Raw genomic sequence first — 68,952 nt, 5'->3', positions numbered from 1 at the left:
TGAAATTTCAAGCAAGTAGCTCAACAATTGAAGTCGGTCATATAAACTAGCTTTGTCCAACCATGGAGCTATGGAGCTACTTGCTTAAATGGACCACAAGTGTAATTTAACCAATAAGAAAATAGTAATCCTATTAATAAAGGTTTAATTTTATTTTGGAAATTGAATAAATAAATAGAGGAGTATATTAAGTGGGCTCAATTAAGCTATTAATAAGTTGGCTAAACCATTGGAGTAATTCTAGCTTAAAATGGTTATAGTTTAAAAAAATGATGTGGCAAAGATAAATTAGTGACAACTAGCTTATCATTGTAGATGCTCTTAATTAACTTTGGTTGAACTTTATTTCCTTCTACACATAGTAAATAGGAAAATGAGATGGTCACACGGAGTGTTACTCAAATTGAGCGACACCCGGGTATTATTGTAATTTAATTATGTATTTTGCTTCCCTCCATCAAAATTCAAATTTCAAACTAATTATTGGTAAAGGGTAATTTTGGAATTGAATATTAATTAATTGATTTAACAATAATGAAAATAATAAATTTAAAAAAGATTGAGATTCTTGCGATTGTGTTCTAACTGCAAGCTATATTGTTGGAGCTATACCTGTAATTTTTTTATTAATGATTCTAAACCTATATAATACTTCACATAATTGTCGTATCGTTTTCGATAAGCGATATGACATGACATTTCGATACTTAATAGTAGACCAAAAAAATGAAAAATTTGCAGGAAATAGCCGTATTCAATACATTAATATCGTGTCGTGTTCGATACATACAGTACCCGTCTACCCTAATCAAAATAACATAACTCTTACCTTACGCTTAATTTGTGGGTAATTTTGAATTAAAATCGTTATGACTAAATAGTGCACCTGATATATAAGTTAATCATTATAGGATGACTTTAAATTGAATAATTTAGTGTCATTTCAAATGTGATACGCTTTCGCCTTTCAGGTTCAAGTATCTCGTATGTTTCGAATATGCCGTTACATCGTTGTACTACAATGTCAAATACCTACTGCCGTTTAATACTCTTGTGGTGAAGCAAGCATGGTGACAGCTACAGTATTAAACTACACAAATTGTGTACACTAACCTTCTTAATTGTTACGGTGTGATGGAAGAATTCCTTTTTTTTTTTTTCTGTTAATCGATAAATGTATGATTTGATGGTGAAGATAAAGATATGTTTGTTATAATACGTATTGATGTATAATATTGGATACTTATTTTATTTTGTTAATATAATAGATTGTAAATTCCTGTTTTATCCCTATCATATTGGCGCAAAAACGAAAACTAGTTTTTAGTTTTTATTTTTTGTATTTTTTTTATTAGGGTGTTACTGAAACCCAGTAACACCCGGTGTCGTCCTAGCACTTCCCTAGTAAATATGGTCCATTAGAGCATCCACAGCAACAAAAAGTTTTTGTTGTTTTTTTTGTGGGCCCTTAAACTATCCACCTCAATTTATCATAAGATGATATTTTTGTCAAAAACATTACACAACAACAATAAGTTTTATGAATCTTCAATCCTCCACCTCATCCTTCCTTCTCTCCTACATCACATAAAAAAGTCACAGAAAAATCTCATTAATAAGTCAAACAAATAAATTGTTCATGCCATGCAAGTGATAAACTACGGGTAAACTACAACAACCAAATTGTTAGTGTCATACACCAAACTACAAATTAAATGTAATCCCCTATAAAATCTAGTGCAAAATAGTGGCGGAAACACTGTTGAATGAGATTAAATACACAAAGATAAAAGTTCTAACTATTATAAATTGAGTTTGTATTAATTAGCATATACTCTCTTATATTATAAATAATATCAATAACTTATTAGTTATGATTTCATATGTGTAATTGCAGGTGAGAAGTTTGAAGGCCTAATAAAGCATACTCAAATCGAAGCTTTTCAGAAAAGGTCTAAACAAGCATCCCTCAACACAAAAGGAGGAAAGAAAGATGTCGTGGTCAAGCCTACTCACTATGGGGGATCCCGATCGTTCTGGGATCGTGTATTGGGTGTAAGTTTGTCTATTATTTCACACTTTTTTGGTTTTCAACATGTTTTATGTTAGATTTTTTGTTGATTTTCTAACATGTATGTTTTTTTTTCATTCAGAAAGGAAAGAAGAAGTCAAAACCGGTTACGACGTTACCGAAACTGTTTCTTGACACGCATTCCAGGGTTGACCACAAAGGGATAAGGAGTTGGACTAAGCCAAAAGACAAGGAATTATATGTAAGTTTTCCGTAACACTTAATTTTTGTTAATTTACTCTTTTTTAAGGTCTTATTTTGGTTACCATATTAACTTATAATGATAATGACATATGGTTTGAGTTGGTGAAAGGCTTCAAGAAAGGGAACGTGTATGGTACCGGAAGTTCAACACCGGCTTTCTATGACAACACGCGTAGGAGATCGACTTCAACAATTCCCAGCAACACATATCAACCGGGAATTATTAGTCAACTTCAAACTCAACTAAGAGAGCGTGATGAACGTGAAAGAAAACGTGATGAAGAATTCCGCCAAATGAAGGAAAAAATGGCAATGTTTGAGAATTGGTGGCAAAGTTGTAACCCCGGACCTAGACCCGACTACGATCCTTTTGATCCGCATGGTCCACAAGGGGGGAGTGGAGCCGGTGTTGTCTTCCAAGTAGTTAAGTAAGTTTAATTTAGCATGTAAGACTTGAACTTTAGAATATGTTAGCTTGTAAACCTTTCATTTTCAATATATGAAATGAAGTTTGGGAAAATGTATGTTTGAAATGTGTGGTGTTGGGTTGAAATTTGAAATGTATGGTTTTGTGTGTGTTGAATTTTGGGATGTATGGCGTTGTGGAACTTCGGTTTGTATGCAGGTTGTAAATATTTGGCTAACAATGAAAACGAAAAAAACCACCAAAACAATCAGTAGCTTTAGCGACTGATTTGCATTTTAGCGACCACAAATCAGTCGCCAAAGAGCCTCACTGATTTTGGCTACGTCACCCAAATTTGGCGACCGAAAATCAGTCGCTAATTTGGCGACTACCATGTGTCGGTCGCCAAATTGGCGACTACTATTTCGGGCGCTATTTTCCTCATTTAGCGACTGAAATTTCAGTCGCCAAATTTAGCGACTGACTTTAGTCGCTAAAATCAGAAAAAGCGACCAAGGTCTGCGACTGGTGTTTGACGACTGAAGTCAGTCGCTAAATTGATTTTAGCGACTGATTTCAGTCGCCAAAATCAGTCGCCTGTTTTATTTCTTTTTGTAGTGTGATGGTGTAAGATAAGTGTGAATGTGTGATTGGTAAAGTGTGGTGTGGCTGGAGATGGTGAGATGAGAAAGGATGAAGATGAACATATTATAATGACCTCATGGAGGAAATTGGTTCTATATTATTAGGCATTGGAATACATACTGTTCAGTAGTTGTTGTTGTAAATATTGACTATTTTGCCCTTTATTTTCTACAGAATAAGTGTGTTATGCAAGGCTATGGACCATTTTGTCCAATTAATAAGAAGTCAGGAAACTTGTTTTCCTAAACCCTCATGCTGCCACGTTAGTAGTTTTAGAGTGTTCTTTAATATATATAACTAGTTCTATTACCCGTGAAATTCACGGGTCAAGATATGTTATGACGTTTGTGGTGTTATGCAAGCCCGAATATGCGATCACAATATTCCTTGAGGACAAAAGGGTATCGTAAAAAAATTATTAATCAATAAGTATATTGACATAATATATCGTCAAAGTATAATTATGTTATGTATATGACCAATTTATTTTACTTTTGCCATATATTGTTAGTATTTTCCACGAATATTGCTACGTTTATTAGTATTTTGCTACAATTATTATTATTACCATGGTTTGAAAATGCATTTGACTACAATTCACGGTTGTGTTTGAGGCTAACTGTTTAAACTCACCAAATTTTTATACCTAAACAAAAGCTTTATCTTCATTTCTATGCAAGAAAACCTAAACAAAAGCTTCATTTTCATTCCTATGCGAGTCTTCTCTTTATTAAAGTTGACCAAAAGCTTTATTTTCATCTCTATGCAAGTCTTCTCTTTGTGAAAGGTGACCAAAAGCTTTATCTTCATTCCTAGGTAAAAAAACCTAAATAAAAGTTTCATCTTCATCCCTATGTGAAAGGTGACCTGATATTACCATGGTTTGAAAATGCATTTGACTAAAAAAATGAAGAAGAATGGGGCTTCAATGATCAAGTGGAGTCGGTTGGATCATATTGGTGTTTGTTATGCAAGGACAGGAATAAATTGGTTGTGCCTAAAGATTTATAATCATGCTCATGATACACATGGTGGTTTAGACTACGTGATTTATCCGAAATTGTCTGTACTCCATTCTTCTGGCCAGGGACCAGCATCTTCACCAGTGTCAACCTCATCATGTTGCTGAAGAAGAGAATGAGCATGCTTAAATTATGTTCTTTGGTGTATTGAGTTGTCTTCTGGATCAACGACAACTGTTATCTTCTTAGGGGTGTTATCTAACTGCCTCACTTGACTTTTTTCAAAGTTTTATGTTGAACCTCTGCTTTTATTATAGTTTGTTGAAGATTTATGTTGAACTTCTATGTTTTTATCGTTTGGAGTACTTGTGCTGTGGTGAATCGCAACACGGAGTATTTGTTATTAGTACAATGATCGGTCTGATTTCTAAAAAAAAAAAAACATCTACAATAGGTGAGTAGCATTACAATCAAATTGAAAGCTTGAATATCAATACTATATATTAATTCCAGAAATCAAGGGACTTCAATGTAATTAAATAAATCTATACAATTAATTATACTATATAGTTTTTAATCATAACACTGTGTGATGGACCTGGACAAGGGACTACAATGTAAATATTATATAGTTTTGGTTGAAATATAAATTTAGAGAATACCAGAATATATTAAGTTTCCTTAAAATAAACAGGCCCCACTTATATGGTATTAATTAGTATAAATATGTTAGTTATTTAACATACACAAATATAATATAAATATGATATATTTTGGAAACAGTTAAAAGGTAAATAAATCAATCTAGATTTCCAAAAAATATAATACTTCATAACTCATTAAATTTGTAATTTAATTAATAAAAAAATAATGATTGCTCTTTAATAATATTCTAATTTAATATTTCAAATTTATTTAAATATATAAATTTAAAATATGATATTTGTTGAATCGAATGGTAAGCTAATTGTCGCATTGTGAGTAGTAAAATCAACAATAATAGCAGCGGGAGTAGTGAAAGTCATACTAGCAACAAGGGGAGTAGTGAAATTAACAATAATAAATGCAGGAGTAGTGAAAAAAAATAATGACGGCGGGAGAAGTGAAAGTAATAGTAGTCACAACACATGTAATGAAAGTAACAAAGAAACAACGGAGAGAGTATGAAAAATTAACTAACAATTCGATTTTAAGAAAATGTTAATTTTATTTAATTATATGAGTTTGACAAAACTAACGGGTTAACCGTAAAAATAGCAGGAGTAGTTAAACAAACAAAAGTAACCGAAGAAATAATATCAACAAGGGATGTAGTGAAAGTAATAATATTAACGGCGGGAGTGGTGAACGTGTCTCATAATTTGTTGATGATTAAATTGTAAATGTATATGTTAAACAAATTTAGCGTATCATATTTCATAGAAAGTAAAATTTAAATGGTAAATAAAGATAGCTCGGGCGTAGCCGGACACCAAACCTAGTTATTGATAAACGAGGGATGCTTACATAACAATTACAAAGGACAATAACTTGAAACACGATCTAACTATAATATATCTTAAAGATATATTTGACATAATATGGAAAACTATGACTAATAGAATGTCTAAAGATTATAATCAGAACCATAATTTATTTTCACACTATCACAATATTTCCATATTGTGACTAATATTATAATAATTCTATATTCCTTATATTTCAGAATGACACAATCAATAGAGTTTTAAGCATATATGATGATTCAAACATACCTTCGTAAGATTTAAGCATAATTGTTCCTCTTTATTCATCCAACATTAACAATACTATTATACTTTGTAAGAATTATTTGCTTTCTTAATTCATGAGAAAATAAAATATACACAATTCATTAAAAAAAACTTTTATCGAAGAAATATTGTGATACTTGATGGAAAACAAAAAAAAATGATTTAAAGGTTTGAAAGTATTCAAACCTGGAACAACGAATTGGTGAATGAGCATCGGGTTCCAGCCAATAACCATGCTAAATATTTACTCCGCATATGACATTATTAAATGGTCAAATTGACATCTTTGCAACATACTTCAACACTTCGAGTGAGACATTTAATTTATAACATGTTTGATAAAATACAAATAGAAAAGTATCCATTCCAAAACAAAAATTGTAAAGAATATCCATAAACATTATTTTTCAATTTCATGCAATCTTATTGATGATGTGAGTATGACGTTCTCCTACAATTTCAACACAAACACAAAATAATAACTAAATAAGATTGTAACAATTAATTCAAAACATAATAAATATAAAAAGTGAAATAATTCATTTAGTTCTCTATGTATATTTTACCTACCAACTTTTTTAATAAAAAAAAATTAGGATTATTATAATAATTATATAAAAAAAATTTGTAATTAATTTCCGCATTAATTTCAACAATTTATTCGAAGGAAGAAGAAAGATTTTGTGAATGAAGCGGAAGATAAAAAATTATATGGTAACATAAATACAAAGTATAATAATGTTGAAGGAAAACAAAAAGGTCATCCTATTAAATAAAAGAAACAGCGGTTAAATAAATAGAGCATATTGTAAACAAAGTTATGAGAGAAAAATAAAAAGTTTGTATTGATTTAATTTTTTTATGTTTGCAACTAATATTTTTTTAATTTCTGTACTTATTTGTATAACTTTTAAATAAATGAATGTGTAATTTTTAAGTAATACGAATTTTAAAAAATTAAGTTTAACAATTACCACAGAAAAAATATATAACGTATTATCAACCAACATTTTATCATATGAAATAAATTTAGGAAAAATAGTATGAAAAACTTTTATCATTAACACGCTCAATTACAAAAACTTTAATCAAAATGTCAATTTTAATTATAAAATATGAAATTTAGATGTGATTTATAGAGTTTACATCACTCTTGCAATTTTTTAACTCGTGAAAGATTTAATGTCCACAATTAATTTAATTTAGATATAATGATATTTTTGTAAGGAACTTTAATTAATTTATGTATAACTAATTTAGATCTCGCGCAATGAATGCGCGATATTTATAGAGTTACTAATATAGACCACGTGCAATATATGCACGGTATTTATAAAATTTTACTTTGTAGTGTATTATTTATAAAATTTAAATTGACAATTCAATTATTTTTCATGTTTCTCCTTAATGTATTTTGATTGGAAAAATAAATAAAAATTTAGATCGTAAGAAGTAATAAAATGTTTTTTTTTTTTTACCGAGAAATTAATTATGTTAATTTATAAATATATATACTAATAATATATTTTTTGGCTGCAAATTTTATCATAAAAAGTCAATGAATTTTTAACAAATATTTACTAATACCATATTTTTTAGCCGCAACTTATCATAAAAAGTCAATAAATTTTTATCATTATGTTCTTTAAAAAAAGAATTTCTTTATCGTAAAAAGATCGGAGATAAATTTGTGCAGAATTTGAAATATTTAATGATATAAATATTCAAATACAAAAGATTATGTACATTTATACCTTATCATGTCCACACTTATAGTATACATTAAAAATACCATATACTATTCTAGGAAATATATTTTAGGCGGGAAAAGTGGGAGTTTCGCCTATTCATTTAGTAAATAGGGGATGTGAAATGGTTAGTTTAGTAATTTTACATGGTGATGAGGTGACATCATAATAAGCTAGAAAATGTTAAATTCTTGTCAATTAAGCCATCAACATGCCTTTTAATATTATTTATAGATGATGATTGCTTGACAATATTTTTTTCCCTAATCTTCTCTGAAGATCAATTCTACTGCTTTCACCCAATATATCCTTTTTGTCTAGTACGGAGTACTTTTCTTTTATTCTTCCTCTACTCTAAAAAGTTCTAGTCCATAATACTTGCTTTCATAAAGTTTCATTTCGATATTAATTTAACTAATCAAGCCTACTTTCTAGCACTAAAACACAGTGGCGGATTTTTTTTGGTGTAAGGGCACGTGCCTTCACGTAACGAGAGAAAAAAAACTGAAAATTTACGTTTAGACAATAAGAGACCCCTTCTTTAGCATGCAGGGGCGGCTATGACCAAGTGCGGGCTGAGCGCGCGAACTGGGCCTCCAAATTTTTGGGCTTCGTGTTCGTATAAAGTATGAAAACATTAGTCATATATACATAATAATCTCCATGTATATTAACAAAAGTGTGATAGCACATTGGTGAATACGTGTTTCAATTGTTCAAGCTACCCGAGTTTGAGCCTTGCCATAACCATTTTAATTTATTTTATTTATTTTCTTAAATTTTGAGGGCCTCCGTTTTTATTTTGCACGGGCCTCCGAATTATTCGAGACGCCCCTGTTAGCATGATAGTTTTCTTGGTCTGGTGGTAAGAGGCTTACAAAGTTACTTGATGGTCACGTGTTCGAATTTTGTTGTAGTTAGGCTTGGCTTATTTTTTTTTGGAGAAATTCTCATTTGTACCCTTGTGCTATGGGCTAATCCCACCTGTACCCTTATTTTTCAGGAAAACCCGCTTATACCCTTCAATTTACGAGTTATTCTCACTTATACCCCTCAAGTATAAGCTAATCTCACATATACCTCTACTTTTAAGTAAACCCCACACTCCAACATCCTAGTTACATAGAAATCATGACCATAATACTAAGCACCAATAATTAAGAAGGTAAGTAAATTCTTGCTTGTCATTATGAAGTGTGGAAGAAGTGTTAAGTACCATCGAGTAAGATGTTGAAGGCTACGTAAACGATATGAAGAAGAGTACCCTAATTGTAATATTTGTTTTTTTCTCCAACAAACATCTTCATCTCCAACATTCATCTTTTACCCTTCTTCCTCAGGAGGGTACAAGTGAGATTTCCTGAAAAGAAGAGGTATAAGTGGGAATTTCCCTTTTTTTTTTGTTCAAAGTTAGATTTAATTAATTGAATTTCAACAAAATGATGCTACAAGGGCTCGAACCTGGGGCGTTAGGCTAGTATATTGAATGATTGTCCAACACATCAATTGCATATTAATATTTTTATATCTATACAATTATACACTTTTAGAAGTAATTCCATGTAAAAATTTCCATTGTCTTATATATAAAGATTATGGTACTCTTTGATTAATTTTTTACTACCTTCATGACGATAATATATGGAATTGAAGGGGTCCCCCAAAACCCAGCAGAAACAAAAAAACATTATTAGATAGTCTCTCTCTAAAAAAAGTCTCTAAAAACCTCTAAAAACCCTAACCTTCAAGTTCATCAATTAGGGGCTACCGTCTACCAATTTGGTGGAGGTAAGCCCCATTTTTTTCCGTTTTTCTTACTAAATACTCATATCTATTAATTATTAATTATATGCAAATAACTCTTGCCTCTCCTTTATTGGAGATTTGTTCTCGCCTTTGTGTGAATTTCATCCCCCTCTATTTGAGAGGTTCAAGAATTATGTGGAAGATCAATTGTCTTATCTGTAATCATATGGTGCTGCAATGGATATTGGATTATTGCTTACGTTTTGTGAGATCGGACAAGATTCATCTTTTTCAAAACTTTATTATCAGATCTATGAATCCCCTCGCAGTTGGCTGTATGGAGAAACAACGGTATTTTAAAGGGTGGTGTGCAGAAGCGTTTTTATCTAATAACAATCTTAGTTTTAGAAAGAGTTTGTCTTGCTTGTGTTTTATAAATTTGTATTCTATTAATTTTAATTGTTGTTGCAATTCGACATATTATTATTAATGAAATTGATCTTTTACTCAAAAAACATTCAACCCAGCAAAATAACTTTATGAGAAGGAAAAAAAGTTGGGAATGAATTAATTCATAACTGCGTCAATTTTCTGGAAATACAAGTGAACTTGAGGGTTGGATATTTAAAGATAAACCTCAATTGAGATGGACACAATCCATGCGATTACGAGAATTCATGACTTTTTATGTACAATGCATAGATGAGCTAGTTTTGCTTAAGACGACACTATCTGTCTTAAGTTTAAGACACGCAAAATATCACCAGTATATACATGGGTGTATTTGACCCGTTTAAGACGGATAGTGAGAATACTATACTACAATTGTCAAAGTCAGGCCAATTAAAAATGCAATATTAAGTGGAGGAATTGCATTGATAAACATACATAATTTATATACATTCGAGTTATAAGTATAGGAAATTGCATAAGAATAAGCCATGCTAATTGTTATATCATCTTCGCTCTCAGGGGAGGCCCACACCCTGTTCAATTAGGTTCACCGAACCGGGGCCCAATGGGGTTGGGGGCCTCATCAAAAAAGAGTTATTGTTTAAGTATGTATTAACGTTCTATAATGTTGACAAGCCTTACTATGCCATAGTGGTAGTGAGCCTAATAGAAAACAACAAAGTCCTAGGCTCGATTCCTGAAACCTCTAACTAACTCCCTTGATAATTTTGTCGCTTTTAAAAAAATGTTGAATTACTTATGATCGTCTTAACCTGAAACCTCAAACTCCCTTGTTTTACTTCTACTTCTAAATTAATCGGGTGTAAAAACAGTTTATAAATTAAGAGGGTCTTAAATAAAAATGGTGTTAGAAAAGTGATCTTATTTGACGGAACAAACATACATGTTATTATCGATGATGCACTTACCGTACTAAATTTTTATTGTAGCCTTATTTTTCAAAATACTTTACTCCTAGAAGTAAAAGTTTAAATACGCTAATTGGAAGAAATAGAGAGAATATTTGTTTACAAGAAACAAAATAATATAACTAAAGTTTAGTAAAAGTGTAAATACGCTAATTGGAAGAAATAGAGAGAATATTTGTTTACAAGAAACAAAATTATAACTAAAGTTTTATGATTAAAATCGAATCATTAACGCGATTAATTTTATATTTATAGTATTTGAAATTTGAATATTACGCCTCTTCATATATTAAAGGTTTCATATTTTCTTATAAGTTATAACTATAAAAAATATGAGACGATAATCGTAAGGACTTCCACCTAATATTTGGAACAGGGCCTCTAAATCCAATGGGCCGCCCCTGTTCGCTCTGTATGCATTTAAATACAACAAAGAAATGAATGGCAATGACATGTATACTTATCTTCGACTGGCAAACGGGCAGTACTTTTGCTAGTTCTTTATTCATTCTAGATATCGGAGATTCGGAGAACTACTATGTAAGAGTAAAGATGACAAACGGTTGTCTACTTGTCTCGAGTTATTTACTAATCACCTTAAATCGATGAGTACTATATTAGATTATGTTTTGTTGAGTCAAGATCATTCTTTGGGTCAAGTCATTTCATGTAGGTCGTTGTTAGGTGAGTGGTCGATTCGGGTCGGTTTTGATTCAAGTAGCCTTTTAGATGCAATTATTTTATTTTTAAGTAGGAAATTAAGTTAAATAAGTTCGGTCGTTATAATGATTTATGTCATCCATCTGGTATTGGTACCGGTCATCTTCAGCTTCAATGAAGCAGATTGCTCTCAATTGTTTTGTCAATTATCATATTTCAGAAATTTTCAAGGTATGCCGCCTAAAATTTCAAACGAATAAAAAAAAATGGATCCACATCGGGTATAACTTTTGTCAATTCTTCCTAATTAGCTAAGCTAGAACCCTACTAGCACAAACTCATACGAAGTATTTTACAACACAAATTCTCATGTGTGACGGACATATTCCGTCGCAAACTTGGGACCGGTCAAGTATTATCCATATGAGATAGATAAGACAAAAGCAGAATACATAGGGAATAACAATCTGTTTTGTCTTATCTACCCATACTTGACTCGTCGCAAGCTTGTGACAGATATGTCTTGTCACAAGGGAGAGTTGCTGATTTTACAAAGCTGAAATAGACTCGTTTTCGAAATGATTGAAACTGTAACCCCGTCCTACTTAGAGTTGGCATAAAGGGCCGTGGGCCGATGGGCGGCACGGCCAGGCACGGTACGGCCCGACCCAGCAAGAAAATCGAGGAAGCACGGGCACCGCACGACCGGGCTTGAGACGGACTCCGACGCGATTTTCTTCAGAAATCTGTTCCCAGGCAAGGCACAACCCAGGCACGGTGGAGCCCGGCACGACGGGCTTGGCACGGCCCGGCCCGACCCGAAGAATAACCCGTTGATCATTATTTATTAAACAAAAAACACATTAATATTTAATAAAATATATATTTAAACCATTAATCATCATTTATTAAACAAAAAGTACTAAAAATATATCAATTCTATAACCTTTTTTTTTTAAATTAAAAAAATATTAAAGTACATGGGCCGGTCCACGGACAAGGCACGAAAAGCCATAGGCCAGGCACGGCCCAAGCACGACAAAGGTCGTGCCTTGAGTGGGCTGCGGCGTAGATTTGGATCAGTGGGCCTGGCAGTCTGGCACGACACGGGCTGAGAAGCCCAATATTCTTGCATGGGTTGGGCCAATTTTGAAAGAAGGCACGGCGGGCCGACACACGGGCCAGCCCAGCACGGCCCATTGCCTACTCTCCTACCCGTTTGACATGTCTTCTTTCTACCTAATAGAACGAAATAAGTCATCAATAGTTGACTAGTAACTTAGAGTCGGTAAAACTACGTTGGAAAATTCAACCAAGTAGTTTATCAAACCTACCTTGTCCAATTATTCCTAACCGTATATTAAAAGCTACTTCGAATGCACAACAATGTTTCTGTTCTTGTTAAGTTACATAAAATCATGGTAACACAAACACACTAACTCTTCATAAATTTTATTTGTGACGCATTATAAGTGTTGGATTAATCTTCCCAAAACTCCTAAAATTAAATGGTGAAATAAGTGTTGATGTTTCAAATGGAAATACGTAAATTATTTACGTTTTGGAAGAAGAAACATGCAATGCACAAAGAGTTATAGAATTGTTTTTAATTAAACAATTAATGGTTTGTTAGAAGTTTTAAGAACTTTTAGTATAAATAGATATTGTTGCTAATAGTTTTTACACACAAAATATAGAGAGACAAATTAAATTATATTGGTGAGAATACTTCTTGTTCTAAAGAGAGAAAAGAGAGTGTTCAACATCCATTACAAATAATAAGAGCGAGGCAAAGTTTGAGAGAAAGTGACAATACTAGTGTGAGTGATTGTACTTACGAACTTTGTAATATCTTATTAAGTGAATTAATTTGTCGAGAGAGTCGTGGTTTTTCCCTTAATTGAGAAGGGTTTCCACGTGATAAATTGTGGTGTCATTTTTATTTGTTTTTACTTACGTTCGTTGTGTGTTCCTTCGTAGTATTGTTGTTGGGTGAGATTCTTCTCGCACCGGGTTTACAGGACGCTTCCCCAACAATAAGTTTATGTTTCCTTTCGATTAAAATAATGTTAAAAAACAAAGTGTGACGATTGTGAGATGTCACAAGTTACTTTTCGTCTGAATCATGATAACACTAACACTTACACTTTTCGAGTCATAGGTGTGTTTCAAGGAGAAATGAGGATGACTGATACGTCTGATAGGAGTTGGTGTACTTTGATAGGCATTAGCTGAATATGTAATTTCTAATTCTTTAAGTTAATCTTGTATGATGTTACAAAATACAAACAGAGCTATATGTCACGAGATGACTACTTTACCCCCTTGAATCAAACTCGTGTGCTACTCGACTTGCGATCCCGTTGCAAGCCAAGTCAAGCAAGACCCTCAAGATGTGCTAGGCTATGCCTTAGACACTTAACAAGTGAAGTTGGAACTTAGAACAAGAAGGCTAATAATACTTGGTGTTGGAAATAGATTGCTTTTATTAAGAAAGCTTGAAGATTACAAGAATGTTTACAAAGTGAGTTTGTGTGAATGTTCTTGGATGGATGGCAAATGAAGCCATGCCCTCCTATTTATAGAGCTCCTAAGGAGTCATATAGAACCTTAAAGTGTCCTAGAAGTCTCGGGACTACTCTAGACTCTTCTAGAATATGCACAAGTTTCCTATATTTACATGTTGATTCTAGATTAATCTAGTATGCACATGATTTATCTAGGATGTCCTAGAAAATTCTTGAAGGACCTAGATTCTTCTAGAACATTCCGGATTCTTCTAGGAGCTTCTAGCATGTTCCGGAGAAATCTAGTCCACTGAACTCAATTTTCAGCATGGTTTCGGGAAAAAATCCTCATATTAAGGCGGATCGTTACATTCTCCCCCACCAAAGCCGTTGACGACCTCGTCACGGTTGCTCGTCGAAACGTCTTATCATATCTTTGAATTGCCAAAGATCTTCTTCTCTCTCCCATGACGCCTCGCTTTCAGGTAGCCCCTTCCATCGGATTAAGAACTCTCTAGTCCTTGGGACTCCTCGTTTTCTAATGACTCGGTCGGCCAGAACTTGTTCAACTTCCCTTTCAAAGGAAGCCACTACCGCGGTGGGAGCTCTTCGTGACTCCCCACGACTTGGATCCTCCGCGTCCCCATGGTATGGCTTCAACATGCTAACATGGAACACAGGGTGAATCCTCAGCTTAGGTGGCAATTCGACCTTATATGAGACCTTTCCTATTTTCTTGATGACGGGAAATGGTCCCTCATACTTCCGCACTAATCCCTTGTGTACTTGCCTAAACACTTTAAATTGTTGCGGGAGTAGCTTTACCATGACTAAGTCACCTACTTGGAACTCCAAGTCTCGACGACGCTTGTCTGCCCATTTCTTCATTTTCTTCGAGGCTTTATCCAAGTATGCTTTGGCAATATCGAGTTGCTCATGCCATCCCCTTGCCACGCGGAATGCTGCTGGACTTTGGCCCGAATATCCAGACGCTATGGCTTGGGGTGTCAAAGGTTGGTGTCCTGTGACAATCTCGAACGGACTTTGACCAGTAGACTCTGACCTTTGAAGATTATAAGAGAATTGAGCAACATCCATCAACTTAGCCCAATTCTTTTGATTGGCACTTACAAAGTGCCTAAGATAAAGTTCGAGTAAGGCATTGACTCTCTCTGTCTGCCCATCGGTTTGAGGATGGAAGCTTGTAGAGAAATGTAGACTCGACCCCATTAGTTTGAACAACTCCGTCCAAAAACGTGCTGTGAAGCGGGGATCTCGGTCACTTACGATGCTCTTCGGTAGTCCCCAATACTTGACAACGTTCTTAAAGAACAACCTTGCCGCTTCCTCGCCCGTACAATCCTTTGTCGCTGGTATGAACGTCCCATACTTGGAGAATCTATCAACCACCACCAAGATCGAGCCACACCCATCAGACTTGGGTAAAGCCGAAATAAAGTCCATGGAAATGCTCTCCCATGGCTTGTCCGGAATCGGTAAGGGTTGTAAGAGACCCGCTGGAACTTGTTGTTCAATCTTGTCTTGTTGGCACACAAGGCATGTCTTTACATAGGCTTCAACATCATCCCGCATTTGAGGCCAATAGAATGATTGCTCTATGAGGGCGATAGTCCTTTGGATTCCTGGATGACCCGCCCACATCGAGTCATGACACTCCTTCATGACTTCCCTTCGCAAGCTTCCCCATTTTGGTACATAGACTCGATGTCCCACGGTGTAGAGAACATCATCTTCTACCCAAAACCTCCTAGTCTTTCCCTCCTTAGCCAATGTCATCAAGTTCGTGGCTAAGGGATCTTTATCAAGGCCCTCCTTGACTCGATCGATCAGATTGCTAGCAACTCTACTAATGTTCGCTAGCGCAGCCTTACGGCTTAATGCATCAGCAACTGTGTTGGTCTTGCCTGGCTTGTACTCCATGACGTAGTCAAATTCGGCCAGAAAGTCTTGCCACCTTGCCTGCTTGGGAGTGAGCTTCTTTTGATTTTGGAAGTAGCTTGTGGCAACATTGTCGGTCTTTATCACAAATCGACTCCCGAGCAAGTAATGCCTCCATATCCGCAAGCAATGAATGATAGCGGTCATCTCCTTGTCATGCACTGGGTATCGTCGCTCGGTATCATTGAGCTTGCGAGACTCGAATGCCACGGGATGTCCATCTTGAACGAGCACTCCGCCAATGGCATAGTCGGATGCATCAGAATGGACTTCAAAAGTCTTCTCATAGTTCGGCAAGGCTAACACTGGTTCCTTCGTTATTGCCTTTTTAAGCTCCTCAAAGGCATGGTTGCATTTCTCGTCCCATCTCCATGAGACCTTTTTCTTTAACAGGTCGGTCAAGGGCGCCGCCTTGGCCGAATAGCCTTGGATGAATCGCCGGTAATAGTTTGCTAGGCCAAGGAAGGATCATAGTTCAGACACATTTTTGGGCACCTCCCATTCATTGATCGCCTTGACCTTGTCATGCTCCATCATAATGGACCCATCCCGAACCCGGTGTCCTAAGAAAGACACCTCATCTTGAGCAAATGAGCACTTCTCTAGCTTTACATATAGTTCATTCTCTCGCAAGACTTGGAATACTTGTTGAAGATGCTCCACATGGTCCTGCAAGGTATCGCTATACACCACAATGTCGTCTAGATATACCACCACGAACTTGTCGAGGAACGGGTGGAATATCTTGTTCATTAAAGTACAAAATGTGGCTGGGGCATTGGTAAGGCCGAAGGGCATTACTAAGAACTCATATGACCCATAACGAGTCACACAAGTAGTCTTTGGTTCGTCCCCATCGGCAATCCTCACTTGCCAATACCCCGAACGAAGATCGAGTTTAGAGAAGTACCTTGCCTTTCCCAGACGATCAAAAAGATCGGCTACTAATGGGATTGGGTATTTATTCTTAACGGTCACCTTGTTAAGAGCTCGATAATCGATACACATCCGTAGTGACCCATCATGCTTCTTTTGGAACAAAACCGGAGCACCAAAAGGGGCCTTTGACGGCCTAATGAACCCGGCATCCAAGAGTTCTTTGAGTTGCCTTCTTAACTCTTCTAATTCTGGTGGTGCCATGCGATAAGGACCCATGGCTGGCGGCTTGGATCCTGGCTCCAACTCGATCTCATGATCCACCTCCCTTCTAGGTGGAAGTCTCTTAGGTAATTCAGGCGGCATAACGTCTTGATACTCCTTCAGGACTTTTTGCACCTCCCTTGGTACCTTGGTTGGCATTGATGCGTCATTCCCGACTAATGCCACTAGATATGTCGCCTCATGATGCTTAAGACCCTTCTTAAGTTGGAGTGCGGACAACGCCTTTGCTTCAACCTCCTCCCGTGTGACGGGTACCACTCGGGCATTACCTTGGCTTTTTATCGTTAATGACCCATCTTCCTCGAACACTATGGGCCTTACAGAGTCGATAAATTCAAGACCAAGTACCATTGCAAAGTCATCCATAGTCACCACCGTGAAGTCGGCTTTCCCCTCCCATTCACCTAAACGAAGAGAAACGCCTCGGGCCACTCCATGAATAGGCATCGATGAAGAGTTTACCGCCTTCATCGACCCTATCTCCTTATGATATTTTAACCCCAACCTCGTGGCTTCAGCCTTGGTCACGAAGTTGTGGGTGGCACCACAATCGAACAATGACTTGGTGCACTTCCCATTAACGATCGCCTCTACAAACAACAGGCCATTGGAACGAGGATAAACTTCGAGTTTTGTGGGCTTACCTATGGCCTCAGACTCCTTAGCGATCTTGTTGAGCAGGCGAAGAGACCCCATCTTAGCTTCATCATCGGACCCGGACTTTTCATCGAATGCCGACACCATGGCATTCAACTTTTGTCGTTGTGGGCATTCCCGAACAAAGTGTGGCCCTCCACACAAGAAGCAATCACGACTCTTCGTCTTGCTCTCCGAGAAAGACTTGGTTTTACCCTTGTCTTTGTCCCTGTTAAGCTTCCCCGTGTTCGAGCTGCTACTTTGGGGCGTTGCTCCCCCACCTTTTTCCTTGTTTCCGCCTTTGTTTATGTGTCTCTCCTTCCTCGGCTCGCTCCTTATTTCATACAAGGACTCCGCCACGGCTATTGCTTCGGCCAACGTCTTTACATTGCGTCTCTTAAGTTCCTGTTCAGCCCATCTTTGTAACCCATCCATAAAGTAGAGGAAGGACAAATTCTCGGGCATGTCCTCGATTTCCAACAAGAGTGATGAGTATTGCTTGATGTACTCACGAATTGACCCGGTATGCTTCAAAGCCCGAAGTTTCTTCAAAGCTATCTCCTCGGCATTATCAGGGTAGAATTGCTTCTTGAAATCGGCCTTGAATTCCTCCCATGTACTAATATGGAAGGTTCCCTTCTTCTCGTCCGCCTCTCGTCTCCTCCACCAAAGGATGGCATCGTCTGATAAATACATGGTGGCGGTGGTGATCTTTGCTGCATCGTCTTGGATTTGTAGGGCACTGAAATAGCGCTCCACACTCCACAGGAAGTTGTCTAGCTCCTTGGCATCCCTCTTTCCATTGAACTTTGGTGGCTCAGGTACTTTAATCTTGGGTGCCTCACGCACTATGGCACCTCCTGCAACAGCGGCTCGGCATACGACAAGTTCCGCCTTGAACTCATCCATCTTATCATTTAATGCCTGGACCTGCTTGGCCACCTCCTCACGAACCAAGCGTAGTAAGTCCTCGCGCAACGAGCCTGCGAGCTCGTTTACCGCTCCTTGGACCTCCCCCTTGAGGTCTTCCTCACCTTGCTCCAACACCTTAACTTGTTCTTGGAGGGTACCCACGTTGACCTCCAAGGTGGACAGTGAGTCTTGGTAATCCCCGATGGCTAGCTCCAACCGAGCCAGACGGGTTGCAGTGGAGTCCTTTTTCCCTTCTTGAGTGTTGGTCGGCTTCCCACTAGCCGGCACGTTCGCAGCAACACTTGAATCACCTGACGACATCTTTGTCTCTATGGTCCTAGCAGGCGAACCTGCTCTGATACCACGTGTCACGAGATGACTACTTTACCCCCTTGAATCAAACTCGTGTGCTACTCGACTTGCGATCCCGTTGCAAGCCAAGTCAAGCAAGACCCTCAAGATGTGCTAGGCTATGCCTTAGACACTTAACAAGTGAAGTTGGAACTTAGAACAAGAAGGCTAATAATACTTGGTGTTGGAAATAGATTGCTTTTATTAAGAAAGCTTGAAGATTACAAGAATGTTTACAAAGTGAGTTTGTGTGAATGTTCTTGGATGGATGGCAAATGAAGCCATGCCCTCCTATTTATAGAGCTCCTAAGGAGTCATATAGAACCTTAAAGTGTCCTAGAAGTCTCGGGACTACTCTAGACTCTTCTAGAATATGCACAAGTTTCCTATATTTACATGTTGATTCTAGATTAATCTAGTATGCACATGATTTATCTAGGATGTCCTAGAAAATTCTTGAAGGACCTAGATTCTTCTAGAACATTCCGGATTCTTCTAGGAGCTTCTAGCATGTTCCGGAGAAATCTAGTCCACTGAACTCAATTTTCAGCATGGTTTCGGGAAAAAATCCTCATATTAAGGCGGATCGTTACATATAGCTGGTGTAATGGTGTCCATTTGGACTGTGCTATTAATATTACTAACATTTCACCAATTTTTTTTTTTCAGTAGTTTAATTAGGGCATTAGGCATAGAAATCGTGATTTCCTAACGAAAAAAGGAACGTAACTTGAATTAAGGAAAATAATTTAACCCACCCTTTGACCTTACCGCTTCACGATAAATGCGAGAGCAATATTTTATAAATGCGAGAGCAATATTTTAATAGAACCCCTCTTTTTAGACAGTAAATTTTATGGCGGTAATCATTAATTTAATTAGATAGAAAATAAAAATCATAATTTCCTAAAATAAAAATTGGAAATCATATCCTAAATCAAGGAAAATTGGAAATCATATCCTAAAATTAAAGCCTTATAAATACTTATCTCACCTAACCAAAGCACACAAGAACTGTTTCAAAAACAAACAAACATAAAAGCCGTTGCGTTAACAAAACAGTCACAATGATAATAATCTAACTAGGGAAATATCTAAACCTCAAATACACAGCATTAATTTAATTAGATTTAATCATTAATTTAATTAGATTACTGAATTTACATCTCTAGTTTAGGTGTTTAGATTTTCTTATCTAAACCTCAAATACACAGCAGAGTTTCTTCAATAACATCTTCAGGTATGCTTTTTTTTTTTTAATTATTATTACGGTTTTTCTAACATGTACCCCTTAGGGCACATGATAATAATCTAACTAGGGAAATATTTTTGAGAATATTTCATGATATATTAGAGTTGAAACTCATATTTACCATAATTAGTGAAATAATCTTGAAAACTTTTCTATACTTAGCTTATTATCATGTGTCCTAAGGCCACATATTAGAAAAAATCCTTATTATATTGTTGGTGTTATTGATGAATTACTCTTCCTTATTTTTTTTTTACTACTCTTCCTAATTTTTAAGAGTAATATATTAGTATTATAATTATAATAATAATTATTATTTTAGTTTTGAATATGGAGTATTAACTTGTGAGATTAGATCCGAATGCTAGGCTAATAAAGCTATAAAATTATAATAATTATTCGTATTGTTTTTATAATAATTATTCTTGGTATTTTTTTTTTTTTTTTTTTTTGTAAATTATTATCATCATCAACCTGTGAGATTATATCTGTTTGCAAGCTTTTTGCTACTCCCTCTATTTTTTTATATATGACTTTCTCACATTTCGAGACACTCTCTTCTCTCTTCAATATCTCTTAAAATATAAGACTAAATATTATGATATGTATACTCATATGAAAGAGTTTTTCGTAAGGAATTTAATGGTACCATTTTTATATTTTTTGAACAAATATGTTTTTGTAAATATTAAAGTCAAAGGCTTACCTCGTAAATGTAAAACGTCATATATAAAAAAGTGGAGGGAGTATTAAATTATGTAGGGGATTTAGAACTCTCCAACTTGTTTCGAGATTAAACGCAACAAATAGCCTGAAAATCTAAAAATTAGTGGGTCGCTGGATACGTTATTCTCAATGTTTGCCTTTCTCAATTTTATTATTATTACGAAAATTAGTGGGTTGCTGGATACGTTATTCTCTAAGAGAGGCCTCTGATTAATTGTATTCCAACCTCCAGACATGAGAAAATGAGAAATAACTAAATTACACTATGGTAACACTTACCTAAAAGGTATTAACCACACTAATAGTAACATACCATATTTGACATGAGAAATAACTAAATTACTCTTACATTCAAATTGGAGCAGTTAACATACCATATTTGACATGAGAAATAGTAACATACCATATCAAATATTCAAATTGGAGCAGTTGCCAACGGAATTAAAATAATCAACATGAATAAAATAGCGACAATAGCATATTAGCATTTAGCACAATAATAAATTATTATATAATAATATAATAAATAAACAAATAACTATAACTAACAATATATTAAGGTGGTAATTTATTATGGAGGACTAAAGAGTGCTAAGTTCTATTTATACTAAATAAATGTTCATGAAATTGCTAACAGTTAGTGTATATGAATTCTATTGTTCATAGAGTTGTATATGGATCAACTATTCAACTTTAGTGTAGCTAAAAATCTATCTAGAATACTTCAAAGCTAATTAATTTCCATCAAAATTCCTACACTTATACTCTTGTTGTTATTAAAACATTGTTATTAAAAATTTAAGTAGTTGGTAAAAGTTGGATTCCCTATAATCGCTCAAAAAAAACTTTCTTTAGTAATATAGATAGATAGATAGATAAATTTACCATCAAAATTTTGCTCTCCGTCCTGGCCATAGAACAAATGATTTGGACGTAGAAGCACATTATTAACAGAATTTTGATGGACTCTACTCTTATAACTTATCTTATGACTTTAGTTGTATCTGCCGTTTTGGATGGTTAGTATTTAGTACTCCCTCTCCCTTTGTCCCATTATAATTTGCTTACTCTCCTTTTTAAATAATACGGAGTACTCTGCATTTCCTAGAATTATGCGGGATACCTCGTAAACTTATGTCTACTTTTCAATGATATACTCACTCCGCATATTAGCAGATGGCTGGAGATTGGTCTACGATGCCTCTTGACCTTCTTGGGACCATATCAATGAAATTGGAAACTTGTGAAGATTTTATTTATTTTTCTTTGGTATGTCGGTGGTGGAATCGTGTTGCGTCCTCAATCAAGAACAGTTGGAGGGCTACTCCAACGCCATGGCTTTTACTAGCCGAAAACAATAAAAATAATCCAAATTGTTTTCGCAAGATCTTCAATCTTAAGAATAAGAAGTGTTACGAGTTGACTCTCCCGGAGACATTTGAAACAAGGTGCTTCGGTTCAGCTTATGGTTGGGTTGTAATGATTGACCGTCGTCTAAATGTTAAATTGTTTAATCCAATCTCCAAGGCTCATATTCCTTTCCCATCTTTGGAAAACAATATCCCAAACCTAGGTGGCTATGATCCCGAGTTCCACAAAAGAGAGGATTACATTACTTGGTGTATGAGATGTTTGGTAGAAAAGATTGTTGTGCTCAAAGCGTCTCAAAGTTGTAGTCATGAGTTCGTTATCGTGGCATTTTGTGCGGCTAGATGCATAGCCGTAGCTCGGCCTAGAGATCAATCATGGACATTGATACTCGCCGATGAAGGAGATTATGAAATGGTTGATGTTGTGGTGATGGATGATCGTGTATTTGTTTTGTACCAAGATGGAAGACTCGTGTATTGGAATGCTGAAGAATTTTTCAATCTAGAATTTGTGAAACAAATCGATTATTCACCAAGACAACCTCATATTTTCGGAGAGGACTTGGGCTACACATTCAACAAAGAATATCTTGTTCAATCCGGTAGTGAACTCATCATGGTGATACGATATAAGGAGGAGGTGGTTGATGATACGGGGATCGATTTTGATTATGATATCGTTTATGAAACCTATCGTTTTGAGGTATTCAAACTCAACCCTACCAACAAGCTTTGGGAAAAAATACAAGAATTACCTGGTTTGACATTGTTAGTAGGTTGCAATTCTTCTATGTTAGTTTCATCGGGTAAATTTTTGCAAGAAAATTCTATATATTTTACCGATGATGAAAGTGGCTTTTGGTGTATACCAAAAGAGTTTGGTGGACATGACATGGGTGTTTTTGACATCAAGAACAGTGAAATAAGCAGATTTTACGAAGGTGATGACACGCGCTCCATATTTTGCCCACCGACTTTGTTCAGTCCTCAACTTTAAAATAAGAAAGTGTGTTTTTCAAGTAGTAAATGTTTTGGAAGTGTTTGAGTTGTAACAATATTTTTTTTTTTTTTTTTTGAAATTTTGTATAAAGGATTTTTGGTGCGTATAAAACAACAGATTTTATATTGCAATAAAATTGAAATACAAAATAAAGAACTCATTATATTAGACATTTAGGGAATTTTTACATCAACTAATTGTCGTACTTGACTGACAGTACTTTAGATTTTCATGTTTGCTCTCTCTTCTTCTCCCTCTCCTCTCTCTCTTACTCCCTGTCATACTTTTTTATTTTACTAGTTGTTGCGCCGCGTCCTCCCGGGCGCGGAGCCCCAATTTGAAGAACCGTATTGTGATTTCTGATATTAATACTGTGTTTCCGTTCCTATGTTTATAGAATAGTTTGTCAACTACGTTGCCAATCTTTTTTTTTTTTTTTTTTTTTTTTTTTTTTTTTTTTGGTGACGAGGAGGTTGGATCCTCCCAGGATCGAGACCCCCCACCGCAGGCGCCCTTGTACCATGTGAGTTCTTTCCCATGGGATTATTCCCTCTCCGGGCGTCAGGTCCCCAAGAAAGTGTTCATCTAGGGAATCGAACCCAGGACCTCGCAATTCCTCCTTAGGAGGCTTTAAGGTTACTCTGGAATTCCACTAGACTCACACATCTTGGGTTACGTTGCCAATCTTGTCGGAACCAATTATCTTCCATATTGGTATGTACGAGCACCTGAAAGTTTGAAACTGTAACCCCTTCCTACCCGTTTGACATGTCTTCTTTCTACCTAATACGAAGTAGAACTAAAACGAAATAAGTCCTCAATAGTTGACTACTTAAAGGACAAATGGTCCAACAGGATTCCCAAATTGACTGAAGATATAAATTAGAGTCGGTAAAACTATGTTGGGATTCATTCAGAAAAAAAAAATTATCGATTACTACAAAAGTTTCTCTCTCTATCTCTAGAGAGTTTCTCTCTAAATGAGAGTTTCCTTGTTCTTTAGGTTTTCCCGCCGCCTCAATTTTTTTCCGACAATCACCATCTCCATCCATCCACTTTCTTATCTTCACGGCCAAACCCACTCATCCATCCCACTTGTTTACCTATCTGTCATCATATCCTTTCGCATGAACTGTTGAGGTGTCTGTTTCCCGTCCTTTGTCTGAACACGTGTCCTCCGTTGCTCGTGTTCTGCCACCGTGTGTTTTCCGGCCTAACCTGAATTTCCTTTCTTCTCCTATAAATTGAAATCTACAGTTTTTAATTGCTCCAGATCAACACTTTTATCTCAAACCATATAATATAACCTTATAAAATGGCCTCTTCTTCATCCATTGCTCCTTGTCGGGCAGGGGTGAGTATAAACCTTCCCCCACATCTTTGTGTTGATCTCACAGGTCTTGATTTCACCAAAGTTCTCACTACTCGTTTTATCGACCAACGCTACCTGGATATTGACCGGATCATGTATCTGATTGGCATCAACTGGAGGTTAAATGGGTCGATTTCTATTCGACCCATGAAACCTTACTATTTATTCAGCTTCTCTTCTTCAGTTGACTACCGGTATTTCAGAAACCGTCAGACTGTCAATGTTGATGGCAGTCTTCTGGTTCTCCGTCCTTGCTCTGCTACTACCTTTCCTGACAATATGTTGTTTCATATTGTCCCGATTTGGGTGCGGGTTCTACATCTTCCCTTTCATTTGATGCACTCCTCTGTTGCGGCTTACCTCTTGGCTCATGTTGGTGACGTTTGTGAAGAGGAGGTGGTTAATTCTTTAACACCTACTCGCTGCTTTGTTCGGGTGAAGGTCTGGGTTGACCTTTCAAAGCCTCTGATCCCGGGATGCTACCTTGCTATTAGTGAAAGGGATCATCAATGGATCGGGTTTTCGTATGAGGGAGTTTTTCGTTTTTGCAAGACTTGCGGTGAAGTGGGTCATCGAGTCTCCTTTTGTCCATCTGGTAAAATTCAAGGTGCTCGTCGTATACATGCGCGGATGGAAGAGCTTCGAGCCAGGGGTTTGTTGGTCCTTCATGGACCGCCTGGTTCGCGGTTTTATACTCCTGAAGTTATGGGTCTTCCTTCTCGTGCGAAGTATTTGACCTCGAAGATCAACATTGCCGCTCCTGACGACTCTGCTCATGTTGACTCTGGTGGTGATTCACCAATTTTTTCTTTCTCGTTGTCTCCATCTGACAATGGGGATGATGATGAAGCACCTTTCTCTGCACCAGCAGCTGAACTCGTGGTTCACGAAGATGAGTCAAGGGAGGTTCTTCTGGAGCATCACCCTCTGATTCGTGCTCTGCCTGACCCCACTGGCGCATCTACCTCTGCAACTCCAGCTTCTCCTGCTTTTAAAATGTCTGTTCCAGAAGAAGACTTGGACGATACCATGGCCTTAGGGCTTACAGAACCAGTTACGCCTCCTAGACAGGTTGATGTAGGCATTCTTTTTCGTGACAATCTGGGTGCTGGTACCAGTCGTGGCTCTGGTTTCAGTCATGTTCCTATGGACTCATCTGGTAGGAAGTTAAAATTTGTTTTCAAAAGAAAGGTAACTGCCAATCTAAACTGTTTCAGTAGACCTTTCTTTAAGAAATCATGTCGTTCCAAGTTTCTGGACTTAACCTGGGTTTTTCCCTCTTGGTCTGTTGTAGAACTCCACACTCGTCCCCCTGAGTGTCTGTATCAGTTCCTGGGTCTTCCTGGGTTTAGTTATACGAAGCCTAAATCTCCTGATTTGGACTTTCGTGCTCGTTTGGTTGGGCCGTTAAAGCGCAAATCCCAGTTGTTCCGGGTGTAGATTCCGGAGCAGTATTGTTTACCACGTAAGCTTGGTGAATGGATGTCCTTCCTTGCTTTGACTCTTCCTCTCGGTCTCTCCTGAAACGATGAACAAACTGAGGGCTCGGCTTGGCACCGAGCGTACTCACTCCGACGCTCAAGTATATTGTAGAGAGATAAGGGAGTTTATACCAGATGAATAGTGAGTTTTAGGTTAGATTGTGGATCCCCTTCTCAATGAGAGAAGTGGAGTATTTATAGACTTTCACCTTTTGTCACGTAGTGGCCAAGTGGCCAAGTGGCTAGCAGGTGGAAAGACTGTTCTACTCTCGGCCGAGGGACCCATGGCAGGCCGGCTGACTCCATGCCGAGGGGTCTTGGATATGAGTACGCGGATATGTCTCCCGGCTGGCTGATTGCCCAGCCGAGACCCAAGTGACCGGCCGACAGGCTGCGTCGGTTAGGCAGTCTAACATGTTGACTTGTTGTCTCTTGATCCTTGACCTTGCTCAATATGTTGACTCGGTCAGGGGGCGTGCAGAATATGCCCCATCACCAGTGTTTGGATTTGGCCCCGGTTTTTGGTTCTAATAAGCGTTTCAAGATTTCTGTAGACTGTGTTTGGGTTTTTTGTTTCTCTTCGCTAACATGGTTTTTGTATCCTTTCCTGTCTTCTACCAGCGCTGAAGATGGGAGGCATCTCTTTGGTCAGGTGGTGGACCATAAATCACCACCCGGGGATCAATGACTATCTTTTGTTGGAATTGTAGGGGCTTTGGTGAAGCGGATGATCCTACAATTCCGTATCTACATAGATGTGTCCTTAATTTCCATCCGCTGATTTTGTTTTTACAAGAAACTCATACCTCTGTAGATATTGCTTGTATGAAGACTTCTCATTTAGGGTATCCCAATTTCTTTGGGGTGGATTCTAGTGGTCGTAGTGGAGGTCTTATTTTGTATTGGGATAGCTCGGTTGATATTCAGGTCATTTGTAGTAACCCACATTTTATTTTCTGTAAGTTGGGTTTGCATCTACCTGAGGGGGTGTATAATGATATGTATATTATGTTCATATATGGGGAATCTATGTTTCAGTATCGGTCGAGTTTATGGGATCGGATTTCTAATGTTATTTTGGGTTGTACCCCTTTTCTTGTAATTGGGGATTTTAATCAGGTTGAATTACACTCTGACAAATTTGGTGGTTCCAGCTCTATACGCGGTCAAGTTGATTTTACAACATGGAAACTTCTAAACTGTTTGGTGGACATTCCTTTCTTTAGGCCTCGCTTCACTTGGATGAATGGACAGTTAGGTGATAGTTGTATCATGGAAAGGCTTGATCGGGCTTATGCATCGCAGGAATGGTTTGACGTTTTTTATCAAACCTCTCTTCTAAACTTACCTATTCTCATTTCTGATCATTCCCCGATTATTTTACGATTGTTCCATACGAAAAAAACTTATAAACGCCCTTACCGCATTGATAACTGGTGTTTACACCTTCCAGAAGTTGTCTCCCTTGTCGCTTTAGCCTTTCAAACACCAATCCAAGGCTCTTTACCTTTTGTTCTTTCCCGTAAACTAGCTACAGTCAGATTTGCTATTCTACAATGGGTTTTTCAACATCGTCTTACATATGGCATCAATTGGTCGTGCATTGAGAAGGACCTTGAACTATCAGCCACGGATATTTCAGATTTTGCTTCTGCTAATGATTTCCAAGTGCTACGTTCTAATCGTCTTCAGCTCATTTCTAAACAACATGGATATTGGGCCCAGCGGGTTAAGCTTCGCACTGAGGTATTAGATGGGTTGCCAACTCGGTTTCTTTTTAATCGAGTCCGTCAGTGCTCTGTTAAACAACGACTGGTTTCAATTCGCACACCCGCTGGGATATGGCTGCATGAACCGGAACAAGTTGAGCATGAAATTCTATCTTACTTTAAGGATCTTTTGTGTGCGTCTACAATTTCGTCGGCTGATTCATCCTCTTCCTCTTTGGAATCCTTTCTTCTGCCTTTGGACTTGCCATCACTCTCCTCGGCAGACAGCTCTATTTTATCAGCATCATTCACTGATACTGATGTTCTTCGAGCACTGCGCACTATGAATGGTTCGAAATCTCCTGGTCCAGATGGGATCACACCCCGGTTCTACCAGTTTTTTTGGCCTCAAATTGGTTCTCTTGTGTCAAGGGTTTGTTCTTGATTCTGAATTCTGGGGTTATGCTAAAGGAATGGAATAACACGCACATTGTCCTCATCCCAAAGACTGATCATCCTGAGTTGGTCTCTCAGTATCGTCATATTAGCTTATGCAATGTTATTTACCGCATAGCTTCTAAGTGCCTTGCAAACAGACTCAAACTTGTAATCCCTTCGATTATTTCGGATTCACAACAAGCTTTTATTCCGGTTCGTCTAATGTCGGATGGATGCCTGGTTGCTCATGAAGTTCTACATTATATTAACAAGACCAAGAAGGGTACTAATTGTTATGCTGTACTGAAGCTAGACATGAGCAAGGCGTTTGACCGAGTATCCTGGCACTTCCTTATGGCGGTCCTGCGCCATGTGGGGTTTCCTACTCACTAGCGGGACATTATTTGGGAATGCATCTCCACAGTCTCTTACAGTGTTCTTATCAATGGGACTCCTTCAACTACTTTACGGCCTACTTCTGGTCTACGTCAAGGTGACCCTATTTCGCCGTATTTGTTTATTCTCTGCATGGAGGTCTTATCTCGCCAGTTGTCCATGGCCGAAAGAACAAGAAATTTTACGGGAATCAAAATTTCGCGGTATGCCCCCACTTTGTCACACTTGTTCTTTGCGGATGATGCTTTACTTTGCTGTAAAGCTACGCCTGCCTCTTTTGAAGTCATAAGAGATTTGCTGAAGAAATTCGAAGTTGTCTCAGGCCAAATGATTAACTTGGATAAATCCTACATCAAATTCAGTCCGAATTCACCAGCTGATTTTCAGACCCACATGAAGTCGATTCTAAAGATGCCTACGGTCTCTCATTTTGGTGACTACTTGGGTGTTCCAATTGATATTCCTCGCAAGAAATCAGAACCGTTTCTTCCTTTAATTGACAAGTTGACTACTCGCATTGCTTCGTTGTCTGCGCTTCACTTGAGTCAATCAAGCAAGCTTGTTATTATATCCTCTATCTTGCTGGCTTCTTTCAACCATATCCTCTCCTGTGTTCCTATACCGCATGGGGTTTGTAGAAAGATTGATGCTTTGATCACTGCTTTCTGGTGGAGAAGTGACTGGAACAAGAATTCGATTCACTGGCTTCGTCGTGATATTTTACAGTCTCCCAAGTCATATGGCGATCTTGGTATTAAAAATACTTTCGTGCTGGGCCAAGCCTTACTCCTTAAAAAATTCTGGCATATCACTTCTCCACCAACCTCTTTACTTGCAAAATTTTGGACGGCTAAATATCAAAAGGATTTGCCTATCCCGAAGTCCAAGTCTTTGGTTTCAAATGCTTCTTATGCATGGTCAGGGGTTTGTCGTACTGTGCATTTATCTAAAGATGCTATCTGTTGGAAAATTGGAAGTGGTAAGTTGGTTAATATTTGGTCCAGTAGATGGGTTCATGGTGAGCTACCTACCCCTAATCCACAATGTCATGAGCCACTACCACCTTTGTCATCCTTTATCTTGCCATCTGGGGATTGGAATTCAACAAAGCTTTTCCACTATTTTTCGGCACAAACGGCAAAGGTAATCATTGCTATGGAACCTCCCGTACCTGAGATTGATGACTTTATTTATTGGAAGTTTACGGAAGATGGCTCTTATTCAGCCAAGTCTGGGTATTGTTTCCTCTGGTCCCAATCTTCGTCTGGTTCCTCTGTTCGATCTAGTGCTCCACGATTTCCTTGGCATATTGTCTGGAAGAAGACGTTATCACGAAAGTTGTCTTTGCTTCTCTGGCGTATGGCTCACAATATTTTGCCAACTAATGCAAATTTGCTTTCACGAGGTTTGAATGTGGCACAGGAATGTCACTTCTGTCATAATTCGGTTGAATCGATGGATCACTTATTTAGATCTTGTTTGATAACCCAACATTTATGGAAGTCTTGCTGGCTTGGTATCAGCTCCATGGCGAATCCCTTTACACCCTTTGGAACTTGGGTCATGGATTTTTTATCTTACCTTTCTCATCATTCTTTGCGCGAGAGAACAAGGACTACGACTTGATTTACTTTTGCTCTTTAATCCGCGCGATATGGACCTCGCGTAATCTTGTTGTGTTTCAAAACCATCCTGTTGATCCTGGATTTGTTTATCGACTCACCGATGAACTGGTAAGTTCTTGTACTCAGTTGCATATGGGTAGATCACTATTCACGTCTCCTGCTCTGTGTTTCTCTCCTGCTGCTACCACAGGTACCTCGTCCTATCAATCTGCCAGCTGTTGGATAACCGCCTCTACACAAAAACATAGGGGTTCAACAATCTTCACTTGCTCCTTTTGGGATTCCGCTTTGGGCCGCCTACTTTCACATGAAATACGTGCCGGAACCTCAATTGATGCGTCTGCAAGAGCCCCGCTCATCGGCTATGCGTTATGCTCGGCCGCATGGATTACAAAAAACAACGTTAGCTTCCGAGTTACATGTCGAAAACTATCCTCCGTTCTCGCAAACTTATCTTTGCAAGTACCATTCTTGTACGGAACTCGTTTTTAGGATCCGTACTTTGTTTGCCCTTCGTAGTTTGTGGTCTGTAAGCCTTGCAACAGGCTAACAGTTCTTGTATTGTGTTTTCAAGTTTAATATGATAGTTTATTGTTGTCAAAAAAAAAAAAACTATGTTGGAAAGTTCAACCAAGTAGTTTATCAAACCTACCTTGTCCTTATTCCTAACCGTTTATTAAACACAAATTCTCATTATAGATGGATAGTGTCCGTCTATAGCTATACACAAATAGTATTTTGGGTCTAACAGTCCCTCTCACAAGTGCAAGTGGGTGAGAAATGGATACCCCGCCTACACTAGTTACTTACTAGTCACTTTCATTTGTGAGAAAGACATTATCCGTCTATAGCTATAGACGGATAGTGTCCTATAATGAGACAAACTGTTAAATACAAATTCTCATTATAGACGGATACTATCCGTCTATTAAAAGTTACTTCGAATGCACAACAATGTTTCTGTTCTTGTTAAGTTACATAAAATCATGGTAACACAAACACACTAGCTCTTCATAAATTTTATTTTGCCTTTCGATTAAAATAATGTTAAAAAAGCAAAGTGATCGACGATTGTGAGATGTCACAAGTTACTTTCGTCTAAATCATAATAACACCGACACATTACTCTTTACACAGATTCTCATTTGTGACGCATCACAAGTTCATATTGTCATCCGATTAAATTAATGTTGAAAAGACGAGGTGAGATATCACAGGTTACTTTTCGTCACAATCAAAACTTACTATTAGCTCTATATATCATCATTCATCATTAGTACTCTAGTAGCATTAATCAACCACAAGTAAACAACAATTTCACTATGAGACCACCACTAATCCCAACCCCTAATTGTTTATAAATGCCGAAAAATCATTAATTAGCTTAGTAGTTGCAGGATCTTGAGGCTTGGATATATGAAAAATATGCTCTTGACCTTGGGCTTCAATCCATTGGGCCTGACCCTTCCATCCACTAGCCTTAACTTGTTGATAATACCACCGTCCACGCCCCCTTAACTCATCAATCTCGGCCGTATAAACCAACAACTTCTTACACCCGAGGCGGCCCAAAGGGACCGCCTTGGGCGTGAACGGGTTAATGTACTTATTATCCACCCCATCTTCACACTTATTACAGACATATGGCCAAATCCTATAATTAGGTGAGTATATTATAGTCGCGGGCTCAAATGGGACCCGCTTTGACCCGAGAAAATACGGCATTGCCAAAAATAAGCCCGTTATACTAACCGGGCCGGGTGTAGCCCGGATCACTAAGTTGTGAGCTATGTTACCTCCAGAACTATCTCCCCCAACAAAAACCCGGTTCAAGTCCCCATACTGGGCCAACCATGGGTCCAAGTTCGGGCCTGAACTTGATTTATGGGCTGCTATCCAATTGAGAGCGGCCCATGCATCGTCATACGGTGCAGGAACCGGGTGCTCCGGATATAGACGGTAATCTAGAGATATACCCACTACATTGGCCTCGGCCGAAACCCGGGCCAGATACGTGGTGTCACCCCACCCAAAAGCCGACCCGATACAGAATGCTCCCCCATGAAAGTATAAGAGAACCGGTATTTTTCGGGCTGGATCGTGTCGGGTCGGGATGATGATCCGGGCCCGGAGCTGGTATCCCGGATTGGAGACTACGGTTATGTCCCTGGATTGAACTTGAGGATTATTTGGAGGAGGTGAGTAGGAGGGCGTGGCGATCGGGTCGCGGATTATGGTACCGTTACCGTAATCGATGATGTATGGTGCGACCTTTACTATTTGGTTTAGGGTATGTTTACGACGTTTATGGTGAGACGAACATGTTTGCGTCACGAGTAATGCCAACGAAAAAATGAAAAGTAATATAGAGATTTGATTAATTTTCTTGGCCATGAAAATTTGTTAGATGTATAAAATGATGAAAATTTGGAGAATTGAAGAAAGGATTATTGATGGTGTATGGACAGTAGTAGGGAGTAGGGAGTGGAGTGTGGGGCTAAAAATGTTGGGACTTATTGAATTATTTAATGTCATAACAAGGCTTTTTAGGTAAAGTGAAGAGTGTAGGGATGACACACCGACTAGATTGTCTTTCTAGTAAGGCAACAAAATCAATCAAGGAAATGGGACGTATATCGGTATATGGTAGTGAACTGAATATGGACTCGAATCATCAATCGTCATCAAGTCAGTCAGATATTTTTAACGAAAATACAATTCTTTAGGCATTTTAAATAGGAAAATATTTGCGTCTTCCTTACATTTATAGGAGGAGGATTATCTTGTAAGTCACAAATAGGACGTCCTCCCCGAAAACGTAAGTATTTTCCTTTTGAATAATCTATTTACAGAACAATAGTATTTATTATACGGAGTAGTATACTGCTTTTATAATTCTATTCAATCTAAGTTTTTAGTTGACATTCTATGGTCGATAAGATAATATTTTAACTATGATTTTCTTTATTTATATAGAATTATTTTTATTGAAAATATAATTTATGAAAGATTTTTTATACTATCAACTAAAAATATGTTCATGTCATGATATATTATTGTAGCAAGAATTTATCTCTATCTTTAGATACTTCGTAACAATTAAAATTTAAAACGGTTTTAAAACGCGTTTGAAAATGAAATTATTTGGATTTACTCCATCCGTCTCGATCATTTGTTATCTATTCATTTCGGCACAAAGACCAAGGAAATGAGAAAAAGTAGAGAAAAATAAGGAGTAATAAACTAAGATGTTCTCTCACATCTACACTTCCCCACATCACAGACCCACTCTCCCACTTGTGTAAAGTAAAAATAGATAACAAATGAGTGATACATCCAAAAATGAAAATAGATAACAATTATCAAGACAGAGGGAGTGGTTATTATCAGTTTCCTACCTTCAGGAAGTTTTTTTTTTTTTTTTTTTTTTTTTTTTTAGGCATCCCTTTAGGAAGCTTTTGCCTTTCTTACAAGTCTTATTCCATTTATGCTTTTTCTACATCATTAATCACGGACATTCTCCCTTGTTTGTTGCACCTTGTTAGTGCCAAGTGGTATTTCAGTTTTTGTATTGTGGTCCATGAGTCCATTCCCTTCACGCCTTCATCTTTTCACATTTGTATTTTCACTAATATTAAGCATGTAACATTGAACCGATGAATTTTAAAATTATTGTTTTTGAAGAATCATGCTAGATTGCTAGCTCTGTATTCTTTTCTTGTTTTATTAGGAGTCCACCAATTCTTTGTATGTCATGTTATGTCATTGTAAATAGTATAGTATATAGACCACGTGTCCAATTAGTAGACTATACCACCAGTTGTCTGATGTAGAATCCAAGCTCTATATTAAAGTTTTCGAGTTTTGTTTTAAAGAATCTGAGTTGTGTTGTAAAATTTCTGAACTCACACATTTAAACATATACCAAAAAAAAACTTTTAAAGAAATCAGAAAAATTATACATAAGTTCGGATAAATGTATAGTGATTGACTGATTGTACAATGCTTATTATACAAGTTGAGGTATAATACTGTTTGTGTTATAGATCATGCCGATTTAATTCATTTCATGGTTTTACATTGATTTTTGGGTAGACATTAATATAAACAATTTATAATAAATGGTCGAGCTTGAGGATTGAGGGCTAATAGAGGTGTTCACTGCCGCGGGGATAAAATAAAGTATAAACATACCCCTATGACAAGGACATAAATTCTTGTGTGAGATAGTTATTATTATTCGGCTATATATAGCATGACAATACCGTAAACGTGTAAATAGAGACGAGTCCAGAATTTTGATTTTGGTGTAGCAAAATATATACTCAATGTAAAGTGTATAGATAATTAGTGTGAAAGCCGTAAATATTGGTATACCAACCAAATCACGAATTTCTAATTGAATATTTTGTTTTTGATGTAGCGGCTGTTACACCGTAGCCGTACGTGGCCTCACCTCTGCGTATAAAGAGTAAATGATTACGCTAGTGTGGGGTTATTTTATTAAGGAATATGATTAGTTCCATCTAAATGAGGTTGTTTACTTATTTAAGGTGGAATAGTTTTTTCTTGGACAAGGCAAAACAACGCAAGCGTAGTTCCTTTGGTTTATGCTAATTGATAGAGCTGGCAAAATAAAAGAAAAAACGATCACGGTGGGACTCGAACCCACAATCTCCCGCTCCGGAGGCGAGCGCCTTATCCATTAGGCCACGCGACCACTTGATGTTCATAAAGCGTATTAATATTTTAATAAGCTGTTACAATTGTTTGGATTCACAATGTTACCGATTAGAAGAAATCTTATGCGAAGTGACATACGAAGGCAAAAAGGTGGTGTATCATAGAAATAAATTGAGATGATTGTGGATTTGTGGTGGAGAAAAAATCCTCTCCAGTAAGATCCTCACTGCGGTAGTGTTCAGTATAGAGCTGGCAAGTCTGATCCGATCCGAGTCACCCGATTCGAACCCCCGATCAAATCCGACCCGACCCGACCCCGAAAATATTGTGACCCGAAACCGACCCGACCCGTAACTAGACACGACCCGATTATCAGTGACCCAAACCCGACCCAGACCCGACCCAATATTGACCCGACCCGATTAAATTGATGACCCGACAATTATTAAGCTTAATTTTGATCAAAATAAAAGTGATTGTGTTTAGATTGATATGTTTGACTTAGTAATGAATTAATTAAACCAAATAATAGGTTAAAAACTAAATTTATTGGTAAAAAATTATAGTAATGCGATTAAGTTACCGGACCCGATAATGACCCGACCCGACACATCATTTGACCCGAAATGACCCGACCCGATAACGACCCGAACCCGACCCGAAAGGGTATGCTGACCCGATATGACCCGAACCCGATATGACCCGACCCGGCGTAACCCGACCCAAACCTGACCCGACTGACCCGATTGCCATCTCTAGTTCAGTATCTTTTAAGCGTGTAAAATGTATTTCGAAATGATCTAACGGTTAATTGTTTTGAAGAAGTGAGGAGGGAATAATAATTTTATATCATTGTAGAGTATTAGAGGAAATGTGGAAGATAATGAAGAAAAAGGTAATGAAGAGGATCCATTTCCATTATGGTGAGGGATATACTATAATTTTTTTTTTGAGGTGCCATCATATTAGTGATCTTGTAGGGTAAGGAGATTTTCACTTAAAAGTGCGAATTACACCCATTTATATTCTATCTCTTAAAAATGAATAAAAAAATATTGTAGTGTAAACTCTTATAGTGTTGAATGATACTCCTTATGTCCCGATCAATAGTGTACACTTTTCTTTTTTGGATGTTTCAGTCAATAGTTTACCCTCTTCTCTTTTTGTGTATGTTTTATTCACTACTTATTATTTTTTTACTACTATTAAAAATTATTTCCATATCTTTTTTACCTTAGTGTTTGTGTATAATATGTAAACTTTCCATTGAAACGGATTGAGTATGATAGAAGCAACGGCTTCCTATCCCGAGCCTATCCAAATCAGAGTCGATTTTGACCTATTTCAAATGTATCGCTTATTTCCGTAAGTTCAAATACAAACTTCAAAAATATCAGAATTAAAAGACACTACTTATAACTCTTCTTTTCCTTTGTGGAAATTAAAGGTCAACATCATTTACATACGTGTAGCTATGGTTGTTGAACCGTAATCTTATTATTAAGATGAATAATTGAATATCTACAGTTTCATGAAGTTAATCATACATCTTTGCCAACAAGATAGTATAACAACATAACGTATAACAGCAATTTAAAAAGAGAATAACAAATATTAGAATAATCTTACATTCTATAAATCATTTAAATAATAAAAACATACTCCGCACTTCATAGTTAGTACAATACTCAATTAGAATTGAAAGTGCCCGAATTATACTCAACTACAAGAGTATGTGATTAGAAAGCGTAATTAGTTCCAAGACTTCCAACAATGAAAAGAAGCGGAAGTTTACATGAATAAATAAATTACAAAAAACGATCACGGTGGGACTCGAACCCACAATCTCCCGCTCCGGAGGCGAGCGCCTTATCCATTAGGCCACGCGACCACTTGTTGTACATAAAGCATCTCTAAACTTTATGAACGTATTGAGACCACAAGATATCCGGACAGTAATCTTGCACGACGTGTCATAAAGCATCTCTAAACTTTATAAAAGGACAAAGGTGTATCATAAAAATCGAATGAGTAAGTCTTGCTTAAAACGGGTTGGATTTTAAGACGGGTTGTTGTGTGAGAGGAAATGGGTAGAGGGGACAAAGGTGGGACCTCCCATGTGCTTCTCCACTCACCCTAAATGGGTATTTTGTGAGAGAATATGGTATCCGTCTTATTAATAAGACGGATACCTTGGTCTGAAATAAGAATTGGTGAAATCGAATAAATGTAGGCAATGTTTTATTTTTCCTTTTTTATATAATAGATTAATTAGTGCTTTTTTTAGGGCATGGGCAAGGACATTTTACCTATAGGTTAAAATTTACTCATATAGTGGATGGATGTTGATCTTACACTAATTTATGTTTCGTTTTCCTTTAAATATGACTTGACAACTTGACAAGCAGGTGAATGATATAATAGAAAAATGGCTTTCAGACCCGAATCTATCCAAATCAGAGCCGAGTCTGAGGCGTGTGAGTTGTGACCCATTTCAAATGCGTTGCTTGATTACCATCTCTTCTAGTAGTTCTAATATAGACTTCTAAGTATCAGTAGGAGCGTTTACAACAAATTGAGGCCTTGTATTTCACAGAAAAAATAGGCCTCAAATATGAATGCACTAGGAATGAGCATTATTTTTCGACAACGTATTGTCTCATGGAGGATGATTAAAATTTCAAGGGGTGGTGTTTCGTTTACGCCTCGGTCCTTACAAAGAGACATGTCACACATGTCTCTTTGTCACACATTCACACCCATGCTTTACTCGGTATAGTTTTTGGTGTTGACTCGGCAAAGCTACAAAGGCAATTCTGATGCTAATAAATTTGAAACGCAGATCACTAGTGTCAGTACTCAATAGCTTTACGCGATATACAGTATACTAGATCATCTAGTATCTAGGGAACTAACGGGGAAGACCGAATGCATCACGATTCACAAGTAATGGTGTGACGCCCGCGGAATGGAAATAAAGAACCATCTAATTTAGACAAGTGTAAAAAGTTGCATGGTAAAATCTGAAATTGATCGCCGTCTCATACATAAAGGTTGTCATAGTAGTAAAATCAGCAGCACAATAATCTCAACTGTAGGACCAAAAACCTGGAATCCCTAGGTACATTTAACATATACAATAGCAATTTCATGTGTGTTATACAATACGGGTCCCTCTGAACATGACACGAACGCTTATCAAGTGACCGACTATGCTAGTCAGTCCTAAGTAGCATGAACTCGATGGTGCTCAGACTTCAGTTGGCGGCTTCAACCTTACAAGCCTTTTGATTCTGTCTTTATCAGTATTTTCCAGAACTCCCTGAAATAGCGAAAGGGTAATTGAGTACAACTGTGGCGAGAGATGTAGCTTAGGGCAGCGGCAGTTTTCTAGCTCTTGAGCAAAACTAGTTAATAACATATGGTACAAAAAAAAAAACATGTCATACCGCCCAAATCATTTCATCCAGGCATAAGCAGATCCTTCCATACTTGTCCAGGAAGAGGCGTTCATTGGGCATTTTTCCGCAAACATCCTTCAGAGTTGAGGTAATACCCAAAATCACCTCTGACACTAAGAGCAACAAAAGGCAAATGTCAGCATTACAAGTAAGCCTGGACTCACAATACAACAACAACAACAACAACAACATCAGAGCCTTAATCCCAAAATGATTTGGGGTCGGCTGACATGAATCATCCTTTAGAACTGTCCATGGGTGAACGCACACCTCAAAATGCGAACCACTTTCTTATATATTTTACTTGGTTTACTTTTAAGGCATTCTGGATCCTTAATTCTATTTCGGTTTTCAAAATCGTTTTAATCTTTTCTCTCGATTTAAATTTTAAGTTTTTATAAAAGAAATCCGGAATTCGATTTTAAAACCTGTAAATTCGATTTTAAATTTTAAGCCTGGACTCACAATGCACCCAAAAAACTATGAGCAACAAATATTCATGGTTTCATCATGTTACCCTCTGCGAAACTTCAAAGAAAAAAGAACGAGAGGTAATGCTTACAAGCAAGTTCATCATACGCATCTTTGCCAACAAGATAGATATGAATATCTCCCAATACCGTGTATACAATGTAAACTGATCTGTTCACAAAACAAAATATTAGAAGTCAAAAACGGGTAATAACTGATGCTCGCTTGACCTAAACAGCATGTTTATAACTTGTGGAGGCAAAAATTGATGAGCCAATGAATATACTCCCTCCAGTTCATGGCATTCTTTCCACTTCCTTTAAGCACACCACTTTATGATATAGGAGTACAATATAAACTACATAGCGAATGTGCATGTAGACGTGCAACTTAAACAATACATACTATAATCATGGTAATTACTCAACCAAAAGCCACCATATAACCACCGAGAACCAATGCCTATTCTCCTAATAATTACCACTCTCCACTGGACCACCAACCACCATTTCCGGACCACCTAAAACCATTGTAAAACTCGTTAGAACCAAAATAGCCCTTGTGGCTCCTTTGCAACAAAAAATACTATGACAACAATAAGGCTCCCCAAAAACTCCTGAGTCCTTCCAATATGTTTATTTTGATACGGGTAAAATGAGAATCTTACAACTATAACCTACTGTCAGCAGTGTACTGTGTAAGTGTGTATTGTTTAAGTGTGTATAGGCAGTGATCGGATACATCTGATGAAACAAAGAGGAGAAGTGATCAAGCTTTCTGAAGCAAAAGGAGTATACGGCAACACACAAAGGCATGCTCTTACAAAAGCAGAGACTCATTTATCTAACATCTAGTATTAATGTAGTGGAGAGCCTAAAATTCTATTCTATATGAGACTGTCTCACAACAATCCTTCGCCTTTCATAGGAATCCCTCATTACAAATCGTTCGCTCTTCTGATGTAACAATAAATGATAAACCTTAACAGCAGCAACAAAACAAGGCTTGGAACCCCATTGGTGTGTTTCAAATCAAATAGCCATCTGTTCTCTCCCTAGTGAGGTATAGCATTGATGATCTCTTGTTTATCACATACAGAAGAAAACCGACCCCAATCCAAAACAATATTGCACAAAATTATAAAGACCTCATCTTCTCAGTGGCATGAAAAACCGCCTTACAAATGTGTGTGAATAACTGAGCATCTTGCAATAATGAGAATACTTATGTGAAACACACAAAGGAGGCAAAGGCCTCAAAACAAAAGCTGTCACTGACATGGCTAATAGATAACCTAGGTGATATATTAGACCTCAAACGCCGAGAGAATGACATGACTCAATCAATAGCAATTAACAACTCGTCCCGGACATTAAAATGTAACCGTGTTCAACACAGTTATTCATCGATGATTTAGTAGTAAATGTGTATTAGCCGAATAAAAGATGCTAAGATATACAAGGCATATGTAAGAGTTTCTTAGTATCCTTTCAATAGCTTAACACTTAAAAGATGAAATAATCACATTAGCTGTGAACAAGGAACCTTGTATGGATTATCCAATAATACTACTACTAAAAATAATTCCCTATATAAGGTTGTTCTAAAAATATTTCCCGACATATAGTCCAAATAGGCTTGGATAATCCATACCAAGCTAAAAAGGCAATAATAGTAAAACAAAGCAAAAACTTCATATGAATATCTTTTCAAAAAAAATAAAAAACCTTCATAGGAATTAAAAAACTCCAATTCATTTGACAAAAAAAAAAAAAAATAGCAAAGCTAACAAATCGAAAGTTTATGTAAATAGATGGGTTGAAAGCTAACAAATTGAAATTATGTAAATGCATTAAAAACTTCCAAGTTGGTATCTTGCAATAGTGCAATGTCAAAAGGGATGTGTACTATAAGCATTATCAATTTACCATCACTTTTGAAAATGAAAAATTGAACTCGGAAGTACGATCTTTGCACATACTGATCGATTAATATGCTTGTAAATAAACCAACAGTATGGTTCACCATAATACCTGAAGTATTTTAAATTGTAATTGAGTAGAGGTCAATTTTGTTGTATAGTTTAGTTTAACTTGGATTAAGGGTGATTATGTTTATTTTGATTTATTGTAATTTTTTTTGGTGTGGATTACCCAACCCTAAATGAGACTATATGATGGCAAATATTTTTGAAATAGCCATACATAGGGAAATATTTTCTATGCTAACATTATTCATGGAAAACACTCAACAAATAACTGAGAATTAGAAGATGCTCTAATGTTCCGAGGAATCCTCTACAGCCTACAAGGCATAGCTTAACACTCGTTTCAAACTACAAAACCTTCCCAACAGGCAACCATCATAATAACCCCTTCGAATGTTTCGATTTACGGAAGTCTTACAGAAACAAGAAAACATCACTAAGCAATTATAATGAGATCTTGAATAGTTGAATTATAAAATCACACATCACACAGAAAATGAACTATCAACTATGGCAAATTATTTTAAACAAATCCAAACTCAACACAGTACAAATCAAAATAAGTGAAGCTTGATCCAAAATATCAGGAACAAGATACAAGATTTCTAAGGAAAATCTACATACTTGTGTGAAGCAACAAACAGCTCCTCACTTGTAGCACCCTTAAGGTTCTCTCCACCTAACTTTATTAAGAAGGACCGCCAATGCAAACGCTCCTCAGCTGGAACTCCGCTAAACCTGTGACACAAGATTGATCACAATTGCTAAATGGTTCTCTAGACTGGCTACGGATCAAGAAGATGGCACAAAATAAATGAACAAATAATGAAAATTAAACTATCCCTGTTAAAATCTATTGCTTGGCAACTGATGATACTAATCTAAACGTAAACATAATCAACATGACATTCATATTCCATTTAATTTTCATCATTCAGGCGCTCCTGAGTACCTTTATTTAGTTCAAACCATAAAATGAAATAAAAACGCATAAATGAATTATATATGATTGGAAAAACACTAAGGGTGTGTTTGATTAGCAAAAGTGGAGGGAAAGGGAGGGGAGGGGGAAGGAGGGAAGAGAAAGGGAGGTAGGGGAAGGGGAGGGCACATGGGATGTGGGTGTTTGAATACCATTTCCTTCCAAATCTTGCCTATTGTGGAGAGATTTTGATTTGCCTTGGAGGAGGAAAAATGGATCCCTCCAAATCTCTCCCCCTCCATTTCCCTCCACCCTTGTTTGCTATCCAAACAAGGGATTTGTAATCCCCTACTTTCCCTCCCTTTCTTTTCCCTCCATTTTCCTCAATCCAAACACACCCTAAGGGTATGTTTGGATTGAAAGATTTGGAGGGGAAAAGAAAGGGAGGGAGAGTAGAAGATTCAAAATCTCTTGTTCGGATAGAAAAGGGTGGAGGGAAATGGAGACGGGGATCCATTTTACCTCCTCCAAGTCAAATCAAAATCTCTCCACAATAGGCAAGATTTGAAGGGAAATTGTATCCAAACACCCACCTCCCATTACCCTTCTAGATCTGATCAAAAGAAAATCTCTCCACTATGGAAGTAAACATGATCAAAAGAAAACAGCATCTGGGCATCTATATAACCATGTAATTAGGGGAAAACAGTACATGAAATGAGGTAATAAGGCAAATTAAGCTAAATGAGAAGTGAGATTTTGCTATCACATATTTTGAATGTGATAGTTAAAACATGAGAAGTGAAGATGATACCTTTCGACAAGAATGTTGCCCTCAGAGTTGGAAATCAACACTGCCAGCAACATTTGACCCTTCTAGATCTGATTTCTTGTCGTTCCTTCAAATTTTCACAAAGAGAGATGGGTGAGGTTAATGGTTTAATTGAAAACAGCAATGCAGTTCAGTCTAAGAGGCAGTGAACGGCTAAGATATAAAATGAGGCTAAGGAATATTAAGGCTCTCAAACAACGAACAAGGTCTAATTACTTTCACAAATTCTCATTATAGATGGACACTATCCGTCTATAATGAAAGACGGGTCAAATACAATACCACTTTCCTAATAGAACAAACAACAAGTTGGGTGGTGAGGGCAAAAAATGTCACCACTTTCATTGTATTTGACTCGTCTATAACAATAGACGAATCTACCCGTCTATAGCAAGACTAATTGAATTACTTTACCGTTTGTTTGGATAGAGGGATTTAAAGGGAAAGGGAGGGAATATAAAGGAGAGGGTAATTTCCTCCTCTTCCCCCCTTTCCTTCCCTCCATCCCCTTCCCTTCCCTCCATCCCCTTCCCTCCTATTTACATATCCAAACACACGTGACACCGTAAAGTTAAGTTGGTCACGATCATGTTTTCGAATATGTATATGAATCCATACCCGACCCTTGCAACTCCTACACTTTCGCTGTGAAAGTAAAAAAGGGAGGCCCACTTAATGTAAAGTAGAGAGAGACACTAAGTGGATTATACATCTGATGTACTACCACCAATTCTATAGTTTCTTAGCATTATAATAAAGTTTTTGAGTTTTGTTTTAAAAATTATGAGTTTTACAATAAAGTTTCTGAGTTTATTCAGTTAAACATTAAGCTCTAAAAAATTACAATAAAATTCAAAAACATTACATATAAGTTTGTTTTGATGGAAAAAAAATTAAAATCTAACATATAAACTTTAATAAACTAAAAAAAATACACATATGCTCAAAAACATATAAAGTTTAAGGTAATAAGCTAAAAAAAATACATATATGCTCAAAAACAAAAAAGTTGGAGGTAATACATCCGATGTATGTTCCTTTTTTCTCAGAGAAAGACACCATGTGTGAAGCATTTAGTTCGAGAAAAAGGATTACGCATCTGAGGTAGTACCTCAGACTTTGTAGTTTTTGAGCATATACATATCTTTTCTGAACATATTACCATTTATAAATATAGTTTTTGAGCAATATTATATTTTTTTAGTATAATGTTTTAGTAGATGAGCTCAAAAACTTTATACTAAATTAGAACTCAAAAGCTTTAAAATAAAACTCAGAAAATAAACAATAAGAGGTACTACCTCAGATGTATAGTCTATGAACTGATTTAGTTCAATATTTTTAATGATTTAAGCCTTGTTTTTCAGACACCATGTGTAAAGCATTTAGAAGAAGTTTTTGATGATTCTTTTCAAACATTTTATATGTTTCACTTGAAAAGTTCTAGAAATTTCCAATCTATACTTATGAGTTGAAGATGTTTCGCTGCACTCATATTTCATTCCCAGACACAGTCCTTATGTTTAAGAAATTGATAAGAGTCTGAAACTTTAAGAGATACACATAAGTTTCAACCTTTAAGAACCTTCTATAAAGTTTAGCTTTATGCAAGTTTCATGCTAAAAAAAACCCTTCCTAACAAGTAACAATTCTAATACCCATTTCTAATGTACCTGTTTATGAAAGTTCCCAAGAAGCTAAAAAACTTCTATAAAACCACCAAGAAAAAGTCTTGGTGCAATCAACTATTATTATCATCAAATCCAATTCAACAAACTACAAATGAAAAAAGCCCAGCATGTCAGCGTGAGCCAGAAAATCATGACCAACACAGTACGAGATCTATTGCCAAGCTTCCACCAAAGAAAAGCTACTTATTTGTGTGAGCAACTCTGAGCACCATGACAGTCACCTCCACCAAACTTAACTACAAACAACCGCCAATGCAACGAGTCCTAAGCTAGAACTCCATTACCTTATAACCAAAATTTATCACAACCGCGAAATGAATCTCTACAAATTGCCAAGGATCGAGATCCTGGAAAACTCAATTATCAAATCATGGAAGGTTTTAATGATTTAAGCCTTGTTTTTCAGAAACCGTGTATAAAGGATTTAGAAGAAGTTTTTGATGATTAAAGCCTTGTTTTTCAAACATTTATATGTTTCACTTCAAAAGTTCTAGAAATTTCAAATTTAAAACTATACTTATGATTTGAAAATGTGTTGCTGGCTTGCTGCACTCATATTTCATTTCAAGACACAGCTGAGCCTAACATTTAAGAAATTGATTATGGGTGTGAAACTCGGATATGTACACATATCAGAAATCCGAACCAGAGTTCGAGTAACAAAAGTTACATAATCAGTTGGTAGGAACAAATAATTGAGATTTGGGAGATATACATAGGTTCAGGAACCCTCACAAGGTAAAGCTTAAGGCCTGTTTCAAGCCACAAAATACCTTCCCCACAAGTAACCATTCTAATACCCATTTCTAATGTATCGGTTTATGAAGGTACCTAAGAAGCTAGAAAGCTTCGACCATAAAATCACCTGGAAAAAGTCTTATAACAATCAACTACGATTATCATTATCATCAAATCCAATTCAACAACCCTACAACTGAAAAGGCAGCCAGCGTGAGCAAGAAAATATGAGCAACACATTACGAGATCTATTGCCAAATTTCCACCAAGGAAAAGCTACTTATTTGTGTGAAGCAACTATGAGCTCTTCACTCTGAGCACCCTTACAGTCCCCTCCACCAAACTTAATAACAAACAACCGCCAATGCAACCAGTCCTAAGCTAGAACTCCATAACATCTATAACTAAAATCGATCACAACTGCGAAATGAATCTCTACAAATTGGCAAAGATCGAGATCCCCGGAGAACTCAATTATCAAATCATGGAAGTTAACCATCCTAGTTAAAATCTATAACTTGACCAACAATCATACTAACCCCAAAAGGTAGACACATCCATTAACAGTTCATACCAACAATTATAAACCCACACTAAATTTCTACTCAATAATTCTCATCAGGGAGAAAATACTATTACAGCATTAATGCAACAATCTGAATCATGCAAATCTAATCAATCAACACAATTAAAACTACCAAATTGCAAGATCAAAAGAAAATAGCATCTGGGCATCTAAATCACCATCTAAACAGCTACCTGAGAAGTGGGATTTTTGTTAACCAAATTATTTTAAAGGAATCAAACAAAAGATGGGAAAAAAGATGGTACCTTTCGAGGATAAAAAATGGCTTGAGAAATGAAAATTTCCCTCCTTGAATAATTTGTGTTGAAAGTTCAGAGTTGGATCCTTTTGGAAATCGAATTGACTCAATTGTATGCCCGTAATTGAAGTACCATAGGGGTGTAGAGTGTAGATCAGTCCATTTGAACCCGAACTTGGTTGGGTTTGAGATCGGTTCAGATTTTTCGCTTGAGATCTGAATCGGCTAGAGTTTTTTTAAGGGTTTTTTGTGAGAAGGTAGCTAACATTTACGCTCATTTGTACCTAATATTTTTTTTTTTGCCCAAAGGTACCTAATATTTACTATGTCTATGTCTTGTGGTACCAAATGACCATTTCCGTTAAAAAAAGTCAATAGCCGTTAGTTGACCGATGAAAAATCCTTCTTATCACTTTATGTCTTCACTTGAAAAAACCCCTAATGTTTTCCCTCCTACATTTCCCTCCAATTTTTTCCCTCAATTGATCAGATTCCCTTTCATCCCTCATTACTTTTTTACATTCATCTTCTTTCATCTCTCTAAATATCAAATCTCATCAAACATGTCCACCTCAAACTCGACAAGAAGTTCGTCAAAGGTTGCTGCCAACTGCTGGTGCGGCATTCCCGCTGCTGTGAAAACTTCATGGACCTTCCAAAATCCGGCTCCAAAGTTCATTGCGTGCAAGTTCTACAATGCAGAGACGGATATGCGTGGTTGCAGGTTCGTCAATTGGATTGATGAAGACATGACTTATTGGCAAATAAGTGTTATCAATGATTTGTTGAATGAACAAAGGAGTCTTAAAAATGAACTGAAGAAACAAAATAAAGAGGTAGATGATGCAAGGAAGCTGACTTTTGAGTTGGAGATGCTAAAGAAAGAGACAAAGAGGAACAAATTCACGTTAGGTTTAATGTTTCTTGTAATCTTTGTAATGTGTGGAAAGATGGGTTAGCTTCTTTAGTTGCATTTTTTGTTTGTGTGTAATAGTTTGAGTAGCATCATGTTCTTCATTTACGCGGAAACAATGAGCCATGGCTGCACATTCTATTCCAGAATGTTTTGACAAAAATAAAATCATTCTTAATGTTGGATGACAAATTATTAGAAGAAGTTAGATGAACAATTGGGTGACACAAAGCTAGCTTTATAAGATGTAATTAGAGCTGATCATATGGCACAGGCCCGTTAGCCCGACCCGGCCTAGCCCAATTTTTCCCCGTGCTTGGGCCTCGATTTTAGGCCCGAAAAGCCCATGGCCCATTCAATATAATAGGGCCGGGTTTGGGCCGCCTTTACGGCCCGAATTTTGGGCCGGGCCAGCCCGAACATATGCAAAATTTACGAATATGTACAATTTAAGAATGTTAATAAGCATTTAGTAAAATAATTAACCAATCAATTGTTGTATTGTAAATAAGCCGTAATAACTTGTTTACATGTATTAGTTTAATAAGTCTTAGTATTTTCCTTTACCAGTATTTATATGATAAAAAATGAGTTAATGATTTTGAATCATACTAGTGCCGATAAATTGTTTACCATTATCGGCGTGCTAAGTCAATGTTTTTGAGCCTAAAGAACAACAAATATCAAATCAATTACAACAATACAACAACATACACTGAGCACCGCACTAAAATAAATTATTATACTACTAAAAATTGTGCATTTAGTTTAATGAGTCACGTTAAGCAGTAGGTTCATAAAAGCTACATTAGGTTACGTACTACTTCTTAATTGACAATACTCGAAAAAATCACACAATTCTATACTGTAATACCCCGTAATTTGCAAGAATTTATATTGATAATTAACACATTTTAAATAATTAATTATAATAAGTTTATAATTTATAATTGGGAATAAGACGGTAAATAAATAATAGAGTAATAGAATAATAAATGAGTCGGGAAAGGAGATGGGCCGAGTAAATTGAAAGTGTAAATGGGCCAAGCTTGTGTAGTAGTTGTATAGCCCATGTAGAATAATAATAATAGTAGTAATCGTATTTCATAATTATAATAGTAATACTTGCCTTAAAGACGGATTTCCTAAATTGAAAAGGTATTAGCATAAATAAATTGTCTTATAAAAGGGAAAATAATACATCTAAATTATCATAATAAATCTGGAATTTGAAGAGAGAATTGGGGATCTCGGGAAACGTGACAAGAAACTCAAATCAACAATCGACTCAAGGTAATATTCTAAGACCGTCTTATGTATACACGTTTGCTTCCTTATAACTCGTAAACTAGACGACCGTATGACTAACTATGACCGTGGACGTGGACCACCAGGGATTAACCAGACCCACCGTTGACCACCATTGACCGACGGGAGGAGGGTGTTTCAGACGGATTTTCGTCGGTGGTTATATGGTTGTTTAATTCGGATAAAACACGGGGTAACCTCTTTTGTGACTCGACTTAGACTCGAATCTGGTATGGTTGGACTCGTGGTTGTAGGGCGAGTTTAGTGGTGGCTATAGAGTGGTCTGGGGCGGTGGTTTGCGTAGGTAGTGAGGCCGGAATTACGAGCTAGGGCATAATTGTCGTTTAAACACAATGGAACCCTTTATTAGTCGTTGACTTGACCTGGGTTAGGGTTGGTTGGGTGTGGGTGGTGTAGTCGATCATGAGGGAGGTGTTGTGGTGGTTGTACGTGGTGGATAGTGACGGTGGTGGTTGGAATAGCGAAAACAGGGGAGGATGTGTGTTGTGTCGCTGCTGCTGCTTTTGAGTCGTGTTTGGAGGTGGTTGCTGGGGTTGGTCTGGGATACTTTTGCACTGTGGCTGGGGTGTCATGGTGGTGGCGAATAGTGGTAGTATTGGTGTTTGTGGCGTTGTCGGGTTGCGGTTGTTTAATTGTTGTTGGGGTCGTGTGTTGTGGGGGCTGGGGCGGTAGTAGGTTCCAAGCTGAGTGTTGGTTGTTGAGAGGACGTGTATGGCGTGAAGGGGTTGAGAGGTTAACGAGTATGTATGTGGTGGGGTCGTAAGGAGTTGTGTATATTGTGTCACGTGTGTTGGGTGATAAGTTAGATTTGTCTTTTCTTCTAATTTTTGTAGAGCGGGTTAAGAGTCGGGATTTGAGTTGGGTTTGTTCACGGGTTTTTAATTAGCGTAATTGTATAATTTATAAATAATGAAATGTAAATAATTATAATTAGTTTAATTATTGCTAGACGGGTTTATAAATATTAATTTACGTAAAAATATAATTAGTATAGTTAATGAATAATTATTTTAATTATGATATAATTAGTTGATTAGTAATTGTAATTATTACTTGTCTAGGTGACGGAGTTGTGAGAAGCTTTGTTAATTGGATTTCTATTTACTTTGATTGCTTTAATTGGATTTGCCGACAAGGTAGAAAACTACTCAATCGAATGTTATTCTTATTGTCTTATTCCTTGCTTGGCATATTGAGTTAAATGGATTGGGTGTAGCTTAATTTATTATTCTTATGAGTATTTATATGTTGTGGAATTATTATTGTCTTGCTGGATTCTATTGTTGTTAGAGTGGACTGTGTGTTGGGAGTATCCAGATCGTGTGTCCGAGGCGGGATGTGTGTCCAGTGGATCGTGTGTCCGGGAGTATGATTGTGTGTCTAGAAGTGGAGTATGTTTGTGTGTGTCTAGAAGAGAAGTATGATTGTGTGTCTAGAAGTGGATGTGTGACTGGAAGTTATGTGCCATGGTATGGGTGGACGGACTGATGATTGTGGAGCTTGTTTATGTAGCATCGTTAAAGCAAGTAGCTTTATATTATCCATTGTTTAGTTTTCTACTCAACCTCGTGGTTGACCGTGTATTCGTGAACACCTGTGATGAACCATAATGGGGAGCAGATTTGACAGGTACTAAAGATTAGCTGACTTGGGAGCATTGGGACGTGAGCTCGACTTGGACCATAGTTGCTGTCTAGATCACTTAGTTGACTTATACAACTTTATTTATGTAATTTCCGCTGCTTAGTATATTGTAATGTTAAGGTTTAAATTTAATCGGTTGGCAATGTAATAAAACCACTATTTCAGTTAAAGTTATTAAAGTACTTTGGTTTGTTTTAATTTGTATCATTTACCTCGGGCAACCGAGATGGTAACAGTCCTATTTATTGGGAATGTCTTGCTAAAGGCTCCTAAATAAATGGGGGTGTTACAAAGTGGTATCAAAGCAAAACGATCCTCAGGCCTAACCAATGAATTTAATAATTAATATAGGACGTGTCTAATAAAAATGAACCCGGGTAGAAACTGTTAGGAGCCCTTTTGGCTTAGGATGAGAAGGTACCCTCACTCCGAACCCCGGCCCTTCAAGTTTTGAACCAGTTACCTTGAGAGATATTGAAGAGGGGGGTAAATTTAAAATTAATGTTATTTATTTTCTTAGGAGCCATTGTTGACTTGGATGTGTATTGTTTTCGTTGATGACCGAGGTTACGGGACGTAACCTTAATTTTAAGAAGAGTGGAATGGATGAAATGAGGATTTGATGATTGAATTGTTTTTATCATAATCATGAAGTAATTGTGAATTGATATGGATTATTTGATTGGATGATTATAGTAGTATCATGTCTAGCGATATGCGGTTATGTGAATCCCGAAACCATGCTATTTATTATTAAATGATCGAATTTGTGATAGACATACCTTAAAATAGATGCCTAGTCATGTGAGTGAAGTAGGATGACTAAATTGTGTTGATGTGGGATTTATCTGTATGCATCCCTTTGATTTTAAGGACTATAACGAATTTATAAGACGGTTACTAGTCATAAAATGAATTACATAAACAAAAGCATAAAGGATAAGAAATAACCTTCGGTCCTAGCAATAATGGCCTAAGAACAATATAAAAGTTGATATTCGCCTATTAGTTGCACCCAAGACGATATGAGATATGCCCTTAACTCGTTGCTAGAATCGCTCCCTCAATTTCTGTAAATTATTTAGGGTTTGTGTGTTTTCTGATGAGAGGCAGTCGTAGGTTAGAGAATTAGGTTTTCGAAATTAATTCCCCTCTCCCTTATAACCGAGTATTAGGGTGAAATAGGGTGATTAATTTTCTTTCTAAAATCTCGGCCCATACATACGAAACAGGCATATCAGTCGATCGACTGATACACCCGGTCGATCGACCAAGAGGTATATCAGTCAGTCGATCGACTGACATACCCGGTCTATCGACCATGTATATAACGCATTGTTTATAAATTGTCACTTATATTATGCCGCATTAATTAATACGGGTCAATAATAATTTAATATGACAATATCGTACAATTTATCATTAGCCAATTAAATATAACCGATTACATTTAATTACGAATTAACATATTAATTCGTCTAGGTTAACGTTACATACATTTAATTAAATATAACTTATTATATTCAATTCTTTAATTGTGATTAATTCGTCTCAACTAATATTATTTAATCTTCATTAAATAATTGTCTCATCAACACATTGACTAACTGTTTAGTCATATTAGGCATCAATGTGATCATATTTCTATAACCACATCTCTCAAACACATCCTATAGGTGTGACCTTTAGGGACCAGTTGATCACCGCCATCTGTATGATAATAACGTCAAACTTTCTAGCAAGCCAACCGTTATTAGGTAAACGTTAATCAACTGATTAAAATACAAAGTATACCCTTGTGAACCTGTAAGAGATTTACAAATGTTATCACACTAATTTGTGGAGGACACAAGCTCCAACAAACTCCCACTTGTCCTCACAAGTGTATGTGCGATAACCGATTCTCATATCCTAAAATTTCTCCCACTCAATGTAAAACGATTTGCAAATACGTATTCACAAAGGTCGTATTTTAAAAGCGATCAATATCAAGAGTGGTTTCCCCGACTAGAGAGTAACTTAACTGATAAACGAATCAACATTCGAGCATGACCATGCATTTCAGTTACAACTCCTCGAGTGGCCCCGAGAAATAACTATATACCGATAAGGGTTGGATATTTTCCTCAACTCGAATCCTGCAGATGTAAGCACAATATGAAATGACCCGGAAAAAATCTACTTAGCCTCCGATTCACGGCGGCAGACCGTGAGAAAGAAACCAAAGTCACCCAAAAACTGCCTTAATCTCAAGAGACAGTCGATAGTCAAAAGAATCGACTCTAGGAACACAATGGATGTCCTATCCACGACATGGTACCGAATGTTTTTAAACATTTAGGACTCCATTACGTTGTCACAAAAAGTTGTCCAACGAGGTATCGTTATAATCTCGCATCTGTGATCGATCAGTCAACCGTTTGACTTATGGCTCGTTGAACCCACCATCAATCGACTGTACAATATAATAGCCGGAGTTATCAGCTCACATTGGCGATCACGGACCAAAACAAATATAATGTAATTCAGTTCACTTTGTGGCGTTCAATGTTGTCAGTACAATCCACATGAAAAACAAAATATTATAATAAAACGATGAAGTTATAAATAGTATATGAAAAAGATAATGTATCAAATCCATAATCAAGTACTACAACTCAGGAACACGTTTAATTCCCATGGAATTAACATGCCCTACATGCTTATCATAATTCAACGGTTTAGTGAGAGGATCCGCGATGTTATCACCGTCGCAATCTTGTCTATCACTATCTCCTCTTGCTCCACGTAATCACGGATCAGGTGAGCTTTCCGATGTACATGTCTAGATTTGTTGCTAGACTTTGGCTTCTTAGCCTGGAAGATGGCACCTCTATTGTCACAATAGATGGTGATCGGGTCATTCGAACTAGGAACTACCGTAAGTCCTTGTAAGAATTGACGCATCCATATCGCTTCCTTTGCTGCCTCCGAAGCGGCATAGTACTCGGATTCAGTAGTAGAATCTGCTACAACACTCTGTTTGGAACTCTTCCAGCTGACCGCAGCACCATTAAGAGTGAAGACGAACCCGGACTGAGATTTTGAGTCATCTCGATCCGTTTGGAAGCTAGCATCCGCGTAACCGATTGCGCATAGCTTAGTATCGCCTCCATAAGTCAATACCCAATCCTTAGTCCTCCGTAGGAACTTGAGGATGTTTTTAACATGACTATCCAAAGTGTGTTTCACCGGAGTCTTTTGGTACCGACTCGTCATACTCAATGCATATGCCACGTCTGGACGTGTGCATATCATGGCATACATGATCGATCCTATTGCAGATGCATAAGGAACACGACTCATGCGCTCAATCCCTTCAGGCGTCGTGGGTGACTGAGACTTGCTCAACTGCATCCCAGTCGTCATTGGAAGGTTCCCCTTCTTGGAGTTGGTCATGCTGAACTTCTCAAGAATCTTATCCAAATAAGACTCCTGACTAAGTGATAACGTCCGTCGTGATCTATCTCGGTAGATACGGATTCCCAAAATGCGCTGTGCCTCACCCAGATCTTTCATCTGGAAATGGTTCTTCAACCATTCTTTAACCGAAGATAGGAGAGGAATGTCATTCCCAATCAAGAGTATGTCATCGACATACAATATCAAGAATACAATCCTGCTCCCACTCGACTTATAACCCGAATTCAAAATTCCATCTGAACTTGTCTTACAATAGCAACAATGTGCTCAACCCTCAACCCCCACCACAACAAAATGCCTATGTTCCTCAACAACAAAAGTATAATCCTCCACCGGGTTATCAAAATCAACAAAGGCCCCCACAAAACAATTACCAACAAAATCCACCACAAAATGGCCAACAAAACAACCAAGGCGGTGGTAAACTCGAGGGCATGATAGTCCAAATGCAAAGGGAATTGTTGGCTCAAATTCAAAAGAATGATCAAGCTCATAGCGCCGCGGTTAAGATGTTGGAACAACAAGTGGCTCAACTACCCGCTTCTAGCTCTCAAAGAAAGAACGGTCAACTACCTCCCCAAGGTGAGCAACCACATGAAACCGTTAATTCTATTTCCTTGAGAAGTGGTTCAAGCTATGATGGGCCATCCATGACTTTGGATGATGAGGTGGTTGTTAAAAAGGCTAAGCTTGGGGGAAATGACAAAAAGAAGGCTAGTGAAGAGCCTATTGTTAGAGATCGTGTGCCATTTCCTCATCGATTGTTGATGCTAAAGAGGAAGAGCAAGCTTGATGCCAAAGTTGTTGGGTCTCCAATGCCAAAGGAAAGTGATGAGGTGGTTGTTGAAGAAATCTCTCCTAATGCTAAGGAGAGTGATGCCGTTTAAAAGAAAGTGGATGCTCCTAAGGAGAATGAGAATGAGAAAGATGTGGAGGATGCTCCTCCAAAAGAAGTTGTTCAAGTACCATTTCCCCATCGTCTAGCAAAGCACAAGGAGGAAGGTAAGTTTGCTAAATTTTTGGAAGTTTGTAAGAATTTGCAAGTCACCATCCCATTTATGGAATTGATTACCCAAGTCCCTTCTTATGCAAAGTTTATGAAGGAAATACTCTCAAAGAAGCGATCCTTCAATGAGGTTGAGACCATTGCTTTCACCGAAGAGTGTAGTGCACTCTTACAAAACAAGTCTCCCCCGAAACTTAAGGACCCCGGTAGCTATTCTATTCCTTGCACTATAGGCAAATATACCATTGATAAGGCCCTTTGCGACCTAGGTGCTAGTGTGAGTGTCATGCCCTATTCCCTTTGTGAAAAACTTAACATGGGTGCTTTAAAATGCACAAGTATTACATTGCAAATGGCGGACCGTTCTTTAAAGCGACCTCTAGGTGTCTTAGAAGATGTTCCCGTCAAAGTTGGCAAGTTTTTCATACCCGTTGACTTCCTCATACTTGATATGGCCGAGGACTCACAAACCCCAATTATATTGGGTAGGCCATTTTTACGCACCGCGGGTGCGTTAATTGATGTGAAAAATGGGAAGTTGACATTGGAAGTGGGTGATGACCGAGTTTCCTTTAGCAAAAACAACACCATTAGAAGCCCAATGTTACAAGAGTCTTGTTATTTATTTAGCACTGTGGACTCTTCTATTGCCTCTACTAAACTTGGCTCCTCACTAATGGATCCGTTGGAGGACGATGTTGGTGTTGTTTGTTTTGTAGGTGATGATGCTAAAGGCACTAATGCTAGGAGCGCCAAGAGGAAAAAAAAAATTTATTTGAACAATTTCAAATGGTTGCGGAATGCAAAGATAGCTATGAAATGGAGCTTGGTTGGTGGCAAGCTCAAGTACCAAACTTGAATCACATAGCTTCTTCCGTCGTGCGGGACGTTAAACCAGCGCTTCTTGGGAGGCAACCCAAGCTTTTTATTGCTTTTATTTATTTTTGTTTTTAATTTTCTGCAATTTATCGTTTTTCGTAGTTTAGAAATAAAATACTCGACTTGATAATGTTTCTTTTTAGGTGAAATGAAGGAAGAAGAATTAAAAGAGATTCTGGCACGCAGCCCCATGCAAGAACCCCGTTCGGGGACGTGGTTTTGGAGAAACGAGAAGGGATTAAATCAATACGGAAAAAAGTCAAAACCCGACGAGGAGGTCAACCCCGATCGGGGTTGGTGGCCCCGATCGGGGTCGTGGTTCTGTGACTTCTTGGCCTTTGTTCTATACGGGTAAAAAAAAAAGGGGTAGATTTCTTTCTATCATTCAAACATACCCGACGGTACTCATTTCCTCCTTTCTCTCTCGTTTCTTCCCATTTCTTCACTAAAGTCACAAAGAAACATATACATCCCCCCGAATTCATGCTAGCTTGGGGGAGATTAGCAAGTCGAGTAAGTCTTTAATTGCTTTGCATATTAGTTTAGATCTTGCAACCCATTAAACATAACCTCTAGTCCTTCTTGTTTTGTGCTTTGAGCCATTTTTATGGTTTGATTGGGTGATTTGGATAGTTGGCACATTGAGGACAATGTGATGTTTAGCTTGGGGGGGAGATATTGCATTTGCATATAGTATAGTTTGCATGTAGTGTAGAAAATTTGAAAATGTTTGAGAGAAATTTTTGCTTTGTGCTTGCTTGTAGCCTACTTTCCTCTTTGCTTATCCTAATAATGGCTTGTTGCTAATGATTTATTCTTTAATGATGGGATATTAGCTACATGGGGATGTCTTGACATAGTAGGTGGGAGATGGAGAATGAACCGAATAGGCTTAATCTTGACTTTTGGCAAGCTACAAAATGGTAAGGTAGAGCCTCTTTTGACCGACGCATCCATATCCGGTCTCTCTTAGGTGAGTGTAGGTCTCCTTATGATGTGTGTTTCATCAATACGCACAAGTATGGTTCTCATGTCATCTCTTGGTAAGCATGCATTCATTTGTTATAGCATTTTAGAGCCATTCACATGAATATAATTGCCTTCTTGACCCTTTCACAAACAATTTTCCCTAGCTACATTATAACTTGCCTACCTTGTTGAGCTAGTAGCTTGTTTGGTCTTGTTTGGGTGCTCAATTGGGATTTGTTTCAAAGTTTGAATATCATGTGAGCTTGGTCTTAATGCTCTTGAAAAAGAAACGAGAAACGAGAAAAAGATGAAAGAAAAAGAAAGTGAAAAAGAAAAAAAATGATGAAAAATGAGAATGAAAAGAAAGAAAAAAAAAAGGAAATAAAAAAGCATGAAAATGAAAGAAGAAGTATGCATTGAAAAGGAAAAAAAGAAGAAGAAAAGATGTGAGAAATTCTCAAGCATTATTCATACATTTTGGAGGATTTTCTCATAATTTGAATCGCAAAGTTGGGTTGGAATTGGGATTGAGCACCTTTACAATTTGGTAGTTGCTAGCTTGACTTAGCTCCACATTACCATAATTCATTTGTTCCCCCTTCTTACCCATGTTTATTTGCCTTCTTCCTACTCATTTGGCTTCTTTATCATACTTACATTTGATTGTTTTGGCTTACTAGATTCGACATGTTTACCATATTAGATTGCGGGCACATTATTATAGGTCGAGGATAGTTGAGTGTTTTTCACAAAATTGTCCTTTCGCATAAAAAGAGTTTGAGTGCCCCGTGAGAGTCCATAAGTCAAAAGATCATGCAAGAGCTTAAAGGTTCATTCAAAGTTTTCTATGCTACGCCGTCATGTAAATCTCAACCATGCTTTGCTTTATTCCTTGCCCATGTTGTTTCGGGTTTCTAAATCATTATGCTTAGCTTGTTTGGATATTGCAATTGATGGAATTTGGTTTCTTGCTTGAGGACAAGCAAGGGTTTAGCTTGGGGGAGTTTGATAAGTCCATTTTATATAGATTTTCATCCCCTATATTAGCTTCATTTTAATTGTTATTTAGCACTTATCATAGTGTCATAAGCTAATATTTGTTGTTCTAGTGTATTTGCTTGTCTTAACATGTTTTTGTAGGAATCTAAGCATTTAGAGGCTTTTTCCTATCATTATATACACTAAGTTCACTAAGCTAATCAAGACCAAGTGTTGGACTAAGCATGGAGCATTGGATTGGGTTTTGCATGAAGAAATTGATGGATTAGTATGAGTAATGCAAATGTTGCCAACAAACAAAGTCAAAGCCCAAATGTTCAAGTCCAAGTCAAGGTGGAAAGCATAAGATTCCAACATGCTTAGGATGCCTTTTGAGAGCTCTAAAGATGTTAGATGGAGCATTTACCCGGGTGCATTAAGGGTCATTAATCACGCACTTAGGATTCCTCAAGCAATTAAGAGAGGAATTAAGAGAAATCACCCGCAAACACACGACCCCGATCGGGGCCACCTAACCCCGATCGGGGCCACATGCATCTCAAATGTTTACGTTTCTCCTTCCTCTCCTATAAATAGGAGAGGTGTTCCAAGGTCTTAGGATCCGATTTTACGTCCAAGTTTTAGTTTACAATAGCCTTAAGAATTATAATTCTCTCAATAGTTTTCATATTAGTTTACAAATTAGTTAATCTTGTAGTTGTTCAAACATTTGGTTCTAAGTTATTTCAAGCTTTTTGGTTATACATTGTTCTTCCATACAAGTTCTCTATTATTAAGGTATTTCTATTTCTAGTTTGCAATTTTACATTTCTATTTTAGTTACCACATAGTTTATAATCAAGTATTCCATCTTACATTAGCATTGTTCTTTTCTCATGTTATATCATCTAATTAATATAAATCTTATAACCATGTTTAATATTTCTTACAATATAGTTTGCAATTTACATTTTAGTATGAGTAGCTAAATTTCCTAGTCTAAGGGCTAGGGGAGCCATGCATAAATTTAATATATAAACATGATAAAATAAGTTAATAATAATATTGTTCATATTGCTTCTATCACATGCTTGCATCGTCACGTTTAATCGTTGTTTAAGGCCTTATTCAAATGATTAAGTTTGTTCATTCGTTCTATAAGTCGAGAGGCACGGAATTGAATTAGACTAAGCATGTATAGTAGGACGACCTAGTCATGGACGAGAGTTTCTCTAGGACCCGGTCTATGGTTGATGCTAATGCCGCAAGGTGGGTATCTTTAAGCCTAAGCAATTGACAATGTTATTAGTACCGAAATTATCATGATCATATGTTTATCTTTGCATGTGTGACCCGAACCCCTTAGACTCCCTTTTATTATATAATTTACATCATTATTGTTATTAATCACCAAACAATCAAACCAAACCAAATCGTAATCGACCTTGATAAAAATCTACCCATAGCAATTCACGAAGTAATTCCCGTTTCCTTGTGTTCGACCCCTATTGCTACATTAACTTGTTGTCTAGGGTAATTATCTTTGCATAGGTACGCGATAAGCCTATCAAATTTTGGCGCCGTTGCCGGGGAAACGGTTTTATTGCTTTTTGAGTTGTCGATTTTTATCTTGTTTTTCTTTGTCTTGAGGAACACTTGTTCCTTGAGACCGTTACTTATCATTTTCCTAGAAATTGTTGTCTTATGCCCAGGTCCTCTCGTAGTGGAGAATTGCTTTCACCGGATTCCGATCCCGAGAAAACCTTTAGGAGAAGACGACGTTTTTGGAAGGAAGTGAAAGAAGCCACTTCTCCCATACAAGTTGAAAGTGCTAGAAAGTCTTACTTAGACGATCTAGAGGTTCTTGAAGAGGAGAAGGTTTCAAATTCATCATCTCCACCATCATCACCATCTACTACCAAAAAGATGGTGAAACTTTCCGATCACTCAAAGCCCACCGTGGCCATGCTTCCGGCCGGAATCACAACCACTCAAATCACCGCGCCGGATTTCGAGATCAAACCGGCTTTCATTAGCCTTATGGAGAGGAAGCAATTTGGAGGAAGTCCTTTAGAGGATCCCAATTTGCATGTGCAAAATTTTTGTGACTATTGCTCTATGATCCGGCAAACGGGCGTCACCCAAGCCCAAATAAGGGAAATACTTTTCCCTTTCTCATTGAAGGACAAGGCTAAGCTTTGGATCAATAGCCTTGACCGCACCGCCTTGGCAATCACCAATTGGGAGACATTGGCTCTTGCTTTTTATCAAAAGTTTTTTCCACCGGAGAAAACTCAAACTTTAAGGAGCCAAATTACCGGATTCCGTCAACAAGCTCTTGAGAGCTTATATGAAGCTTGGGAGAGGTACAAGGAGCTTCAAAGACAATGCCCACATCATGGGCTAGATGAATGGTTTCTTGCAATAACATTCTACAATGGATGTTGTGCCGAGTCGCGAAGGATTCTTGATTCCGCCAACAATGGGCGGTTTGACCAAATTGACACCGACCTTGCTCATGCCACGATCGAATCGATGGCGGTCCATGATGCACAATATGTCAATTCCCGAGTTGTGCCATCCAAAGGTAAAGAAGAATCCTCTAACAACTCTGTTTTGCTAGCTCAAATTGCCTTGCTCCAACAACAATTGGCGGAAAGAGATGCTAAAGATTCCATTCAACAACTCAATGTCGTGTCTTCTACAAGCCAAATCATTGTTTGTGACGGTTGTGGAGGAGCGGGTCATTATGCCGCTCATTGCCGAGCCCCCATCGAAGAGGTAAATGCTTTTCAAGCTTTAAGACAAAGTTTATATCCACCGGGTACATTTTCCAACACTTATAACCCGAATTCAAAATTCAATCCGAACTTGTCTTACAATAGCAACAATGTGCTCAACCCTCAACCCCCACCACAACAAAATGCCTATGTTCCTCAACAACAAAAGTATAATCCTCCACCGGGTTATCAAAATCAACAAAGGCCCCCACAAAACAATTACCAACAAAATCCACCACAAAATGGCCAACAAAACAACCAAGGCGGTGGTAAACTCGAGGGCATGATAGTCTAAATGCAAAGGGAATTGTTGGCTCAAATTCAAAAGAATGATCAAGCTCATAGCGCCGCGGTTAAGATGTTGGAACAACAAGTGGCTCAACTAGCCGCTTCTAGCTCTCAAAGAAAGAACGGTCAACTACCTCCCCAAGGTGAGCAACCACATGAAACCGTTAATTCTATTTCCTTGAGAAGTGGTTCAAGCTATGATGGGCCATCCATGACTTTGGATGATGAGGTGGTTGTTAAAAAGGCTAAGCTTGGGGGAAATGACAAAAAGAAGGCTAGTGAAGAGCCTATTGTTAGAGATCGTGTGCCATTTCCTCATCGATTGTTGATGCTAAAGAGGAAGAGCAAGCTTGATGCCAAAGTTGTTGGGTCTCCTATGCCAAAGGAAAGTGATGAGGTGGTTGTTGAAGAAATCTCTCCTAATGCTAAGGAGAGTGATGCCGTTTCAAAGAAAGTGGATGCTCCTAAGGAGAATGAGAATGAGAAAGATGTGGAGGATGCTCCTCCAAAAGAAGTTGTTCAAGTACCATTTTCCCATCGTCTAGCAAAGCAGAAGGAGGAAGGTAAGTTTGCTAAATTTTTGGAAGTTTGTAAGAATTTGCAAGTCACCATCCCATTTATGGAATTGATTACCCAAGTCCCTTCTTATGCAAAGTTTATGAAGGAAATACTCTCAAAGAAGCGATCCTTCAATGAGGTTGAGACCATTGATTTCACCGAAGAGTGTAGTGCACTCTTACAAAACAAGTCTCCCCCGAAACTTAAGGACCCCGGTAGCTATTCTATTCCTTGCACTATAGGCAAATATACCATTGATAAGGCCCTTTGCGACCTAGGTGCTAGTGTGAGTGTCATGCCCTATTCCCTTTGTGAAAAACTTAACATGGGTGCTTTAAAATGCACAAGTATTACATTGCAAATGGCGGACCGTTCTTTAAAGCGACCTCTAGGTGTCTTAGAAGATGTTCCCGTCAAAGTTGGCAAGTTTTTCATACCCGTTGACTTCCTCATACTTGATATGGCCGAGGACTCACAAACCCCAATTATATTGGGTAGGCCATTTTTACGCACCGCGGGTACGTTAATTGATGTGAAAAATGGGAAGTTGACATTGGAAGTGGGTGATGACCGGGTTTCCTTTAGCAAAAACAACACCATTAGAAGCCCAATGTTACAAGAGTCTTGTTATTTATTTAGCACTGTGGACTCTTCTATTGCCTCTACTACACTTGGCTCCTCACTAATGGATCCGTTGGAGGACGATGTTGGTGTTGTTTGTTTTGTAGGTGACGATGCTAAAGGCACTAATGCTAGGAGCGCCAAGAGGAAAAAGAAATTTTATTTGAACAATTTCAAATGGTTGCGGAATGCAAAGATAGCTATGAAATGGAGCTTGGTTGGTGGCAAGCTCAAGTACCAAACTTGAATCACATAGCTTCTTCCGTCGTGCGGGACGTTAAACCAGCGATTCTTGGGAGGCAACCCAAGCTTTTTATTGCTTTTATTTATTTTTGTTTTTAATTTTCTGCAATTTATCGTTTTTCGTAGTTTAGAAATAAAATACTCGACTTGATAATGTTTCTTTTTAGGTGAAATGAAGGAAGAAGAATTAAAAGAGATTCTGGCACGCAGCCCCATGCAAGAACCCCGTTCGGGGACGTGGTTTTGGAGAAACGAGAAGGGATTAAATCAATACGGAAAAAAGTCAAAACCCGACGAGGAGGTCAACCCCGATCGGGGTTGGTGGCCCCGATCGGGGTCGTGGTTCTGTGACTTCTTGGCCTTTGTTCTATACGGGTAAAAAAAAAAGGGGTAGATTTCTTTCTATCATTCAAACATACCCGACGGTACTCATTTCCTCCTTTCTCTCTCGTTTCTTCCCATTTCTTCACTAAAGTCACAAAGAAACATATACATCCCCCCGAATTCATGCTAGCTTGGGGGAGATTAGCAAGTCGAGTAAGTCTTTAATTGCTTTGCATATTAGTTTAGATCTTGCAACCCATTAAACATAACCTCTAGTCCTTCTTGTTTTGTGCTTTGAGCCATTTTTATGGTTTGATTGGGTGATTTGGATAGTTGGCACATTGAGGACAATGTGATGTTTAGCTTGGGGGGAGATATTGCATTTGCATATAGTATAGTTTGCATGTAGTGTAGAAAATTTGAAAATGTTTGAGAGAAATTTTTGCTTTGTGCTTGCTTGTAGCCTACTTTCCTCTTTGCTTATCCTAATAATGGCTTGTTGCTAATGATTTATTCTTTAATGATGGGATATTAGCTACATGGGGATGTCTTGACATAGTAGGTGGGAGATGGAGAATGAACCGAATAGGCTTGATCTTGACTTTTGGCAAGCTACAAAATGGTAAGGTAGAGCCTCTTTTGACCGACGCATCCATATCCGGTCTCTCTTAGGTGAGTGTAGGTCTCCTTATGATGTGTGTTTCATCAATACGCACAAGTATGGTTCTCATGTCATCTCTTGGTAAGCATGCATTCATTTGTTATAGCATTTTGGAGCCATTCACATGAATATAATTGCCTTCTTGACCCTTTCACAAACAATTTTCCCTAGCTACATTATAACTTGCCTACCTTGTTGAGCTAGTAGCTTGTTTGGTCTTGTTTGGGTGCTCAATTGGGATTTGTTTCAAAGTTTGAATATCATGTGAGCTTGGTCTTAATGCTCTTGAAAAAGAAACGAGAAACGAGAAAAAGATGAAAGAAAAAGAAAGTGAAAAAGAAAAAAAATGATGAAAAATGAGAATGAAAAGAAAGAAAAAAAAAAGGAAATGAAAAAGCATGAAAATGAAAGAAGAAGTATGCATTGAAAAGGAAAAAAAGAAGAAGAAAAGATGTGAGAAATTCTCAAGCATTATTCATACATTTTGGAGGATTTTCTCATAATTTGAATCGCAAAGTTGGGTTGGAATTGGGATTGAGCACCTTTACAATTTGGTAGTTGCTAGCTTGACTTAGCTCCACATTACCATATTTCATTTGTTCCCCCTTCTTACCCATGTTTATTTGCCTTCTTCATACTCATTTGGCTTCTTTATCATACTTACATTTGATTGTTTTGGCTTACTAGATTCGACATGTTTACCATATTAGATTGCGGGCACATTATTATAGGTCGAGGATAGTTCAGTGTTTTTCACAAAATTGTCCTTTCGCATAAAAAGAGTTTGAGTGCCCCGTGAGATTCCATAAGTCAAAAGATCATGCAAGAGCTTAAAGGTTCATTCAAAGTTTTCTATGCTACGCCGTCATGTAAATCTCAACCATGCTTTGCTTTATTCCTTGCCCATGTTGTTTCGGGTTTCTAAATCATTATGCTTAGCTTGTTTGGATATTGCAATTGATGGAATTTGGTTTCTTGCTTGAGGACAAGCAAGGGTTTAGCTTGGGGGAGTTTGATAAGTCCATTTTATATAGATTTTCATCCCCTATATTAGCTTCATTTTAATTGTTATTTAGCACTTATCATAGTGTCATAAGCTAATATTTGTTGTTCTAGTGTATTTGCTTGTCTTAACATGTTTTTGTAGGAATCTAAGCATTTAGAGGCTTTTTCCTATCATTATATACACTAAGTTCACTAAGCTAATCAAGACCAAGTGTTGGACTAAGCATGGAGCATTGGATTGGGTTTTGCATGAAGAAATTGATGGATTAGTATGAGTAATGCAAATGTTGCCAACAAACAAAGTCAAAGCCCAAATGTTCAAGTCCAAGTCAAGGTGGAAAGCATAAGATTCCAACATGCTTAGGATGCCTTTTGAGAGCTCTAAAGATGTTAGATGGAGCATTTACCCGGGTGCATTAAGGGTCATTAATCACGCACTTAGGATTCCTCAAGCAATTAAGAGAGGAATTAAGAGAAATCACCCGCAAACACACGACCCCGATCGGGGCCACCTAACCCCGATCGGGGCCGCATGCATCTCAAATGTTTACGTTTCTCCTTCCTCTCCTATAAATAGGAGAGGTGTTCCAAGGTCTTAGGATCCGATTTTACGTCCAAGTTTTAGTTTACAATAGCCTTAAGCATTATAATTCTCTCAATAGTTTTCATATTAGTTTACAAATTAGTTAATCTTGTAGTTGTTCAAACATTTGGTTCTAAGTTATTTCAAGCTTTTTGGTTATACATTGTTCTTCCATACAAGTTCTCTATTATTAAGGTATTTCTATTTCTAGTTTGCAATTTTACATTTCTATTTTAGTTACCACATAGTTTATAATCAAGTATTCCATCTTACATTAGCATTGTTCTTTTCTCATGTTATATCATCTAATTAATATAAATCTTATAACCATGTTTAATATTTCTTACAATATAGTTTGCAATTTACATTTTAGTATGAGTAGCTAAATTTCCTAGTCTAAGGGCTAGGGAGCCATGCATAAATCAAATATATAAACATGATAAAATAAGTTAATAATAATATTGTTCATATTGCTTCTATCACATGCTTGCATCGTCACGTTTAATCGTTGTTTAAGGCCTTATTCAAATGATTAAGTTTGTTCATTCGTTCTATAAGTCGAGAGGCACGGAATTGAATTAGACTAAGCATGTATAGTAGGACGACCTAGTCATGGACGAGAGTTTCTCTAGGACCCGGTCTATGGTTGATGCTAATGCCGCAAGGTGGGTATCTTTAAGCCTAAGCAATTGACAATGTTATTAGTACCGAAATTATCATGATCATATGTTTATCTTTGCATGTGTGACCCGAACCCCTTAGACTCCCTTTTATTATATAATTTACATCATTATTGTTATTAATCACCAAACAATCAAACCAAACCAAATCGTAATCGACCTTGATAAAAATCTACCCATAGCAATTCACGAAGTAATTCCCGTTTCCTTGTGTTCGACCCCTATTGCTACATTAACTTGTTGTCTAGGGTAATTATCTTTGCATACGTACGCGATAAGCCTATCATTGCACCATGTACAACTCTTCCTCCAAATAACCGTTTAAGAAGGCGGTTTTCACATCCATTTGCCAAATTTCATAATCATGAAATGCGGCAATCGCTAAGATTATACGAATGGAACGTAGCATGACTACAGGTGCAAAAATCTCATCATAATGCAATCCGTGCACTTGAGTGAAACCTTTTGCCACAAGTCGTGCCTTATAGGTATCTGGTTGCGCGTCTACAGAACGCTTTATTTTGTAAAGCCATTTGCACTGTAGAGGTTTTACCTTAGTAGGTAAATCAACTAGATCCCATACGTCATTCTCATACATGGAGTCCATCTCGGATTGCATGGCTTCGAGCCATAGCTTTGAGTCGGAACAGGTCATAGCACCTTTATAGGTAGCGGGTTCATTACTCTCTAGGAGTAAAACGTCATTCTCCTCGACCATACCAATGTATCTGTCCGGAGGATGAGAGTCTCTACCCGACCTCCTAGGTTCCTCAGGAATATTAACCGTATCATCAGTTGGAGGAACAACTTCCTCCATCCGTTCCTCGGTTGTTGGTTCTGGAATCTCCGACAGCTCGAAGGTTCTATTACTCGTCTTGTTCTCGAGAAATTCTTTCTCTAAGAACGTCGCACTAGCCGCAACAAAAACTCGATGTTCGGTAGGCGAATAGAAGTAATGACCAAATGTTCCTTTTGGATAACCTATAAAGTATGTCTTGACCGATCGCGGGCCGAGCTTATCCTCGTGTCTCCACTTGACATAAGCCTCGCAGCCCCAAACCCGAATAAAGGACAAGTTAGGGACCGTTCCCTTCCATATTTCATATGGAGTCTTGTCGCTTGACTTTAGACGGACTTGGTTAAGTATTAGAGCGGTGACAAAGAGCAAAACCCCATAATGAATCAGGCACTACCGTGTGACTCATCATGGATCGAACCATATCAAGTAAGGTTCGATTTCTCCGTTCGGACACACCATTCAATTGAGGTGTTCCAGGTGGAGTTAACTGTAGAGCGATTCCACAGTCTTTAAGGTGTTAATCAAACTCATTTGAAAGATATTCGCCACCCCGATCTGAACGGAGTGCTTTAACCTTTCTACCCGGTTGGTTACGTACCCTGTTCGGTATTCCTTGAATTTCTCAAAGGACTCACTTTTATGCTTCATTAAGTAGACATATCCGTATCTACTTAAATCGTCCGTGAAAGTGATAAAATATCTGTAGCCATCTCTAGCGGTAATTGACATAGGTACACATACGTCCGTATGTATGAGTCCTAATAGGTCACTAGCGCGCATTCCAACACCTTTGAAGGAAATTCGAGTAATCTTGCCGATGAGACATGATTCACACGTGCCATATGTAGAAAAATCGAATGCGGGAATAGTCCCATTATCGACGAGTTTCTTCACGCGTTTCTCATTTATGTGTCCCATTCGACAATGCCATAGATAGGTTTGATCTTTGTCACCAACCTTTATTTTCTTATTATTCACGTGTAATACTTCCGTGGTTTGGTCTAAGATGTAAATTCCATTCATGGAAACTGCTTTGCCATAAATCATTTCATTGAAAGAGAAAATACAGCTATTATCCTTTATTGAAAATGCAAAACCGTCTTTAGCAAGTACGGAAACTGAAATAATGTTCTTAGACAAACTGGGTACATAGTAACAGTTATTTAAAAATAACTCAAAACCACTAGGGAGTTGGATTACATATGTTCCCTTCGAGACAGCAGCAACTCGTGCTCCATTCCCGACTCGCAGGTCCCCATCACCTTTTTCGAGAGGTATGATGTTTTTTAGGCCCGCAAATGATTATTGAGATGAGAACCACAACCAATATCAAGTACCCAAGTTCCGAAACTTGCATGGTTAATCTCAATCATATGAATATAAGATGACATACCAACAGGAAACGACGCGGCTGCTTTGATGTCCTCACGGTAGACGGGACAGTTCCTCCTCCAATGTCCAGTCTTGTGACAATGGTGGCACTCAATGTCACCGCCCTTGCTCTTTGCCTTGCCCTGTGAGCCACTAGTCTCACCGGGCCCACTCTTACCGTTTCCTGGCTTTTTAAACTTTGGCTTACCTACAGCTAGGTCGCCATGAGCCTTGCCCTTACCTTTACCCTTGTTGGAAATCGTGAGAACATCCTGCTTCATGCTCCCACTCAATTTCATATCCTTCTCGGTCTGTACGAGAAGGGAGTGTAGCTCATGAGGACTCTTTTTCAAGTCATTCATGTAGTAGTTTGCCCTGAAAAGGGCAAAACCATCGTGAAGAGAATGAAGCATTCGGTCAATGACAATTCTCTCACTGATTTTACAATTCAGTGCCTCCAGCTTTTCGACATTCTCAATCATGTGAAGAATGTGTGGGCTAACCGGTTGGCCCTTCTGGAGTTTCGCATCAAATAAGCGACATGTATGCTCATATGTAACGATTCTCGGTGCTTTTGAGAACTCGTTAGTGAGCGTGGTGAAAATCTTGTTTGCACCTTGGGTAATGAAGCGTCTCTGCAAATTGGTTTCCATTGCAAAGATGAGTACGTTCTTTATCGCACCCGCTTCCATAACGAAGTCACTATAAGCGATTGACTCGTTGACTCCTGCATTGGGGCCTGGGTTGACCGGTATTGGCTCAATTAAGTACTTGAGCTTACCGTCAGCAATGGCAGTATTCCGTAGTGCCGCCTCCCAGTCCGCAAAGTTGGACCCGTCGTTTTTCAGACGTGTGGACTGATTCATCTGGTCCATAAAAATTTTAAGCCAGGACGCGCGATCAAGTGTGGCACTAGGCATTGGGATTGCGTTATTTCCAGCCATTTCGTTGTAACAGTATTATTAAAAATAATCGTGTTCTACACTGCGAAAGAAGAATAAAAATAATAAGCATGTGCATCGTTTTGATTTTAAGTCTAATGAACTAATGTCATAACGCGAAGACTCAAAACATTTATACAATTGACCTCCCTCAAGAATTATATAAATGATCCCAAGACTCAATTATCTGTAAATTGATAAGCTAACCTTTTAGCTAATTCTACCGTTAGAATTCTTGGTCGATAAATTTCTGTAAATTCTATCTTTAGTCCATCATAATCACGAGAAACTCTTCGGACTATGATGTTGAGGTAAACTAAGTCAACACAACTACTTACCCAACATAGAAGAGGTCATATTATGCCTACCGACGAAGAAGGGATTCATAGTTGTTTGCCCTTATAAAGACTAATCTCAATTTCCGTTTTAGAGGAAGATCCCATCAACTTTATTTTAATTCATTTTAAGTGAACTAATATCTAGCATGCAAGAATGAATAAACTAAGGTGATGGCTTAAAGACTGTGGCATCTACATGTCCATGAAAACTAACATACAACCTATATGAGTCAATTTTCATGCATTTTAGTAGTAGGTGGTTTGGTTTTAGGCGGAATATGATGCATAAACTAACATGTGAATGAAAAGCAATAAGAATGAAAACGTAAAAACAGTAAAAGTCCTAGTGTGGCCTATCCTATCAAAATGAACAATAATTACAAGTTTGGAATCCATCCTTGGACCCGAGAAGCTTGTCTTGATGTTCCATCTTGATCCATGTAGCGGGAGTGAGCTCCATTCTCCATCTTTAGTCATCTT

General features: G+C 37.6%; 3 protein-coding genes and 3 non-coding genes across 7 annotated transcripts; 1 reads left to right on the top strand and 5 right to left on the bottom strand.

Annotated features, from left to right (window-relative positions):
- The first annotated feature begins 20,269 nt into the window (after nt 1–20,269).
- On the top strand, nt 20,270–23,606 carry LOC141612285 (F-box protein SKIP23-like). The gene is made up of 2 exons (XM_074431025.1): nt 20,270–20,362; nt 22,277–23,606. The coding sequence occupies exon 2, from the start codon at nt 22,277–22,279 to the stop codon at nt 23,465–23,467; it is 1,191 nt and encodes a 396-aa protein (XP_074287126.1). The 5' UTR covers nt 20,270–20,362; the 3' UTR covers nt 23,468–23,606.
- An 8,029-nt stretch (nt 23,607–31,635) lies between these two features.
- LOC141612284 (2-hydroxyisoflavanone dehydratase-like) lies at nt 31,636–33,074 on the bottom strand. Its single transcript, XM_074431024.1, has one exon. It carries the CDS (start codon nt 32,883–32,885, stop codon nt 31,839–31,841), a length of 1,047 nt encoding a protein of 348 aa, XP_074287125.1. The 5' UTR covers nt 32,886–33,074; the 3' UTR covers nt 31,636–31,838.
- Nucleotides 33,075–35,138: 2,064 nt separating this feature from the next.
- On the bottom strand, nt 35,139–35,211 carry TRNAR-CCG (transfer RNA arginine (anticodon CCG)). Its single transcript has one exon. It is a non-coding gene; the product is annotated as a tRNA-Arg (tRNA).
- Nucleotides 35,212–36,992: 1,781 nt separating this feature from the next.
- TRNAR-CCG (transfer RNA arginine (anticodon CCG)) lies at nt 36,993–37,065 on the bottom strand. Its single transcript has one exon. It is a non-coding gene; the product is annotated as a tRNA-Arg (tRNA).
- Nucleotides 37,066–38,164: 1,099 nt separating this feature from the next.
- Nucleotides 38,165–46,311, bottom strand: LOC141612283 (uncharacterized). 2 transcript variants are annotated; one of them, XM_074431022.1, is made up of 6 exons: nt 46,108–46,311; nt 42,830–42,914; nt 41,718–41,831; nt 39,198–39,277; nt 38,624–38,748; nt 38,165–38,496 (listed from the first exon to the last, which is right to left on the bottom strand). In XM_074431022.1, the coding sequence occupies exons 2-6, from the start codon at nt 42,880–42,882 to the stop codon at nt 38,425–38,427; spliced, it is 444 nt and encodes a 147-aa protein (XP_074287123.1). In that variant the 5' UTR covers nt 42,883–42,914; nt 46,108–46,311; the 3' UTR covers nt 38,165–38,424. The 2 variants fall into 2 exon arrangements, with proteins under 2 accessions (XP_074287123.1, XP_074287124.1); XM_074431023.1 differs by lacking the exon at nt 46,108–46,311 and adding an exon at nt 46,036–46,092.
- Nucleotides 46,312–59,577: 13,266 nt separating this feature from the next.
- LOC141616604 (small nucleolar RNA R71) lies at nt 59,578–59,685 on the bottom strand. Its single transcript, XR_012530940.1, has one exon. It is a non-coding gene; the product is annotated as a small nucleolar RNA R71 (small nucleolar RNA).
- Nucleotides 59,686–68,952: the final 9,267 nt, after the last annotated feature.

This window comes from Silene latifolia, chromosome 11, assembly GCF_048544455.1.
Source record: "Silene latifolia isolate original U9 population chromosome 11, ASM4854445v1, whole genome shotgun sequence".
NCBI classification, from domain to species: domain Eukaryota; kingdom Viridiplantae; phylum Streptophyta; class Magnoliopsida; order Caryophyllales; family Caryophyllaceae; genus Silene; species Silene latifolia.
The sequence above is the reverse complement of the archived record's forward strand: the minus strand, read 5'-3'. Positions and strand labels throughout refer to the sequence as shown.

Excerpts from the sequence above, each read along its gene's own strand:
- LOC141612285 (XM_074431025.1), top strand. The coding sequence starts at position 22,277 with ATGGCTGGAGATTGGTCTACGATGCCTCTTGACCTTCTTGGGACCATA.
- LOC141612283 (XM_074431022.1), bottom strand. The coding sequence starts at position 42,882 with ATGTTGCTGGCAGTGTTGATTTCCAACTCTGAGGGCAACATTCTTGTC. Across the intron at positions 39,278-41,717 it reads CTGTTTGTTGCTTCACACAA|ATCAGTTTACATTGTATACA; the intron begins GTATGTAGATTT and ends TTTTGTGAACAG. Across the intron at positions 38,749-39,197 it reads TGCGTATGATGAACTTGCTT|TGTCAGAGGTGATTTTGGGT; the intron begins GTAAGCATTACC and ends TGTTGCTCTTAG.
- LOC141612284 (XM_074431024.1), bottom strand. The coding sequence starts at position 32,885 with ATGGCCAAGAAAATTAATCAAATCTCTATATTACTTTTCATTTTTTCG.